Here is a 72,089-nt window from a genome sequence, read left to right on the forward strand (position 1 = left end):
GCCGACGTGAATGTTGATTCTATCATCTTAAAATTCAGAAAACAGGGATTTTGCCAAGTATTGTATATTTTGAGATTCAGTCTCTATAATTCGGGGTAAAAAAGGAAAACTCTATCTCTTTGAGTCCACGAGTAGCTGGTATGAATTGTCAAGCACTAAACTGTCAAAATACCATCAAAAGAATGTAGGCAATTGCTCCCCATAGTCCATGTAACATAACACAGTTGTCATTTACACATTTGTACAATATGTCTTCCTTGAACAACCAATATATTTTCCAGACTACTTCGATATCTTTCATATTTTATAGAGACTCAATCCATTATTTTCTTATGCAAGGTTCTGGAATCTTGCACTTGTCAATGAAATCTACCAAGGGAGAGAATTTGACTGATGTTTTCGGGCTCAACCGCTTTCGACTATCCATGAATGACTCCACCACCATATTATTGACAACTGTCATTTTCTATGTCAAAATAAAATTCCTTCTTCTCGATTAATAAATAAAAGAAATACGTAGAATAGAGAAGTAAGGGTCGATTCCACAGGGACTTAAAAAATTATAAATTTCTGTTTGAATGATTTTACTAGGAGATAAGTAGTAAAATAGGGGGTTTGGTAAAAATATATTAAATAATAAAAAGTGCTTAAAATAAGAATAAAGAAATTCAAGAATTAAACGTTGAAAATGAATGTGGTAAAAACAACCTCAAGCTTTGCTTTATTGAATTTCCTTTAGATCATCGAATTAGAGTTTCCTTCGGGATTCACATCGGTTACTTTATCTACAAGGGCAATCTCCATGACTCTATTTTGTTTACTGCATACCCAAGGCAATCTTTGATTCCGGCTTCGGGAATTGATCTAATTAACATCAATTGTCGTAGATCAATCACCGTTTAAGTTCATGGCGACCGACTTGGATTGTTGCTTCTATAACCGTTAATTCCGATCTCAATTCCCTCTTGGCGAAGCTATCTCGCCAAATATGTTCCCAGGAAGTCGAATGTGCTTTCTATAAGCCGAATCTTCCTCCCGCATTAATCTAAACAACAATCTAGAAGAAAGTCTATCTTTGATTTTGAAAAACTGTTTTGATTTTGAAAAATAAGCGCAAAGATTGAGAGAGTTATTCTGAAAATATTAAGGGCCTGTTTCAATTCTCCCATTGGAATTGAGTCATCGATTCAGCTCTCGGCTTATGAAAAATTTAGTAAAGCATGAAAAAGTCATACTTAGCATATTTTAAAACAAGTTGAAAATAAAAGTAAAAATGAAAAACTTGAAAAGTAAAATAAAAGAGAAAGCTTTAATAAAACTAGAAAGAAGAAGATAATTGTAATTTGAGATGTGTGTTTAGGCTTACCCCAAGAGGGTATTTATAGACTCTCAAAGCCTAAGGATAAACAAAGAAATTAAAATAAAATTATCCTAAAGATAATTGTTTTTTCTAAATTCAAACTTTAAACTAGTCTCCTAATGTAACTCTGCTCGTCCATATTCGAGAAGGCGCACTGAGTAGATCTTCTAGAAACCGCCGCTGATTAGACCTTCTAGAAACTGCCACGTCAGCCGTGTCATGCCCAGAGTCGTGCCCATGTCTTTAGTCGTGACCAAATAATAAAAAAATGCAGAATGCGCCTGTTTTATCACTAATTCTAGAAAGTAAGGACCTGCACGAAAATAAGCATAGCACAACCAAATCAGTAGAAATAAATCCACAAAATCGAAGAAATATGAGCAAATATAAACGATTCTAAACACTTATGAACTATCAAGAGAGGTACATAACTAGTAAATTGGCCACCACATGATCGCCTAAACTTGTTTAAAGACATAAATGTTTCTTCTAGGATGACTGGTGTGGGATGTGTTTTCCTAGTAATGACTTCAAGAAAATTATTATGGCAATATCAAAGTGATCTTACTTTCTCAGAAAAACTACCAAACCATATATTGTGAGTGTAAACTGATCTCTCATCTTCTTGGATAGTGTTTACTCATAGATCAAACTTTTTAGTTGAGCCCAAGAGATCCCATCGTTCTGAATATACTCTGCGACCCATTCTCTTGTCTTCCCAGTCAAAGTGACCATCTTGGTTACGAATCCTTTAGGTCGGATTACCTTAGTGTAAAGCGAATGCCTTTTGACATTTGGTATGTTTAGTAGGGTGGTATACTCTTCGAGGGTAGGGGTTATGTCTATTTTTCCAAAGGTGAAGCAACGATACACAGGATTCCAGCATTCAACCAAAGCTCAAATGACAACTTTGTCTATCAATACTCTTAATAACTCTACTACTTCTCTATAGACTTCTCTGAATAACATTTTCTAGGTCTCATCCCAACTAGCCCAGATTCTTTCCAACTCTGCCTAATGTGTTTGCTTGACACCAATAATAATCTTTTTTGGCATCATAAATTCTTCACCAGCTACAATACTATTTCAAAACCACGTTTGTCAATATTCTGACCAAGTCAGAACATTTATCATATTCTCGGTCATATCGGAACACATTGCTGCCTCAAGCCCTTTTTATAATAACCAGATGATTCGGGAATCAATATCTTCTATGTAATGTTATGAAATGAGAATGAGAATGATACATGCAAATAAGAGACAAAAGAGATAAGTTAGTAAAGTTAAATTAATTTAAATAATTCAAAGAATAATGAATGCTAAAATTAGTACAGTTAAATTAATTCAAAGAATAAGGAATGTTAATTACGAACATAAAACATGCAAAGGAAATTAAAACCCTAACTGTATACGTTCTAATTCTCTTAGGTTTTCCACATGGCTCTAATGGGGTAGGTCTACTAAATTCTCTAAATGAGGCTTGGTTCTAGGAAGGTTCCCTAGACATCTTTACAACCTTCTAAGGTTGACTCCAATTCTGTCCCATTACAGACTTGTGAATCATATTCGACTTTGGGGATCACACCACTAAAATCGTGTCTCAAAACTGATATCCGGACAGGCAACTTATGATATTTTTCAAGGGTAATTTGTCAGACCTACACGATGAAGCCTAATGCTCCCTATGAGGTGTGCCATTTCCCCTTACTTAGGCAAACCGGGATTGAGCTCGGGTTTAGAGCTGTGATATGCAACAATCCTAAATAAAATCATAAAAGGGTAAGCATTAAACAGAGAGAAAATCTTCTTTTTTTGTTGAAATAACATAATGAACTGTAAACTAAATAAGATCGACTTGTAATTTCTAGAATTCTAAATATAGGGTAACCAACTCGTGGCTCGACTCTCAAGTTGTTTTGGAAAACAAAATATCCCTAGTAGAGTCTCCAAGCTGTCGTCACTGTTTTTCGTCAGGGTGGGGAAAAATTGTATGACTTAGGGGTTTTTCTTTGAAAATGTTTTGAAATGTTGGGAGTCGCCAAACTGTCGTCACCTTTTTCGCCCGGGTGGGGAAAAACTTGTATGACTTAGGGGGTTTTCTTTGAAAAGGTTTTGAAATGTTGGGAGTCGCCGCCAATCATTTTAAGGTGCGATTAGGACACCATAAAAACTGATAATTTTAATAAAATATTTTATTTTATCAAAATATCAAGTTTAGGGTCTATGAAAACCCAAAAATGGGTTCGAGAGTTAGTTACTCATGGGGAAGGATTAGCACCCCTACCACACGAAAAAATGGGTACCTAGTTGATTACCCTATATTTAAAATTAAAATTTTTGAGTTCGAATTTTATTTAATCAAAAATTCACTATGGATGGATAATTGAAAAGAATGTTTGTTTATTTATGCCAATAGTGTTCTCCCCTAGCATGAATGCGGGAGAACAACTATTACGCCCAATAACCATACATTACCTTGATTTTAAGAAATCATGATGCAATCTTGAAAAGGATGTCGACCTATTTTGGGAATCACCAGTAGTCACCCCATGAGCATACTTGCGAGAGATATACAATTGACTCCTTAATAAGTGAACATTGCCTTAGGTTTTAAAAACGTGTGCAACTAATCAATCAAATAAAACCTAATTTCACTAGTGAATTCATTAAGGCTTCTCTTGACCTAAAGTGTTAAATTATGAAATTAAGGAACCCAGAGGACTAAACTTGAAATTGAGTCTATAATATTATCCATAGCTGATTTTGTTATCTAATTATTGGATCAGATAATATATTTGAGCAATCGGACATTTGTTTGCGAAAACTCAAATCAAATCGTTCTCTAATTAAAGGAGTAAGATGAAATTAAACCTAAAGTGTAGGCTATAATTTAAATCTAATTAATTATGTTAATCTAGAATTCTAATTAAAAGTTTAAAGACTAAAATATGAAAAGGATAAGGTTAAGACTCTAATTATTAACCTTAATTAATTACCTTTTTTTTATTGAATCGCCCTCCAAAATCTAAATGCGAGAGCTAAAATCGAATTATTCTCTAAATTAGTGTCTAGGTGTGAGAAATCTAAATCTAAGGTTTAAGTCTAAAATCTAAGGCTATAATTACTAACTAAATTAAAGAACTAGAGCTGAAAGATTAATCCCTAAAAACATAAAACAAACATGTACTTTAAAAAAATAAAAACAAACTAAAACTATACAAAGTTGATTTTTAAAGACTAACTGCAAATTTAAAAATTATCAAATAAATTTAACATGAAATTAATAATAGGATTAATTTAACAACAAATTAATTTAAGGACTAAATCTAAAGAAACTTAAATTTAGGGACTAAAGCCTAAAATTTAAGTATTATAATTATAACCTAAATTAGGACTAAATTAAAATTAATTAAATTAAAGTACTCATTAATGAACAAGAATTTGTACACAAATATTATAAACAAACATGCATTAAAATTGTAATATAACCTAAACATTATAGGTGACTAAATTAAAAAAAACAAAATATCCCAATTCGAAAATAAATGAAATAAAAATAAATCAGGGGACTAAGATATAAAAATGCATTAAAAGTAAAGGGACTCAAACAATATTATCCAAAAAATTTAGTTCTAGATATTTAATGAAACATATAAATATAAAATAACATGTTAAGGACGTATATTCAAATGTATCACTAAAAAAAGACAACATATGACTATTTTGTAAAAATATGAGTAAGATAGGGGGACTAAATGATGATTTTCCATTTTTTATAAGCCAAATATGCACTAATAAACAAAATTGTGAAAATTACAGGATCAGACCAAATAAATTAAAACTAAAATCAAAACGGTCCTTGCAGGTGACCAATATGCAAAAACGTGACAACTTTAGGGAGATTTAAGTACAAATAACCCCTAAACGTTTATTATAAAGCACACTTTATTATTCTTCTTTTTTTCATTTTAACCTAACCCCTAAAAAACTATCTCTACTATCCTTCACTCTCTCTTGGACGACAACCATAAAAGCCCAATGCCATCGCGCTGACCACCACTCTGGCCACCTCTAATGGTGGTTAGAGTTCCAAAAAATATCCTAAATAAACCAAAACACCCGATCTACCCACTTAGACACAAATCAAAGTCGAAAACCCCTATGTAAGGCCAACATACCCCTAAACTAAGACCCGACCTTTTGGTTCCTACCACTCCGATGAGCCCCCGACGACGCAAAGCTCTCCCCAGGTAAACTCTTCGATTTCTTTCTTTATATATATATATATATATATATATATATATATATATTTGTTTTGAAATTTGCCTAAAAAAAAGAAATCGGGTGTTTTTTTACCTTGATTTTTTTCTTTTGTATTGCTCTGAAAAATGAGTGGAGATCCCTTTTTACATACTGATTTTCGGGTTTTATACCCAAGATTACATAGATTTTACAATAAAAAAAACAAAACCTAATCCTACTTATTTTATGACATTCATTGTGCATGTGGATTGCATTTTTAATGCTCTAGATTTTTTGGAGTTTTTGGTTTGGATTTGATCTGATTTCTTTCTTTTATTGTGTTGGGGGGTGATGATGGTGGAACAGTGAAGGTGGTAGGCTTCACAGGCGACGGTACAATGAGGAAGATGAAGAGATTGGCAAGGATCCATATCACTTTGTGTTTGTTTGACATGGATCCATGGAATAAGGATCCTTAGATCAAGCTTTATCAATGGATGAGATTGATTTGTGTTAGTTGACTTGAATCTCAAAAGTAACACCCATTAAATGCTTGTCCCCCTTTGAAATTCAAACTAAAAATATCTCCCTCACAAAGAACAAAAACAGGCGGCTATCCAAAGAGATGATACATTAGAGTTTGAATATTGGGCCCGGTTTTGTATGTAAATAATAATAACATTATTTTATAATAATAATATAATAATGGTCGAAAAATGATGAGTACAGAATCTTTGGAGCCAGTTAACAAGAAAGGTATAGGAGTCTTTGGCAGTTCTTAAATCCCCTCTTAACTTATAGTCTGATGTTCTATTTGAGTACGTGAATCCCACACCGGCGGGGGATTCTAAAAATATGATGTTGGCATCTGACATTAACACACAAAATGTTAGCATTTTTAATGATCATATGAATTTAGCATGAACGGAGCGATTGAAATAATGAAAAAATTATTATTATTCTTTGAGATCTAGATTCGAATATCAGAAATGTTAAGAGGTATCAATATTTAATGTAATATGGTTGAAAGTTACCTAGTATAGTTACCGAAACAGTTTGCATTGCAAGAAGGAACTTACCTTTATTCCACGTGTATTGATTTCGATGCAAGGTTTTACCATCTTTATTTACTCTAAATGGCCCAAGTTCCATCATAGCTCCATTTCCAATTGAAGACCAACCAGGCCCTGCCCATCAAAATACTATAATACATGTAGTATTGTTCATCTATACTACATTTACAAAGTTAATTGAATAGAGTTTACTAAAAAATTCTTTATCGTTCAACTATTTTTCATTATTAAATAAATTTTAAAAATATTTTTATATAAAATAGTTTTTCATCCACAATATGAATATGATAAAATATAATATTTTAAAATGTATTTAATAATATTGTGAGATTGTTTTTCATTTAAGTTTGTTATATGTCATATTTTAAAGACAACTTTAATATTTAACACTAAATGAAGATTATCAAGTGGGGAAGAATGTGCAGTTATGATACATATACCACACGCCCTAAAGCTGAGGATGATGAATTTACTATACCACTGTCTCTATCACACGAGGCCAGATCAAACTTTTTAGGGGTTGTTTGGTTCGGGGAATGTGGGATTCTCATGGGAATGGAATTCACATTCTCCCGTTTGGTAATATTTTATTACCAATAGTAGATTTTTTGGATATATTATCGGAATGTCATTACCTCCATTCCCTTAGGTATTGTTGGATTACCGGCGTTTTGGACTAAAATACCCTTAATTTTTTTTCAAAAATATCATTATTCTGTAATTGAATAATAAAAATTTTACAAAGATTAAATTACAAATTTATCCGTAAACTATTTTATATTTACAAAAAAAGTCTATAATTAAAATTTTATATAAAGTTCTGGGGTTAAAATAAAATTTTACCCTTTCATTAAACCATTTTATATTTTCAATTTTATAAAAAATATATAAATTTTATGAATTTAATTTTTAAAGAAAATATATAAATATTTTCCAACTTGTTAAAAAACAAATATATAATAAGGACAATTTGGTCAAATATACATTACAATAATCCTTTATTCCTTTAACCAAACACGGTAATATTACATTCCTGCTAAACCAACCAAACACAAAATAAAACATTCCCTGTAATCTTTTATTCACACTGGTAATCTTACATTCCTTGAACCAAACACATCCTTAAAGACAAGCTTCAAATCGCAGTTCAAGCATTCATCCGTAAGGACCTAATAGCAGTAGATTTACAATAACTTTTTGAAGGGGATCCAGTTGTTATACGATCAACATGTCTTTTGGAGATAAAACCTTCTATCCCTTATCTTTCCAAAGGTTCTTTAATTGCATCAATCCGATATTGGAAACTCAAGATATGTTCATTTTAGTGAAGATAGCGCATGCAGAAATTCCTATACGAGATTAATACGTGAATTTGTAAATATTACGAATTTTCACTATTTATATTGATTATTTGTAATATAATTTAATATAGGATGATGCATTATCTTTTAGGATTAGATTTATTATTTTATCAAGAATTAAGGTTGAGTTAAAACATTATTTTTAGTTATTATTATTTTAGTAGGATAAGGTTAAGACATGTTTAATTTGTTATTATTTTATTCATTAGTTATTTAGGACCTTTAGAACTCAACCCCTATATAAAAGGAGGCTTCATTCAACTTTGAAAACACAAATTTCTTTGATTAATAATACAACGATAGTTCATTTTTGCAAGTGTTGATTGTCTTGTGCCTTCGAAGCTTCTTCTCCTGAAGTTCTTTCAAGTTCTTGTGAGGGAGATTAACTTCACACTCAAATTTTCCTTTTCATCACTACTCGGAGTGTTGGTTAGAGCCATATTATCGAGTTTGCCTTTTCATTGCGACTAGGAGGGTTTGATAGGACACTTATAATCTATTTTCTACAAATCCATCCTCACCATCATCATCTTTACCGTTCACCTTAATAAGGGAGATCTTTTGATTTCTTGGTTATCATACTTTATTCTCAATTTCTTTATCTTTTGTTTATCTTGTTCTAATCTTGTTTCTTACCTTATTTCCAACACTTAAAAGAAACTCTAAAAGACCCTAGCTATTGCCACCACCTTCCCCTATTCATCCCTTTGTTCTTCATCGAGTCTAGAGATTTTTAGGTTTGATTCTTCAACAAGAGCAACGTTCATTAACCCGCCACCGCTTCCCTATCAATTGGTACTAGATTTGGACCGATTCTTGTAAAGAATCAAGTAATCGTGCTTGTTCTTGCACAGAAAACCGCCAAGGTATGTTAACGGAGCTAGTTCGCAAAAGAATCATTGTTTCAGGTTTTTTTGTTTAATTTTAATTTAGATTCAAATTCTTCTTGTTAGTTTGCTATTTTTCATTAGAAAAACAAAAACAAAACAAATCACAAAAAAATTCAAAAATTGTAAACGAATTAATTTAGGGATTATTTTTTCCAGATCTCATGTTCATCCTAGGAGTAATCTACAGTCCAAATTTCACCCCAATCGGAGTTCATTAGAGCTTTCAAATACATAGTTCATGTTTCATCGGCAGATCCAGTCTAGAATCTTGTCGAATTTATTCAAAACTTATAAAAAAGGAATTTCGTGGTGAAAATTTCCAGATTGAAACTACGTATATTGAAGATCATTTAAAAAAATTCAGAATTTTTGGAGATCAATAACACCTTTGAACAAAGCGATCACGAAAAATAGACTGTTTGAGGACTCACCATTCAACATAGTTTATTGGATACTACTGAAGGTATTTAGTTCTGAAATTTTACAGGGGGTTTCTACACACATCGAACGACATTAAAAAAAATTTCCAAAATTTTTGGAGACCGGTAACCCCCTTAAAAACACTGCTCAAGTTGACCTAGCATTTTCTAGGTTTCTGGTTTAGCTCTTTTTTTCCCCTTTGACTCTTAGTGCTTTAGGTTCTTTTGTTTTCCTTTTTATTGTTATTTGAAATTATCTAATACATTATCTTCCTTGTGTTAGTAGAATAAAGAGTTTGCATACTTCTTCCTTCTTTGCATTCTCTTTCTCTTGGAGTCTAACCCTTGTTTGACCTCTTAGAGCTTTTAGGTTTTTATTATTGCCTTTGCTAGTAATCAAACTCCGATATGAACTGTGAAGACTACTTGGTAAAGTGAGTTTTAAAGAGTACAAGATCAACTTACTTGTCTCTCGATGTATTATTATTATTATTTTTGAGTGACTAGTGAGGTTTCTTGTTTTCTTTTTTTATTTTTCTTTTTTCTTTCACTTTAAATTTTCTTTTGAGTGTTGTGATTTCAACATGGGAAACAATAAAACAAGACACTTACGGCTATCTTAGCCGCACTTGAATGACTCGCGACTAAATTTGATCAACTTAACAATGCCGTGAGAGAATGACAATAACTACAACTGGATCTACCAAACCAGAATCCAAGACCAAACAATGCTGAGCTTTTGGCCCCCATATGAGCACAACCACATTTCCAAGCACCCGAACTCTTTGCAAAACCAAAGTTCACGATCCCGTCTTTCAAAGGAGATTATGATCCAGACAAGTACATCGATTGGGAAGGAAAAGTAGATCTCATGTTCACATACCATGACTGCCCCCAGCTGAACAAGTTACCCTCATCATCTTGGAGTTTGAAGGATATGCTCACACTTGGTGTATACAAACAAGGAAAAAGATCAAAAACTTCCAAATTCAACCAATCACTTCTTGGACCGACCTCAAACAAGCCATGAGGAACATATTCCTATCGACACATTATACACAAGAAGTTAAACAACGACTACACCGACTTCGACAAGGTAGAAGTTCAGTTGAAGATTACTACAAGGAGATGCAGTCCTTACTCAGTAGGGATAACATAACCGAAAAAGAATATGACACTGTGTCAAGATTTGTCGTCGGCTTAAACTCAAACATCACTGATCTTCTTGACCTCCATGGGTACGAAAACCTTGAAGATACACTAAAGAAGACAATGACAATCGAAGTAAAAATCCAAAGGAGATTCCGATTCAGACAACATTACCAAGGTACTTCATTATCTTACCAAGGTAATCCTTTAAGTATTTCCTCATATTCTACTCCATCTTCTCTAAAAAGCCGAGAGATGACAAACCTGACAAGGAGAAATAATGACCAGCAAAGAATGGCACACTTCCAGCCCCTAAAGATGACACCGGAGCAAGAGACATCAAGTTTTTTTAAATGCTTAGGAAGAGGCCATATCAGTCGCAATTGTCCAAACATGAGGACCTAACCATACTAGGTAATGGATCTTACAATTCTGATTCCGATGACGACATCCCCAACATTCCAGAACATGCCGAAGCCAAAGAGCACAATGATGACTATGGAAGCGATGAGTACTATGGAACACTATTGGTGATCCGTCATACCTTGAACATCCAAGCACCGACAAGTCTGATATATAACGTTCCAACAATTTCCACACACGCTGCCATATCAAGGAACAACCATTCTCCATCATCATTGACAATGGTAGTTGTGTCAACGTCATTAGCTCCAACATTGTTGAATCACTCAAACTTCTTTCCAACGACATCCAAAACCTTATTTCCTACAATGCCTTAATTAGAGTTATGAGATGAAGGTGGTTAAACAATGCCTCGTTAATATCAAGATAGGAAAGTATTGTGACGACGTATGGTGTGATGTAATTTTAATGCAAGTGTAACACCCTTGACCCGTATCCGACCCGGATAAGAATAGGGTCACATTCACTTTTCAAACGCTTTGACTCTTTTAAATAGACTAACACTTGACAATGAAAGAAAAACTTAATAAAAGTTATTTACAAGACATATAAGAGCATCTACTTTTTAAACATTTATGTATATGCCAACAAAATTTCCAATAACAAGATCACATACTATTTAATTTTCTTTGATTTGATACTCTTCAAAGCTATGATGTTCTGCCTTTGCTTACTCTCATTTCTCCTTTGAACCTACGTGTGAAAACACTCACATGATAAATCTTAGACTTAGTGAGGCATAATGAGTATAATAAAACAATAAAACATTTATGTAATTATTTCAAAAGAAACATTAAATACAAAAACACCATACACTTCATAACATATAACATATACTATTAAGCATTGTTTAATTTATATCCATTTGTTTAATTAGCCCAACGTATATCACTGATAACTCAAAGTATGTGAGTACATTGAGGTTGTGCACTATAATTACAGTTGAAACTGTCGCATAGAATATACACCAAAGTGCCATATATATTTGTCTCGAAAGACCACGTAAAATTGTCCCGAATGACCGTTTAGAACCCTCGACTCTTGGCATGCCAACTATACCTCTAATTCTCATAACATATACTTTGGTCTTTAACCATTTAATTATTTCACATAGTATTATTCAAATTTATCATTTATTCACATAAAACAATTACTCATAGCATTTCATATAACATTTATTCACATAGAACATATTCGCATAGAACATATTCACATAGAACATTTACTCATAGTATTTCCCATATAATTATTTAATTTATCATTTATTCATACAGAACATATACTTATAGTGTTTCATATAACATTATTCAAATTATCATTTGTTCCCATAGAACATATTTACAAAAAACATATACTTATATATATATATATACTCATAGAAATAAAATTAAAACCGTACTTTTTAAAATATGATTTAGCTAAAAATATAACATAATTAAAATCATTTTGTTCAAAAACATTTGAGGTTGGCTCATCGCAAGACGTCCTCCAATCGTGTATAAATAAGTAAGTATCACTCACATTTGCCTCACTTAAGCCCTAAGCAACTCCTTATCACTTTCACTCTATCTTTATAAGTCAATTTGCTCGGCACTTACTTTCAATCGGATCTACACAATAACATGAGCACGATGAATATTAGAACTCACTTAATTGTTAACCAAACAACATTTACATAACTAAATAAAACACCAATTTCTTGATTTAAGATTGAACAGTATTGATACACTACACCCAGTACCGATACTTCCCTTCTATGGTATCAATACCTACCTTAGTATCGATACCCAAATTGTATTCTAGAATTTCATATTCACTTATAATATCGATACATTACTATTGGTATCGATACCCCTAGTATCGATACTACCCCTTTAGTACTGATGTTGTTCATCCAATTCATATGGTATCGATATTGTTGTTCCAGTACCGATACCCTTGCCCAGATTTCACTTATTTTACTTCGAATTTAACCCAATATTCACCTAAATCTCATACTTCTAACTCCATTCATACCCTTAAACTCATTTACATTTATTCCAACTAACTTACATCAATTAAAATCCCTTTTAACATCTAAAATTCTCTATAGAACACTTGGAACTAAAAATCATACCCAATCTTCAACATTGTTCCCAATCCATTCTAACACTTCAAACATCTTACTCGTACCTTTGACAAGTCAAATATACCTTTACAATTCAATTACCAATCAATTTTCATCAATTCTCTTAAAAACCCACTTTACTAAATCACAATTAAATCCTCAATCTCTTAGTTTTTATTCATCTTTAAGCTTTATTAAGCTTCTATACCACCCAATAACTAAAAACCAACTCAAACATTTAAGAGACAATCAACTTTAAAATCACCTACCTTAGCATGGAGGTTCACGGTGGAGGAAGGAAGAAGAGAAGAGTTTCCAGACTATTCATTTTATTTATTTCTTCATTTCATCACAATTTATATTAAACTTAAAATGAACTTTAAATTCATTTCATACCAAATGGCCACTTTTCCCTTCCAACTTTCAATCTTTGAAAATAGGTTCTAGGCAAAACTTTTCAAATCAATCCTTAAACTTTTCAATTTATCAAAATTTGATCGCTAAATTTTAAATCCTTACACTTTAATAACTGACCCAATGTTTGGGGTATTACGATTCTCCCCTTAATAAAATTCGTCCTCGAATTTTTACTGCACAAAGAGATGAGGAATTTATATTCTTATGTCATATTCACACTTCCATGTCACTCCTTCCACTTTGTGATTTCTTCAAAACATTAACTAACTGAATCTTCTTATTCCTTAGTTATTTGGCTACATGTGCTAGCATCTACCCTGATACTTCCTCACAGGTCAAGTTAGATTGGACCTCATTCTATCCCGATGTTATGATGTAAGAAGGACCTGATCTATATCTTCTGAGTATCGAATCCTGAAAACATTATGAGTCTTGAATAATCCTCACTTTCTCTTCGACTTCTTTGATTTGCTCTGGCCCCATTATCTCGATCTTTCAATTCAAACCAATTTAATGGTGTCCTACACTTTCTTTTAAAGACAATTATGTATTCAAAACTCTCAAAATATAAGTGTCTCTCGACTTTGTCATATCCACTACCACACTATGTTTGAAGATGATAAGCAAGTCATCATTCTTCAACGAATTATATCATTTCTTTTTATTTTCACTCCTTTGATTCAACACCTACTTTTGAATTTTGGGATCATTATAGATATATTGTCATTCACCATGTAGAGTGGTGTTCTATCAACAAAGTAATCGTAATCATTGGCAACTTGATATCGTGAGTATGATGATTTCTTCCATAATTCTCTAATTATACTGACCTTGGAACTTAAGTCAATATTCTTTCTAACATCTTAAAATATTCTTGGCAGTTAACAATCCAATTAAGTAACTATCCTCAATAACTTAGTCAGAAGGAATATAATCATCATAAAAATTCTTTAGGAACCTTCGATAATAACCAACAAATCTCAAGAACTTTGAAATTCGAAAACATTCTTTGAAATTTACCATTTGATTTGTGCTGCCTATATATATATATCCTTATCCCCTTAGTTGAGTCTATATGGCCAAGTAATACAACTTTATACAATCCATATTCACACTTAGTCAACTTAACATGAAATATTTTTTCTCTCTCGATTCTTTAAACTCAATGACATACACCCTTAGCCTAACTTCAAGAACCTTGAATTAAACATGATACAAAGTTCATATTACTCTTTCTCATTTCCACTAAAAATTGAAAATTGTTTACTTTTATTCCAAATTTATTTATTACCTTATTTTGAATTTACTAACATGTTAAGCTTATAAGCTACACCTCTTTAAAACCCTTGTCATACTTGGTTCTCTAAACCGTTCACTTTAATTCCTTATATCTTTACTACCTTAACATATCATATACTCCTCAATTATCCTCTATTTCATGTTCTATCCTTAACATGTACTTATATATTTTCTTTCTTTATTCTAATAAAATCAACTTGAACTTTACCTCTGCATTCATGGTGCTATTTTCTTCTTCCAACAAACAATCGACGTAACATATCAATTTCTATAACTCTCTTATAATCCTTAGAAAGTCCTATCTCTTCTCTTTATTTTACTTTCCACTTTATAAGTTAACTAACACTTCAAGTTTTCCCTTCTTTATCACCAATGCAGTTGATCCAATAATTTGCCATCGTCTTTAAACAATTACAGTATTAGTTAACTTCTACTCATAACTCAAAATCATTTCCTTCTTAATTCGAAAACTTCCTTGTAACATATGTCATCTCTTTTTCTTAGTACTCCAATACCCTTTCCATAACGATATGAAAAGCATCATCATACAACTTATAATCATTCTGATTGCAAATTTTATTGCACCTTCTTAACTTTGGTAATCTACACTACTTTGTAAAAAATCCTATTCTTTATTTTTCCTTAGACTCAAAATTTCTCCACTTGATCCATTAAAGACTAGATTCAATTACGTATCTAACCATTAAAAATACTTCTTCCACTTAACTTATACAATTTATGACAGATTTCTAAGATAGTCTACAAAATTTACATTTAAACCTGGCTTGCTATTCTAATTCCTCACTTCTTATCAACTAACAATTCCTAACTCCTTATCCATATTTCAAAATAAATTTCTCTTACTTCGAACGAAACCCACTTATTTTATTTTTTGTAATACTTTAGAATCATTTTAAAATATCCTCTGCGACATTTCAATTACTTCTCTGACTTACTTTTCCAAACTATCAATTTCCAACTGATCTTATTAGTACATACATTGTATTTCCTTGGTTCTTACTAATCCAAATAACTATGGCCTCATTTACTAATATATTGCTTAGTGGGAAGTGTTTTTTTAGAGTTTCTCTATGAATCTTTTGAATAATCAAAGAATTTCAAAAGATTTTGAATTCAAAATAACTTTTCAAACATCCACTCAAACACAACTCGTACATATATTATACTTTCTACCATTCCACTATTATCTTCTTTCGAAACGTTTAAACCGTTAGTCAATATGCTACTTCTAAAATCTCAGTAGGGAACATGTTTACTCTCGTTATCACATTAGTCCATCATACACGTGCTTGACCTCTTAGCAGTGAGACTACTCCATCCAACTTCTCCATTTCAGAACAATGGAGACCATCCAAAAAATTTCTTGTCATTTAGTCAAAGATCCGCAGAAACATGACATTCCTCAGCTTCTCCTTTGAACTCAGGTGCTCATAAACTTTTTAACTCTTTAACAACATTCATTCTAATAACCGGGGAAGTAAACGATTGAAAACGCTTCAGAATCACGTCTAACGTCCGAAAAATATTCCCTAGGCCGTCTGTTATTCACTTTGCATAATTATTACTTCTCTCATTAATTCTATATCCCGCTTCACTTTGGGAGCTTTCGTAGTATGAAATATATTAATATATAATCACCTAATTATAATAGAAAAGATAACATAATCTTTACAATATCAAATAAGATATTCTTGTTATTTCGTTGGCATGTACAAACCAAATATTTTTACAGTCGACCGACAGGTCTATTTAGAAAACTTTACTCAACCTAAGCTCTGATACCAACAAATGTAACACCCTGACCCGTATACAACCTGAATATGAATATGAGGTGTCACATTGACTTTCAAACGCTTGGACTCTTTTAAAATATGACTAACACTTGACAATGAAAGCAAAACTTAATAAAAATTATTTACAAGACATATCAGAGCATCTACACTTTAAACATTTATGGTACATGCCAAAAAAATTTCCAACAACAAAATCACATACTATTTAATTTTCTTTGATATGATACTTTACAAAGCTATGTTGTCTTGCCTTTGCTTACTCTCCTTGCTCCTCTGAACCTACGTGTGAAAACACTCACACACTAAGTCTTAGACTTAGTGAAGCATAATGAGTATAATAAAACAATAAAACATTTATGTAATTATTTCAAAAGAAACATTAAATACAAAAACACCATACACTTCATAACATATAACATATACTATTAAGCATTGTTTAATTTATATCTATTTGTTTAATTAGCCCAACGTATATCACTGAGAACTCAAAGTATGTGAGTACATTGAGGTTGTGCACTATAATTGCAGTCGAAATTGTTGCATAGAATTTGCACCGAAATGCCACATAGAATATGCACAGAAGTACCACATAGATATGTCTCGAAGGTTCGCGTAGAATTTGTCCCAGATGACCACATATAATTGTCCCGAATGACCGCTTAGAACCCTTGACTCTTGACTTGCCAACTATACCTCTAATTCTCATAACATATACTTTGAGCTTTAACCATTTAATTATTTCACATAATATCATTCAAGTTTATCATTTATTCACATAAAACAATTACTCATAGCATTTCATATAGCATTTATTCGCATAGAACATATTCACATAAATAATATACTTATTGTATTTCACGTAATATATATATACTCATAGCAATAAAATTAAAACCGTACTTTTTAAAATATGATTTAGCTAAAACCATAAAATAATTAAATCATTTTTCTTAAAAACATTTGAGGTTGGTTCATCGTAAGCCGTCCTCCAATCATGTATAAATAAGTAAGTAGCATTCATCTTTGCCTCACTTAAGCCCTAAGTAACTCCTTATCACTTTCACTCTATCTTTATACGTCAATTCGTTCGGAACTTGCTTTCAATCGGATCTACACAATAACATGACCACGATGAATATCAGAGCTCACTTAATTGTTAACCAAACAACATTTACATAACTAAATAAAACACCAATTTCTTGATTTCAGACTGAACAGTATCGGTACTCTACACCTAGTGCCAATACTTCCCTTCTATGGTATCGATACTTACCTTAGTATCGATACCCAAATTGTATTCTGGAATTTCATATTCACTTACAGTATCGATATCATACTATTGGTATTGATACCCCTAGTATCGATACTACCCCTTCAATATCGATGATGTTCATCCAATTCATATGGTATCGATATTGTTCTTCCAGTATCGATACCCTTGCCCAGATGTCACTTATTTTACTTTGAATTTAACCCAAAATTCACCTAAATCTCATCCTTCTTACTCCATTCATACCTTTAAACTCATTTACACTTATTCCAACAAACTTACATTAATTAAAATCCCTTTAACATCTAAAATTCTCCATAAAACACTTGAAACTAAAAATCATTCCCAATCTTCAACATTGTTCCCAATCCATTTTAATACTTAAAACATCTTATTCATATATTTGAGAAGTCAAATATACCTTTACAATTCAATTACCAATGAATATTCATCAATTTTCTTAAAAACCCATTTTACTAAATCAGCATTAATTAAAAACCAACTCAAAAATTTAAGAAACAATCAACTTTAAAATCACTTACCTTAGCATGGAGGTTCACGTTGAAGAATGAAGAAGTGAAGATGAAGAAAACCAACTCAAAAATTTAAGAAACAATCAACTTTAAAATCACTTACCTTAGCATGGAGGTTCACGTTGAAGAATGAAGAAGTGAAGATGAAGAGAAGAGTTTCCAGACTATTCATCTTATTTTTTATTCATTTCATCACAATTTATATTAAACTTAAAATGAATTTTAAATTCATTTCATGCCAAAAGACCACTTTGCCCTTCTAACCTTTAATCTTTGAAAATAGGTCCTAGATAAAAATTTCCAAATCAGTCATTGAACTTTTCAATTTATCAAAATTTGACCTCTAAATTTTAAATCCTTACACTTTAATGACTAACCCGATGTTTGGAGTATTACAGCAAGCATCCCACATCCTCCTAGGACGTCCTTGGCAATACGACAATGACGTCACATATTATGGTTGAAAGAACACTTACACAATTCCAATCAAATGTAAACTATTCCGACTTAACCCTTTACCCCCTAAAGAAATTCTCATAGATCAACATCGAATTTGAAAGGAGATTGGGAACTTGAAACAAAATGCAAAAGAGGTCATAATCGATAAAAGAAAAACAAATGATCCACAGATGGTGAGTGAACCTCAATGTGAAAATAAAATAGTGTCTTAAAACCTTTATGCGAGTGCAAAAGATAAAAGAGATATCCTTTTTCAAAATAAGTTGTGCATTCTAGTCTGTTTTAAGGACTCCGTTTTATCAACTATTACTAACATCACATATTTTCCTATTGTATTTTCTTCTCTATTGCAGGAATTTCAAGATGTCTTAAGCAACCCACTAGATAGTTTACCATCTACAAGAGGAATCGAACATCAAATCGACTTCATCCTTGGATCGGCCATATCAAACATCCCCGCTTACCGATGCAATCCTAAGAAAACGAATGAATTGGAATGATAAATAGATTCATTGTTACAAAAAGACACATCCATGAGAGTCTTAGTTCTTGTGTGGTTCCTGTCATTCTAGTTCCAAAGAAAGATGGCACATTCTGAATGTGTGTAGATTGCCTACCTATCAATCGAATAACAATCAAGCACAAACATCCTATTTCACGCCTAGATGATATGGTGGATGAACTACATGGCGTATGTATCTTCACCAAAATTGACTTGAAGAGTGGTTACCATCAAATTCAAATGAAAGAAGGTGACGAATGGGAGACAACATTCACAAAGTTCTACTTGTATGAATGGCTTGTTATGCCTTTTGGACTCACAAACACTCCAAGCACCTTCATGCGATTGATGAATCACGTCCTCAAGGAGTTTATAGGTAAATTTGTTATCGTTTACTTTGATGACATTCTTATTTAATTGTCTTCTCTTGATTCTTATGTCATTCACGTTCAAATGGTTCTCGAAGTTTTTCGACGATAACATTTATATGCTAACATAGACAAGTGTGTATTTTGCAGTGATTAACTTAAGGCTTTATAGTTAGTGCACAAGGTTTCCATGTAGATAACGAGAAGATCAAGGAAATTCAAGAATGTCCCACGCCTACTTCCATCACTGAGGTGAGATCTTTTCATGGTTTGGAAAGTTTCTAGTTGCTTTGTCAAAGATTTCTCAACCATTGCTGCACCATTAACCTAGATCGTCAAAAAGTCGGTTGAATTCAAATGGGGACCACTACAACAACAAGATTTTAAACTTCTTAAAGATAAGTTATGTTCTGCCCCTATTCTTCGTCTTCCCAATTTTTCTAACACCTTTGAGCTAGAATGTGATGCTCCATGCATATGCATTGGTGCCGTCGTCATGCAAGAAAGACAACCTATCGCTTGCTTTAGTGAAAAGTTAGAAGGTGCACAATTAAACTACTCCACGTACGACAATGAACTTCTTACACTCGTCCGAGCACTCGAGGTATGGAAACACTATCTTATCCCTAAAGCGTTTGTCATTCACACAGACCATGAATCACTTAAATGTTTAAATGGACAAGGTAAGTTAAACAAACGACATGCTCGATGGGTTGAGTTCATTAAGTATTTTCTTTACATCATCAAATACAAACAAGGGAAAGATAACACAGTAGCTGATGCATTATCCCGGCAATACACACTTCTCGCTCAAATGCATGCTACTGTTATGGCTTTTGCACATATCAAAGAACTTTATCCTAACGGTCCAGATTTTTTTTAGATTTATACACAATGTTTAAAAAGTGCTTTTAACTAGTTTTATCTTCTAGATGGCTTTCTTTTTCACATGAACATGTTGTGTATACCACAAGGCTCTTTGCGAGAGTTCTTGGTTCATGAGTCATATGCCGGAGGACTCATGGGACACTTCAGTGTTAAAAAAACACTCGATATGGTCATGTAACACTTCTTTTGGCCACACATACGCAAAACAGTGGAAAAGATTTGTACATCATGCATCACGTGCAAACAAGAAAAGTCAAAGGTCAATCCTAACGGTTTATACACACCTTTTCCGATTTCTTCTGCTCCTTGGATCGATTTAGCGATGGATTTTATACTTGGTTTACCTCGCACTAAGAAATGGCAGATAGTATTTTTTGTGGTTGTGGACAGATTCTCAAAGATGGCAAACTTCATTCCTTGCCATAAAACGGACGATGCGATACACGTTGATTTATTCTTCTGAGAAATAGTCCACAGATATGGCATTCCTCACACCATTGTGTCTGATCATGATACTAAGTTCATAAGCCACTTTTGGAAGGGTATTATGGGGTAAGATTGGCACAAAACTCCTCTATTCCACCGCTTGTCATCCTAAAACCGATGGACAAACCAAAGTAATAAATCAGATTCTAGTATCTTTGTTAAGAATCGTGGTAGGTAAGAATACTCGTAATTGGGAAAAATGTTTACCTTTTGTTGAGGTTACTTTATAACCGATCCATTCACTCCACAACAGGTTATTCACCATTCGAAATAGTTTATGGTTTTAAACCATTAACTACTTTGGATCTCATTCCCTTGCCTTTAAATCAGGTTGTAAGTTTAGATGGTAAAAAGAAGGTTTTCCTTGTCAAATACAATTACACCAAATCCAAACTCAAGATTGAGAAAACCTACGAGGCAATTGCAAACCGAGTTAACAAGGGTCGACGACATGTCACCTTTGAACTAGGAGATTAGGTTTGGGTTCACATGAGAAAAGAGAGGTTCCCGACAAAAAGGAAATCCAAGATAGACCCATGAGGCGATGGCCCATTCCAAGTCTTTGAATGAATCAAAGACAATGCCTACCGCATTGATCTTCCAGGTGAGTATAACATGAGTGCATCCTTTAATGTTTCTGACTTGTCTCCTTTTGACATTTTAGATTCATGGACGAATCCTTTTAAGGAAGGGGGAGATGATACATGAATTACATTCCCTAAAGCTAAGGATTATGAATTTACTATACCCCTTGGCCCTATCACACGAGGCAGGACCAAACTTCTTAAAGACAAGCTTCATATCGCAGTTCAAGCATTCATCCGTAAGGGCCTAATAGCATCATATTTGCAACTACTTTTTGAAGGTGATCCAGTTGTTATCCGGTCAACATGTCTTCTATAGATACAACCGTCTATCTCTTATCTTTCCAAAGACTCTTTAATCATATCAATCTGATATTGGGAACTCAAGATACATTCATATTAGTAAAGACATCGCATGCAGAAATTCCTATACGAGATTAATACGTGAATTTCTAAATATACGAATTTTCAATATTTATATTGATTATTTGTAATATAATTTAATATAGGATGATGAATTATATTTTTAGGATTAGATTTATTATTTTATTAGGAATTAAGGTTGAGTTAAAATATTATTTTTAGTTATTATTATTTTATTAGGAATTAGAGTTAAGACAAGTTTAGTTTGTTATTATTTTATTCATTAGTTATTTAGGACCTTTAGAACTTAGCCTCTATATAAATGAAACTTCATTAAACTTTGAAAAACATATTTATTTGATTAATAACATAATGAGAGTTCATTTTTGCAAGTGTTGATTGCCTTGTGCCTTCGAATCTTATTCTCCTGGAGTTCTTTCAAGTTCTTGTGAGGGAGATTAATCTTCACACTCCAATTTGCCTTTTAATCGCGACTAGGAGGGTTAGTTAGAGCCATATTATCGAGTTTTCCTTTTGATTACGACTAGGAGGGTTCAATAGGACACTTATCCATTTATTTTCCACAAATTCATCCTCACGATCATCATCTTTATCGTTCACTTTCATAAGAGAGATCTTTTGATTTCTTGGTTATCATACTTTATTCTCAATTTCTTTATCTTTTATTTATCTTGTTCTAATCTTGTTTCTTACCTTATTTCCAACACTTAAAAGAAACTCTAAAAAGACCCTAGCTTTCATCGCCACCTTCCCCTATTCATCTCATTTGTTCTTCATCGAGTCTAGAGCTTTCTAGGTTTGATTCTTTAACAAGAGCAACGTTCTTTAACCCACCACCGCTTCCCTATCAAGTTAGATGTTTAAGACATTAGTTCAAATATCATATTCCATATAGAATTTTAGCCCACTCTTTTGTTTTTATGTGTTTATACTATATACAAAGATTCTAATTGAGTTGTTGTCACAAGTTATGTTATGATCCAAATTCTGAATCAACAATTTGAGCATTGACCCGGTTCATGATTTGATAAATTAGTAAGCATAATTAAAGTATTTAATCAATATTTGAGCCTAATTGAGCTTGATTTGGACCAATTGATTATTAAAGGGGGATTTTTTAATTTGGTTTAAATGAGGGAGGACTGAAGTTGTAATTCTCTCATTGAAGGAAATTAGAGCTGATTTTCATTCGATTGTTGCTTGTCACGTGGGTTATAAGTGTATGATGTGGAGAGAGGGAGCAATATCATCCTTTCCCTAATCTCTATTCTTCAATCTTTTTCTTTTTTTCTTCATTATTCAAATTAATTTATTTGATGAGAAAGAAGTTAGTTTGGTGATGTCGACACTCGATTTTTTGTCCCGTTATTATTATTATTAGTATTAGTATTCATATTATTATTATTATTTAAAAATACTAACATAATATTTTTATTATTTATTATTATTATTTACATATCCAAACTACAAAGAAACAAGCCCAATAACCCATCAAGCCCAAGCCAAACATGCCCAACAATCAAACATGCCCCTACATGAAGACCCAAGCAGCTAGGGTTTCTGAACCCCCTCTCCAACGTCGCTCACTCCCAGCCGTTGGATCTGGGAGAGATCTAAAGGCACAGATCAACCCTCGATTAGGGTTTTTTCCTTAACCTAGCACCGCCTCTCTCTCAAATATCCGATCGGGACCCATCCAACGGTCCAGAACGAACCTGTCGCCGCCCGTTTCACCCAATCCCAGATCCAGCCACTATTTCGATCAACCCCTAGCACCACAACAGCCACCAACCGGATGCCATTTCGATCCACAAGGCACGTAGTAGAACCCAAACACGCAAAAAACCACTTTTTCAGTTGTACTCATTTTGTTTTAGAAAAAAAATAGAAAAGTAAAAGCAAAAAAAGAAACAAAAAGTTGTAATTAGGGTTTATAAATAAATGAATGAAAAATGTAAAAGGGGTTAGCACACACAGATTCTAGATTCAAAAAATTAATAAAAAGAAATTGAATGGGAGATCTTCGTGAAGGCCAGAGTGTTTTACCTTCGCATGATAATAGAGATATTACCTTCGCATGTAAACAAGAAATTGAGATGAGGGTAGAATGTTTTACCTTGGTGGGAGATCTTCGTGAAGGATGGAGCGTGGAAGTTGAGTGGTTCGGGTTTACTTTCGGGGCCCTTAGGGTCGTTTTAGTATGTTTTAGCCTAGGATCTAGTCATAGGGGTTTAGATCTGAGTTAGGGGTTATTTTGGTTGAGTTTGATAGAAAATGAAAATTTTTTTAAATCAATTTACAAATGAAAAATAGAAAACATAAGTCGTATATATAGGGTGAATCTCAGGGGAAATTACATATAAGTCCCCTGAGTTTTAGCGTATTTTTACATAATAGTCACTGAGAGGGACCTTTTTTGTTATTTTCTCATTTATGTCCAAGTCTTAAAACATTTGGTTTAATCACAGTTTAGTCCTTAACTTTTAGTGTGTTTTGTATATTAGTCACATGTAGGGATTTTCTCTGTAACTTACCCATTTATGTGACTGATGTTTATTTTTAGGGATATTTGCTATATAGCCTTTGCATGTTTACGGGTGTTTTGCATTTTAATCCTGTAGTTACTGTTTAATTTTTCTTTGAATATTTAGGGACTTAGTATATATTTTTACCTTTATTTATTCGAATATGTAAATGTAGAATTTTTGTTGGAATATTTATGAAATAGTCCCTGTGTCTTTGCATGTTTCTATTTCAAACCCGAATGTGTTTTTTTATTTTAATTTGGCCATAGAATTTTAATCTACTTTAATTTAATCCCATGTTTTATTTATTTTTATTTTTTCACTTAATATTGTAAATGTTCATTTTAGTCCTTGGTGTACTTTATTTTATTTTTATTTTGGCATGTTAGTTTGATTATTTATGTTTTGGTCCTACTTTTTTTCGCATGTTATTTGCATATTAGTTCATTTTAGTCCTAATTAATTTCGCATGATATCCTCATAAGCATCACTTGACTCGTATCAAAATAAATTGACTAAGGGCAATATTCAATCATTTTAATATTATCGTAAAGTGATTGTCTTAACGTATAAGAAAGTCACTTTCGATAATTTTAAAATCCCATTTAGCGACACGAATTAAATCGATCTCATTTTTAAAAGTCGGGGATTGAGAAAAAGACAATGTTCTCTTAATTAAATTCATCGAGAAAAGACTGTTAGATCGAAGCTAAGGTCTCGTCTCGAGATATTTAAATAATTGAACATCCTTATTCTAATTAAATATGGGAAAAATAATTAATTAATTTCTTGTTTGTTATGCTTTTTTTATTTGTTTTATTTTTGCATGTGCTTTCCGGTAGATTTTTAAAATAATAACATTCAAATCAACAATGAGAATAGTAATATCGCTTTGTAATTTTAAGGCGAAATAGTAATATCTCTTAATTTTATTTGGGGTAATAAATGATTGTTTTAATGCATGAAAGGTCATTTATTCTTGATCCGAAATAATTGGATATTATCGTTTTCACTCTTAAAATTATTTTGGATGTTATTATGTTGAATTAATATTGAACTTTAGAATGAAATTTTAATATTTCTTTATTTCGATTGGAGTAAGAATCGATTGCTTCAAGGTTTGAGAGATCGATTCTTCTCGATAGGAAATAATTAAATATTGTCATATTTCATCCGAAAATTCAAAGAACGTTATTCAAGGGATCTTAAATTAAATTAGACTTGAACTTGTAAGTTTTATTGAAAAAACAATTAATTAATCGCCTAGGTACCGATTTAGGGAGTTGTAGTGGTGCTAATCCTTACCATACGTAACAAACTCCCGAACTCAAATTTTGGTAACACAAATTGTTAGTTTATCATTTTAATTAAAATTAATATTTTATTAAAAGGAAAATTTTATTTTTGGGTGCCCAATCACACCCTAATCAAAGATTGGCGGCAACTCCTCGAACCACATTTTTATCACTAACCGGTCACTCCAAATAGTTGTATTGATGTGTTTGCTAATGTTTTCTGATTATTTTTGTGTTTTTAAAGGATTTGGAAATTGATTTGAGTGTTTTGTGATTGTGTGTTTTTCATTTTTCTTCACACACTGTACAATTGCATTATCATAACATGAGCTAAAACCCCGCTCTGTCCAATTTAAGTAGGAGTGAAAAAGACTCTCTCTTGTGGTTTTCACCTCCGCATGGGATAGTGAATCGCTCCTGGAGCTTATGCCTTACGATCCTCATGATGGTATTCACCTCCGCACGGACATAAGGAGGTGTGTTCCCTAGAATTGAATTCGATCCCCAAAAGCCTTTGATGGGTTAGGATTAAGGGTTCGATAGCCCAAGGGGCACTAGCAAGGATAATTCGAGAACCTATTACTTTAGAACCAAACCCAGTATATAGTGAACTTAGAACCCTAACCTAGATAGAGCTTAACCCAAACCTTAAGAGTCCCGTGAGGAGGGTACACAAGGAAAAGCTTTTTGAGTCATTTAATTTTGCTTTTCTGAATAAATGTATGCAAACTAGAAATCGTGCGGTTAGGTTTATTTTTCTCGAATAAGCATGCGAACTAGATATAATGAGATTAGGTTTTTAATGTTCAAACAAAGCATGTGGGTAGAAATCATGTTTGGGTAGGATCTATTAAAGCATGATTGGGTAGCCAGCATGTGGGGTAGGTTTTATCGATAAATTGTATTCTGTTCGATTAATTCATTTATGATTACTGACTAATTTTCTTTTTTTCCTTTTGTTTTATTTTGTCCTCATCTTGCATTGCACTATTTATCTCATTGGTGTTGATCCATGATCGATCTCCATATAGAAGGCTAGTAATATAAAATGAATGATTCGAAAAGAGATAGAGGATAATACAGATGTCTTGAGATGGTCCGAGTAGTCCCAACTAACGAATAAAGACAGTTTACAACCAGGGTACATGTCAGATCTAATTGGTTATACTTACATCAACATCCGTCAGAATGATCTAAGCGAGCTTAAAGAGATTTGGGGAAAGTGGGAGTATCTGATAAGAAGTTGTTTTATCAACTCTATAGTGACATATCGTATCACCTTGATGTCCTGATTGATCAGAATCTGTTTAGAGCTCTGGTACAGTTATGGAATGCTGCTTATAGCTGCTTTAGCTTTGGCTGAGTGGACATGACGTCTACCATAGAGGAGTACCATGCCTTGGTTCACTGTTCGAGGTTACAGGTAGACAAGGTGTACACCAAGCCGCCGAATACTCATTCCTTTAAGAAGAAACTACTTCTGTTGACTGGAATGAGTGAAGAGTGGGTTGTGAGAGGCATAAAAATGAAGCGAGATAGGGAGCGCATTACTTGGACCGCTCTAAGAGAAGTAATTGACCATCATCCCAACAGAAGAAATAAAATTGACTTGTTTGCTCTGGGTATTTATGGGTTGCTCCTTTTCTCGAGGGTTCTGGGGCATGTTGACATATCAGCAGCTGACCTGTTTAAGAGGCTGGATAGACACGTAGATCTTGTTTCAGCCATCTTGGTAAAAACCTTTCGTTCCTTAAACTCTTGCAGACAAGAAGGAAAATGACGTTTCATATAGTGTGCATCGTTATTTCTAGTCTGGATCCTCAGTCACTTCAAACACATCGAGAGGGCATCCGGTCGAGTCTTTTTAGAGGGTTTTTCACCGTTGAAAGATTTCATTTCTCGAGAGTGGCCTGGGGATTTCACAAAGGATAAGTGGATGGTCATCTTCAAAAATCCAAGATAATGATATTCTGTGGTGTGCTTCGTGGAACATCTCCTCAAACATACTGTATAGATGTGGAGACATATATTGGGTTCTATTGCTAGATATTTGGGGTTCTGTAGGGTATGTTCCGTTATTGGTTTCCCAATAGTTTGGATTGAGGCATTTCATTCCGAAAACTTGAGATTTATCCAGTCTGAGTTCGCATTCAGGGGAGAACAATACAAGAATAAAGTCAAAGGCGATGCTTGGGGGCACACCCATAGGGTAAATCTCTTTACCTTTAACTTAAGGCTGTCACGAGAGTACGAGGAGTCGAGAAGCAACAAAGTCAATGATAATATCATGATGGTCAACCTAGAGAATACTGAGCCTATGAAAAAACTTCTCAGAGTAGTCCCATCTCCGCTAGAGCAAGCCAGACTTGATTTTGAGGTCGAGAGGAAATAATGGAAGAAGATGTTACAGAGATAGAAGAATGAGTCATAGCAGATGAGCTTATAATTGATATCCAAAAGAGTCGAGCTGACCGGATCGAAAAGGTTGAGAAACAACTCAGATTGGACTTCAACGATCTCCAATTATCTTACCAGAGAATGGTCAAGGCTCAGGTGGCCACTATCTCAAGTAAGTCTCCTGCTGAGTGGAGGCAGGAAGTGGTAGGATTGATAGAGAAGTTGGGGAAAGTAGTGAAGAGCTTAAGCAAAGCAGACATCAGGCGAAGCTACTCTCGAGAGAAAAGAGTGCTCTAGAGCAATAGCTGCAAGAGTCAGGCACAAAATGAGAAATTGAAGGGTAGAGTCTTGAGCTTAGAGATAGCTTTACGACGATATCAAAGTCGAGAAAGCAGTTCAAACCATGTGAAGTTGAAAACCTAAATAAGCGTGTGAATGAACTCGAGACCTTGGTTCAAGACTTCCGTAGAAGGGCAAATAAACTTCTATTAGTCCCATATAAAGGAGTTTTACAATGGCGCCATCGTTGGGAACAGGCTCAATGGAGAGTTAGGCAAAGGGATGACCTCATCGCGAGCTACCTGCAGCATGCTCAATGAGTGGCTCAGTATTTGGTTGTTCTGTCATATGAAACTGATGCTGTGAGTGAAAGATTGGAGCCCGAGACTGAAGAAGCTCATAGGATTCTAGATTTACTGGGCACATCCAACAATTAGGAGAGATAGCTCAGATTTATCTATGATATGTTTAATCCTTGTAAAAGAACTTCATTTCTAATATAAAAAGTTATTCTAAGGAATCGTTTCAGATTCAACACCTTGCATTGCATGTACATTGCATCCACATCGCATTTACTTTTTCGCATTGCATTTTAATCATATTTTTCACATTCATTAACAAAATACCAATATTAATAAAAAATTGTATGGCAGAATATTGGACACTTCTAAGCATCTATACCACACTCGAAAAAAGGCAATGGATGAGAGAATTGCCCAAATCGAGAAGACTCAACTTGAAATGCAAGAAAGTTTTAAGAAAGCCCAAGAGGATATGCATGAACAGATGATGAAAGCTCATAATGAAATGATGGAAAAATTGGTCAGTCTGATACAAGGAAATAGTATAATCTGAGAAGAAACACCAGTTGTCGGCCCTACTACCGAGGAGCATGTGTATCCCCCAGACTTTGAACTACATGATAACCATGGGAAAGCCCCAGTTATTGGTCCCTCTGAAGAACCTTTATGTCCCTTGGATTTACACCACCATATGTCCGAGCACAACAAGCAACGACTGCTCAACCATATAGAATACACATAAACCTATCTGGCTCTTTTAAAAACCCACACCCAGTTGAAGACGTCTCGGATCTTGATAAGGAGATAAGAGAGAACAAAGAAAACAGTTTAAGGAAGAGTGAGAACAAATGAAACATGAGTTCCGGCCTATGAAAGAAGACGTTAGCATGTATGGGATAGATGTTAAGGGGATAAGTCTGGTTCCAGATTTAGCATTGCCACCTAAATTCAAAATTCCAGACTTTGAAAAGTATGATGGCACAAGTTGTCCTTCTAGAGATATTACCATGTTCTGCATAAAGATGACGGGCTACGTGGAAGACGATCAGTTGTTAATCCATTGTTTTAAGGAAAGCCTAGCATGATCAGTCATCCGTTGGTACAATCAGTTGAGTCGGGCTCAGATTAAATCCTGGAAGGACCTGTATAAAGCTTTTCTAGAGCAGTAAAAGCATGTGAAAGATGTAAGACCAAACTGAATCCTGTTACAGAGCATGGAGAAGAGGTCCAACGAGAGCTTCAGATAATATACCTAAAGGTGGAAGGATGTGGATGTGTAAGTTCACCCACCGCTTGAGGAGGAAGAAACTAATACGCTCTTAGTGAACACTCTGAAGGCCTTGTTCTTTTGCCACCTCATTGGAAATTCATCCAAGAATTTTACTAATATAGTAACAGCAGGAGAGATTATCGAGATGGCGATCAAAAGTGGGAAGCTACACGGGGGAGAATCTAGCAGAAAGTCGCCAGTGAAAAAGAAAGATAACAAGGTCAATAATATGAGGAAACATGACTCTAATAACATTATTGTGTCCCAACCTCAAGCCATCGGGTCATCTACATATAATCTTATCAGGCAAGGGGCAATGAAACCAAGGCAGGAAAGGGAAAGGGTTTAATTTGACCCCATTCCCATGGCCTATAAAGAATTATTCCTGATCTTATACAACAAGCATATGGTGTCACCTTACCACCCTTCACCAATGCAACCCCCTTACCCGAAAAGTTTTACATCAATGCCCAATGCAAATATCATGTGGGGGCTCCTAGGCATTCAATTGAAAATTACCTTACCTTTAAAAAGATGTACAAAGGTTAAGGAAGAGAAACGTCGTCAACTTCGGTGACAATGCAAGGGAAAGTGTCAATACAGTTATCGAGGAGAAAGGGAAGAGGGTTATAACCAAAGTGAATGAAGTGAAGTCACCCATGTATTGGTGTGGGGGAAAATTGTCAAAGTAGGCTTGCTGGTCTCTAACGCGACTAAAGGGAGTCAGCGTGCATGCCCCTACCACAACTGCAAGGGTCACGTCATTCAAAATTATGTTGAATTTCGAGCCTTAGTGCAAATGCTGATAGATAATAAAGTTATAGAATTTTATCATAAAGCTACAGAGGATGAAGAGGCAGAGATTTACGCTTTCGAAGGTCCTTCCAAGGGATTCTACAATGCCAACCGCCCTCTGGTCATCACGCCGAAAACCCGGTGGTATAGAGGATAACCCTAAAGTGGTAATCACACCCCCGTCATCTTTCCCTTATAAGGGCAACAAACAGGTCCCCTGGAAGTATGAGTACCAGCTAGATGTTATTCTCCATTTAGACCAGTGAACCTGAAAAAAGAGTGGCCCACATAAAGGGAAAAGGGTCGAGATACTGCTGAAAGATGATGAGCTGACAATTAATGAGCTAGTAACTGAGAACGAGGTTGTGAAGTTTTTAAAAATTTTGGAGCATAGCAAGTACATCATCATCGAACAACTACACAAGATGCCAGCTCGTATATCGATCCTGGCTCTACTATTAAGCTTTGAGGCACATCGAAATGCCTTGTTGAAAGTATTGAATCAGAATTTCGTACCAAAAGATGTGCCAGTAGAAAAGTAGTTGAAAATATTCAAGTGGACAATTTTATCTCTTTCTTTGATGACGAGATCCCGTCCGGGATGATGGGCAATCCCAAAGCCCTGCACATTACCATCAGGTGCAAAGGCCATGCATTATCACGAGTACTAATCAAAAATGGTTCTGCCCTGAATGTGATACCATCAGTGACCCTGAATAAGCTACCGGTTGATAGTACACATATGAGAAATTAACAAAGCATTGTTCGAGCTTTCGACGGAATGAAGAGAGAGGTGATGGGGAAGATCGTTATCACATTAACCATAGGCCCATCAACTTATGCGGTCGAATTCCTTGTCAAGGATATAATGCCGACCTATAATTACTTGTTAGTAAGGCATTGGATCCACCAGGATGGAGTCGTGCCATCCACTCTGCATCAGAAACTCAAATATGTAATTGAGGGGAGATTGGTGTGCCTTAATGCGAGGAAGACATCATTGCTTCTGTATCTACTACCGCTTTCTTTGTCAAAGTGGATGAAGACGCGTTCGAGTGCTCCTTCATGTCCCTGAAATTCGTTAATGCCATCTTTTATTGCTGAAGGGAAGAAAATTCTGAAGCATAGGTTGTCCAATTGTACCAAAATGGAACTGAAAATGACTCTGGGAAGAGGAGCCAATGCTAGAAGAGAGCTAGGGAGCCGTCTACAAGGGAACGTTAGTCCATTTTTTCCCAGCATTAAGCGAGATTGTTTTGGCCTGGAATATCGCTCGACCTTAAAGGAAAAGTTGAAAGGTTTTCAAAAGAGCTAGGAGAGAATGAAAGCCAGGATAGTCAGGGAAGATATTAATTGGGAGCCCATGATTTTCCCACTGTTGCATGACACTTTCATATTAGGGGGCCGCAGGGGGCCCAATCATCTAAAGAGTCTTTTATTGAGAATGCCTTGAGGGATTTGGGCATAAATATGATATCGGAGGAAGAAATCAAAGAAGGAATAGCTATGGACATCTACCCCGCACCACCAGGCTTTGTGCTAAATAATTGGACTGCAGAAGAATTACTTGTAGTTTACAAAACTGTTTTAGAGTAATGCAAAAAAAGCTTTGCCTATTGTCTAAACCCTGGGGCAATAGGTGATCTTTTGTAAGGGGATAATCTATATGTTTTTTATTTAATGAAATACGCATTCCTGTTAATTCACAAAGTGGCAAACATTCTCCCTTGCATTTTTTTATTATTTATTTATTATATATTATTATTTCATTTTATTTTGATATGGAATAGATTCTCCTGTATTTGTATATGTATATATATCCTCTCGTTCGTTTTTCTTTCAGAAGCTCTGGTATCAATAGTATAAATGCTGATGACTCTAACCTGGAGATAGATTTCAAGTTGTCCATATGTCAGGGGGAAGTTGAATGTTATGATAATGATGAGGGAAGCGACTTACCTTCTGAACTACTAAAGATGGTATAGAGAAAAGATAAACAGATTCTACCTCATGAGGAGCCCGTTGAAATCTTGAATCTGAGATCATAGGAAAATAAGAAAGAGATAAAAATTTGCACCATCCTATATGCTGAGGGAAGAAAAAGTTTGATTGAGCTGCTTCGAGAGTACAAAGATGTGTTCGCTTGGTCGTATGAGGACATGATAGGTTTAGACACTGAGTTTGTGGTACATAAATTACCAATAAAGCCAGAATGTAAACCGGTACAACAAAAGCTCAGAAGGATGCGACCCGAAATGCTGCTAAAAATTAAAGAAGAAGTAAATAAGCAATTTGATGTTGGGTTACTAAAAGTAGCCAAATATCCAGAATGGGTAGCAAATTTTGTTCCAGTACCCAAGAAAACAGGAAAGTTCGCATGTGCGTCGACTACAAAGATCTTAATCGGGCCAGTTGAAAGGAAATTTCCCTCTACCACACATAGACACGCTGGTGGATAAAACGACTAGGAACTCCCTATTTTCATTCATGATGGGTTTTCAGGTTACAATAAAATAAAGATGCATCTGGATGATATGGAAAAGTCTACGTTTGTCACCATGTGGGGCACGTTTTGTTACAAGGTGATGTTGTTTGGGCTAAAGAATGCAAGGGCAACCTACCAAAGGGCCATGGTAACACTGTTCCATGATATGATGTATAAGGAAATCGAGGTCTATGTTGATGATATGATTTTTAAGGCTAAAACGGAGGAAGAGCGCATCGAGAACTTGGGGAAACTTTTCCAAAGATTAAGGAAATACCAGTTAAAACTCAATCCAAGCAAGTGTACCTTTGGGGTAACATTGGGGAAACTCCTGGGGTTTGTAGTAAGCAAGAAAGTGATTAAAGTATATCCAGAAAAAGTCAAAGCTATTCAAGATTTACCACCCCTACAAACACAAAAAGAAGTTCGAGGATTCCTGGGAAGATTAAACTACATCGCCCGATTTATTTCACAATTAACTGAGAAGTGTGATCCCATTTTTCGCCTTCTTCATAAAAATAACCCAGGGGTATGGAAGGATGATTGCCAAGGAGCTTTTGAAGCAATAAAAGGATATTTGTCTAACACTCCAATCTTAATGCCACCAATATCAGGCAAACCATTAATCCTCTACTTGTCAATCTTCGAGAATTCAATGGGGTGTGTATTAGGGTAGCATGACCAAATCGAGAAAAAAGAAAGAGTAATCTACTACCTCAGCAAAAAGTTCACTGATTGCGAGGCAAGGTACTCATCGATAGAAAAGTTGTGTTGTGCTTTAATTTGGACTACCCGAAGGCTCAGGCAGTATATGTTGTATCACACTACTTGGATGATGTCTAGACTTGATCTGCTTAAATATCTAATGGGTATACCTTCTTTATATGGAAGATTGGCTCGTTGGCAGATTTTATTTTCTAAATTTGACATCAAATATGTAAGCCAAAAAGCAGTTAAAGAAGTGATGTGGTCGATTTCATTGTAAGTAGGGCTTCTGAAGAGTATGAACCACTGATCTTCAATTTTTTGGACGAAGATTTAATGGTTATTTCAACTGAAGAGGCAGTTTCCTCTACTAATGAACAGTGAAGATGAATTTTGATGGTACCTCGAATGCCTTGGGCCACGAGATTGGGCCAATTCTGGTCTCACCTGGTGAAAAACACAATCTTTCACCAGTAGATTGAACTTTGATTGCACAAATAACATGGTCGAGTATGAAGCATGTATTATAGGTCTTAGAGCTACCACTGAGTAAAGTGAAAACACTCAAAGTATATGGGGATTCAGCCTTGGCAATTTATCAACTCAGAGGTGAATGGGAAACAAAGGATACCAAGTTGGTGGAATACCGTAAATTGGTCCTAGAGCTCATTAAAGAATTTGAGATGTGGCATTCCATTACCTCCCAGAGAAGAGAATCAAATAGCGGATACTCTAGCCACTTTGGCAACAGCCTTCAAAGTCAATGAACATTCAAGCATGATGTCTATTACGGTGTAAGCTTATGGGTATCCAGCCCATTGCTATAGCATAGAAGACGAAGATGATGGAAATCCATGGTATTACGACATCCTACAGTACATCAGATATCAAAGCTACCCTGAGCATGCCACATAGATGACAAAAGAACTATTCGAAGAATGGCCAGGATATGTGATTGATGGCGAGATCTTGTACAAGAAAAGTCATGATTAGGTCTTGTTGTGATATGTAGATACCAAAGAAGCTAGAATGATCATTAAAGAAGTACATAAAGGAGTATGCGGACCCATGCTAATGGACATGCAATGGCTAAACAAATAATGAGATTTGGATATTATTGGTCGAACCTGGACACCGATTGGATCAATTACGCCAGAAAATGTCACAAGTGCCAGATTTATGGAGACAAGCTCCACACCCCTCCTGATCCATTGCATGTAATGACTGCTCCATGGCCATTCTCTATGTGGGGCATGTATGTTATTAGGCAAATTTCACCCAAAGCTTCTAATGGCCACCGTTTCATATTTGTGGCAATGTACTACTTAACTAAGTGGGTAGAACGGCCTCCTATGCAAATGTCACTCAACCAGCAGTTTGCAAGTTCTTGAAGAGAGAAATTATCTATCGGTATGGGCTACCAGAAAGGATCATCACCGACAATGCCTTGAATTTAAACAATAAGATGATGGAATAAGTATGTAAACAGTTCCAGATTAAACATCATAATTCAACCAGCTCCACACCCCTCCTCATCCATTGCATGTAATGACTGCTCCATGGCCATTCTCTATGTGGGGCATGGATGCTATTAGGCAAATTTCACCCAAAGCTTCTAATGGCCACCGTTTCATATTCGTGGCAATATACTACTTAACTAAGTGGGTAGAAGAGGCCTCCTATGCAAATGTCACTCAACCAGCACTTTGCAAGTTTGTAAAGAGATAAATTATCTGTTGGTATGGGCTACCAGAAAGGATCATCACCGACAATGCCTTGAATTTAAACAATAAGATAATGAAATAAGTATGTAAACAGTTCCAGATTAAACATCATAATTCAACCACTTATTGCCCAAAGATGAATGGACCGGTAGAGGCAGCCAATAAGAACATCAAGAGGCTCAAATAGAAAATGAATGAGACTTATAGAGACTGGCATGAGAAGCTACCATTCGCTCTATTTTCCTATCGAACTTCAGTAAGGATGTCAACTGGGGTAACTCTATTTTATTTAGCTTATGGGATGGAGGTTGTGTTACCCATCGAGGTTGAGATTCCATCACTTCGTGTGCTGTCAGAGGTTAAGCTAGATGAAGCAAAATGGGTGCAAGCTAGGTATGACCAGCTGAATCTGATTGATGAGAAAATATTAAAAGCTATCTGCCATGGGCAAATGTACCAGAAACGTATGATAAGGGTACATAACAAAAATGTTTGGCAACGAGTGTTTCAGGAGGGAGATCTGGTACTGCGGAAGATTTTGCCAATTCAGAAAGACTTTGAGGTAAATAGATGCCAAACTGGGAAGGGCCTTATGTGGTAAATAAGGCCTTTTCTGGAGGAGATTTGATCCTCACCGAGATGGATGGACCATAGCTACCTAACCCTGTGAATGCTGGCACAATTAAGAAGTACTTGCCTGAAAAAGTGGACTGAAAAAAATGAAAAAGAAAAAACGAGAGAAAAGAAAAAAAAATGAAAAAAAGAAAAAAGAAAAAGAAAAGAATAAATAAAAAAGAATGTTCAAGATGAAAACCCATAAAGGGTATCTTGAAACCAGAGAAGGTCATAGGTTGAAAACCCGCAAAAGGTTGCTTGAGAATTGTGTAAATTCAGAATTCATGTATGGTGGAGGTTCTAAATTAGTTTTGAAGACTTGAAATGGTAGTCAGGGTTAGGGCTGGAAATCGAAAAGCTTGGGTAACCATAAAGTAAATGAGATTCAAATACTGGCTTATGGCATCCAATATTCGGGAATTTAGCAGTACAGGGGGAACTTCACACCTTTACGCATTACCACAATCCTCAAGATCCCCTCGACAGAAGCTACACCTGGGTAACCAGTTCAAAAGCAGTCGTACTATTGATATCTGAGGACGCCTACTGTGTTTTCTTTTGATTGTTCCAGTTAAAAGTTTGTCCCAAAAACTCTTTATTTATAAATAAAAAGAGGTTTGTTTCTTATTAAAACCGCTTTACAAGCATCCTAATTAAAAATAAAAACATGTAGATTAAGTCGGGAAACATATGATCATCGTGTATTATTGTACAAAAAGTTTTGGAAAATACAGGTATCCTGAAGCTAAAATGGTTTTAGCATGAGGCTTACGCGATGTCGGGCCATAGGAAGTTAATGTTTTTGGATACACGCAAAGGCTCAACAATGTAGGATAATCCATGAGGTTTTTTCACTGATCAAATAGTTGGTCCCGAGAAGCGCCTGGGTTCAAAAAGTAAAACGAATCAGAGTCAGGTTCAACCAAAGAGTGTCCAACCCGAGTTATCAATCAGAGTAAACTGTTGTTGATGTTTTGTGCCCAAATTCGACTGAAGTACAAGGTCGTCAACAAGAGAAAATTCTAGTTTCAAGAGAAAATACCCTCAAAATAACTGCATCATTGTACGCATTGTAGGCATAAATAGAATCATGACATAAAATGCATAATAATGATTAATGCAATTGAGTACTTACAGGTTCTCTAAAAGGAAAGGATAGAGATGTAAGGACCCAACATAAAAACAATCAATTCAGATTTCCATGTTTGGTGGTGGCAAGACGAGCTCCCGCAAGAGAAATCGCTTCCAAATATTATCTTCTCGAGACTTTCAGGTATGATGTTTTCAGATCCTCAAACACATACTAACAAAGGTTAATGTTTAATTTTTAGGTTTCATGTTCTTAAAGACAAGAAAAAGCAAATCGAACTTGATTTAATCTTCCCTGAGTGACAGCGAAATGGATCAACTCCCCCAGATCTGATATTCCCTTTAGAATAAGTGAAATAGATCCCTCTCATCTAAGATTTGATATTCCCTTAGTGACTGCGAACAAGTCTGCCCCGATTCAATCTTCCCTGAACAAGTCTATCCCGATTCAATCTTCCCTGAGTGTCAGCGGAATGGATCAACTCCCAGATCTGTATTCCCTTCAGAATAAGCGAAACAGATCCCTGTCATCTAAGGTTTGATATTCCCCTAGTGACAGCGGAACAAGTCTTCCCCGATTCGATCTTCCTAAGTGACAGCGGAATGGATCAACTCCCCATATCTGATATTCCCTTCAGAAGAAGCAGAACATGTCATTCTTTTCCAAGATTTGATATTCCCTGAGTGACAGCGGAACAAGTCTACCCCAATTCAATCTTTCCTGAGTGATAGCTGAATGGATCAACTCCCCCAGATCTGATATTCCTTCAGAAGAATTGGAACATGTCTCTCTTTTCCTAGATCTGATATTCCTTCAGAAGAAGCGGAACATGTCCCTCTTTTCCAAGATTTGATATTCCTTAGTGACAACGGAACAAGTCTGCCCCAATTCAATCTTCCCTGAGTGACAACGGAATGGATCAACTCCCCCAAATCTGATATTTTCTTCAAAATAAGCGGAACAGATCCCTCTCTTTCAAGATTTGATATTCCCTGAGTGAAAGCAGAATAAGTCTGCCCCGATTCAATCTTCCCTAAGTGACAGCGGAATGGATCAACATCCCCAGATCTGATATTCCTTGAGTGACAGTGGAATAGATCCCTTATCATATTTCAAACCATGAAGTTGACTGGACGAAAAAGTCATTGTCTCTCCGTCTTTGTCTTATTCTTGTTGACACAAGAATGGACAAAGAGGTGCAACTGTCGACACTCGATTTTTCATCCTGTTATTATTATTATTATTCATATTATTATTATTTAAAAATACTAACATAATACTTTTATTATTATTTATTATTATTTACATATCCAAACTACAAAGAATCAAGCCCAAGCCCAAGCCAAACAGGCCCAACAATCAAACAGGTCAACACATGAAGACCCAAACAGCTAGGGTTTCTGAACCCCCCACTCCAGCACCACTGGATCTGGGAGAGATCCAACGGCCCATATCAATCCTAAATTACGGTTTCCATCCTCAACCTAGCATCACATCTCTCTCAACCGTCCGATCGGACCCATCCAACAATCCAGATCGAACCTGCCTCCTCCCGTTTGACCCAATCCCAGATCCAGTCGCTGTTTCGACCAGTCCCTACCCACCATAGCTGCCACCAACCGGATTCCAGCTCGATCCACAAGGTACATAGCAGAACCTAAACACGTAAAAAACCCAATTTTTCAGTTGTACTCATTTCGTTTCAGAAAAAAGAAAATAAAAGCAAAAAAGAAGAAGAAAGAAACAAGGTTGTAATCGGGGTTTATAAATACCTAACGAGAAATATAAAAGGGGTTAGCACACACATACTCCATATTCGAAAAAAGTAATAAAAAGCATAGTTTTTACGAGGTATTATTATTTTTTACTACAGTTTCGAATGATAATAGAGATATTAGCTTTGCATGTACACAAGAAACCGAAGGAGGGTATAATGTTTTACCTTGGTGGGATATCTTCGCGGCGGCCGGAGCGTTGAAGCTGAGTGGTTGGGGTTTATTTTTGGGGCTCTTAGGGTCGTTTTAGTATGTTTTAGCATAGGATCTAGTCATAAGGGTTTAGATCTAAGATATGGGTTATTTTGGTCAAGTTTGAGATGTCTGACCACCGTGTACGGTGGCCGGGGGCAAATTGAGTCGGCCGGCAATGTGTCGGTCGAGGATTTTGAGAGAATTTTTTTTAATTCGATTTACAAACGAAAATTAAAAAAACAGAAGTGGTATATATAGGGTGAATCTCAGGAAATTGCACAAAGGTCCCCTGAGTTTTAGCGCATTTTTACATAATAGTCATTGAAGGGGACTTTTATTGTTATTTTCTCATTTATGTTCATGCCTAAAACATTTGGTTTAATCAAGTTAGTCCCTTAACTTTTAATGCATTTTGCATGTTAGTCACTCTTAGGGATTTTCTATGTAATTTACCCATTTATGTGCCTGATGTTTACTTTTGGGATATTTTTTATTTAGCCCTTGCATGTTTAAGCGTGTTTTGCATTTTAATCTTGTAGTGACTGTTTAATTCTTCTTTGAATATTTAGGGACTTAGTTTATGATTTTACCTTTATTTATTCGAATATGTAAAATATAGAAAAACTTTTTGGAATATTTATGAAATAGCCCCTGTGTTTTTGTATGTTTGTATTTTGAACCCGAATATGTTTTTTTATTTATTTTAATTTGGCCATAGAATTTTAATATACTTTAATTTAGTCCCATGTTTTATTTATTTTTAGCACTTAATATTGTAAATGTTCATTTTAGTCCATGGTATACTTTATTTTTTTTAATTTTGGCATGTTAGTTTGATTATTTATGTTTTGGTCCTATTTCTTTTTTCGCATGTTATTTTCAACTAGTTCATTTCAGTCCTAATTAATTTCGCATGATATCCTCATAAGCATCACTTGACTCGTATCAAAATAATGTTCTTTTAATTAAATTCAACGAGAAAAAACTATTAGATCGAATCTAAGATCTCGTCTCGAGATATATAAATAATTGAACATCCTTATTCTCATTAAATATAGGTAAAATAATTAATTAATTTCTTGTTTCTTAGGCTTTTTTTATTTGTTTTATTTTTGCATGTGTTTTCCGGTAGATTTTCAAAATAATAACATTCAAATCGACAATGAGAATAGTAATATCCTTTCGGTTCGGTCCGAGTAATAAATGATTGTTTTAAGGTACGAGAGGTCATTTATTCTCGATTGAAAATTATTAGATATTATCGTTTTCATTCGAATCACTTTGTAATTTTAAGGCGAAATAGTAATATCTTTTTATTTCAATTGGGGTAATAAATGATTGTTTTAATGCATAAAATGTCATTTATTCTCGATCGGAAATAATTGGATATTATCGTTTTATGCTTAAAACTATTTTGGATGTTATTATGTTGAATTAATAGTGAATTTAGAATGGAATTTTAATATTTCTTTATTTCAATTAGAGTAAGAATCGATTGCTTCAAGGTATGAGAGATCGATTTTTCTCGATAGGAAATAATTAAATATTATCATGTTTCATCCGAAAATTCAAAGAACATTATTCAGGGGATCTTAAATTAAAATTAGACTTGAACTTGTAAGTTTTATTGCAAAGACAATTAATTAATCGACTAGGTACCTATTTAGGGCGTTGTGGGGGTGTTAATCCTTACCCACACGTAACCGACTCCCGAACTCAAATTTTGGTAACGCAAACTGTTAGTTTGTCGTTTTAATTAAAATTAATATTTTATTAAAAGGACAAATTTATTTTTGGGTGCCCAATCACACCCTAATCAAAGATTGGTGGCGACTCCTCGAACCATGTTTTTATCACTAATCGTCGCTCCAAAGAATATTTTCGAAATGGAAAAAAACCTTTTCAACAGGTGAATCAAAGTAAATCAAGATTGAGAAGGTAAGATTTATTCTCTTCATCCTTAGAGCTTCATGAAAAGTTCGTAGGAGCTAGTTAGAGGTTTAGGAAGGTTTAGGCCTTTGGAAGCTCAATCAATGAATTTTAGGTTGTTTTTAAGTTATAAACTTGTAGCTTTATTTTCTATTGTTATTTTGTTTGATACAAGATTTTATTTATCGGTTGTTTGATTAGTTAAAAAATGAGAAAACCTCAAAGCTAAAGGAAAGAATAGAGTTTGAAGGGAAAATCAAGAGGCTTTCTTTTTGTATTTTTCTTGAAGGTAGTACACTTCTAACTTTGAAACATTTCATGGAATTCTTACATGTGATGTTTGAGTATATAATATAGGCTTTTAGACTGTTTTTAGTGTATACGCATGATTTGATAATTTGGGTGGTAATTTACATCAGAATCTTATAGAAATGATGATACTTGATGTGTTTAAGATGCCATGGACTTTAGAAATCATGCAACTCCTCAATGATGTGGTTTAGATCCCTTTTGAGTAAATTTCGAGGCTAATTATGTATATTTTTAGTTTTGATATTGGTATTATTCATATTACATCGATACCGTATGAAATTAAATTAAAAATCTTTGTAAAATTTAAAGTTTTTATCAATACTCATTCATGAATTATTGGTATTGTTCGAATACCCTTAAGTTGATATGGATACTGCACTAGTAGATGCAATTTCAATCTACTAATTTAGTACTGATACTTTCAAAGAGTATTGATACCTTAAAGAAGAATATTGATACTGCCCTTTCGATATAGATACAAAATATTGTATAAACCTTAAAATCATAATGGGATCTGGAAAGAGGCTAAATTATGAACTCATAACACATCAGAGGTTACTCATAATCAAATTGATTATAAGACTTTGAAATAATTATGATATTAGCTAATATCTTATGTATGCTTTGCATTGTTTATCGTTAGCTCTCATGATGAAATTATTTATTTGGCAAATGATATTGTACGGGAAACAACTCAAACACCCGATGCTATTATCTGACTTACGACCATCTATGGCGCTCAAGAAAATACTATAGACATTCGATATTCTTTGATTAGCGATCACATGTGATCTAGGGATTATCAAGATATATCTTACTTTATCTGAGTATATATATAATTCTATCTTATACATTATTTTTTATTTATTAATATTTATAAGATGAGATATCTAAAAAAAACTAATCTGATTTTGGAATTATGGTACCTAACAAATCTGTTTGAACAAGATAAACTAAAAGAGCAAGCCATTGAAATGACACAAATCATAAGTAATAAATGTGATGAACTCTGATGAATAATAGAAATAATAACTATAATTAAAATGCTTATGTCATGTCTTTGATGTTATGTTTGATATGCATGATTACGTTTATGACTTTCATGAATTATAGGATGGATGTGTATAATTAAGTTTGTAAAGCTTAACGTTCAAATTGTGTCCGTTCCCATATTAATAGATTTTCAGTTATATCCAAAAAAATTACCAATAGCGAAGGGATCTAAACATTTCCTATCAGAGTACAACTCTTGTCTCTTTAGTGAGCATTAGTATCTATTATGTCTTGCACAAGTATGTAACTTTATTATTTTAGTTTATAAAAATATTGTATAATGGAGCTCCTACTTTTGTATAAGTGACTTATTCTATTTGTTTATCGGTTTAACTGTCGTCAATGTTTTAAAACGATGGTTGTTAAATGAAATCTTTTAAGGTTTAAAGTTTAAGCGGTTAAGATAGATTAATGTGACATCTTAAACCCACCAAAATTTAAGGATCATATTTAGGATGTTATAAGCTAATCATTTTTTTAGTATATGTTCTTATCATTACTTTTTAAGAACTATATGCAGTATTAAAGATTCTAATTGAACTGACATCATGAATAGATAAAAGACTAAGTTAGACATATATAAAAATACCTTTATAATTTATTTAAGAGTAAATTACACAAATGGTCCCCTGACTATAGGATATTGTTTTGTTGAGTCTCGACTATTAAAATTTTAAAATGATTCCCATATTATAGGGAATTGTTTTGTTGAGTCCCTGGACCATTAAAAGTTACAAAATGGTCACTCTACTATTCATTATGTTCTAAACTCGTCCTTTTCCGTTAAAAAAATAACGGTAGTTTAAGCTAAACGTTTACCTGCTGACTAAGATATGATAAAATTTGATCTCATAATCTCAAACGACTATCATATCTCAGTCAACATGTTAAAGTACTACTATGACGACCATTATTTTTTAATAGAAAAGAACAAGCTAGGAATATAATTAATAGTCGGTGACTATTTTATAATTTTTAATAGTCAAATGACTCAATAAAATAACTCCCTATAATAGAGGGACCATTTTGTAAGTCGAGGACTCAATAAAGCAGTATCCTATAGTCAGGGACCATTTGTGTAGTTTATCCTTTATTTAATAATATTATGGAATTGATTTTATCATTTATGTTTATAATATATTAGTTTTGTAAAGACAACTACACTATTTCAAATCAAACAAAGTCATGGCTCAAGTAATAAGGAATGTATAGTTAGGTCTTTGATACTTAAGTTTAAATTTCACTCTATGCAGTAAAAGTAACTAATGGTAAAAGTAATAGATCTACTAAGATAATGACTTTTTATCAATATTGGTCTGCCATTATGTGCTTTTGCATAAAAATTAATTTCCAAGGATGGTGAAATTCATGTAGTAGATAAGCAAAGAGCATAGACTATAAGCATGATTACATCCATTAAGCCATAAAACCAGCGGCTTACTCGAAGAATTGTGATCCGACTCCACGAAATAATAAAACAATTCCCGGCCTGCCTCAGGATCAACCGTCACATAACCCGAATACTGATGAAAATCCACCCCATCAGCAGGCTGTCCAGGCAAACTTCCAACTTTATCAACCTCTTTCAGTCCTTCCTGAGAACCAATATAAACAGGTAATTCCTCAGCATGTTGTTTCTCCAAGCTCAACGTCGTTTCCCATGTTGATGTGCCATATAATTCTTGCCTCAAGAGTTCAAAAGGATTGAAGTCTGTACCCTGATAGCACTGAGTGAAACCAAGCAGGCACAGCAGAGACACCCATATGATTAACACCATTGTTATTCTGACTTGAATGATTGGGGTGTGGGTGTTTTAAAATATCAAGTTGGTGGGGAATTTGATCAACCATAATATTGACTCTAGAGTCTAAACTCTTTAAAGAGACAAGACTATAAGGTTGTTTAATTAATGATATTTTTATATGTTTCATACTTTCATCTTTGACTTGTAATCGTATTATAGTCTTGTTTAATGGAATCTTTGGCACCATTATATCTACCTCCTCATCTGTATCACTCAAACTCAAGCAGATTCCAGCTGTGGAACACTTCAATCAAGACTGACTGTAGTTTATAAAACATACAAGGGATAATGTCACATTTAGTATCTATACTTTGACAAAATATATAATGTATTACATGTACTTTTAAAATGTCTAATATAGTATAATTATTTTGATGAGATGTCTAATGCGGTACTTGTACTTTTAAATTATCGAATGTAATACATGTACTTTGATAAAATATCTAACATGTTTCTTGAGCTATCATTTTATGCATTATTATAGTATATACGAATTTTTATTGACTGATTTTGCACTTACTAATAGTGTTGACCCAATTATCATAATAATAAATGGAATGATAGTTCAGGTACGGCACTTACTAACGTTGTTAATTTGAGTATCATAGTAATACATATAACAATATGTCATACATTATATTAGATATTTTAGCAAAGTATAGATATCACATTAGATATTTTAACAAAGTAGATACCATATTAGAGTTTAAAGAAAACGTACCGCATTAGACATTTTGTTAAAGCACTTGCACCATATTGAACATTCTGTCAAAGGACATGTACCACATTACACATTTTAAAAATATAGATACCTTATTAAATATTTTGTTAAAATATTACTACCAAATATGATATTACCATAATGAGTTAATTATGAAAATGATCACTTTTATTTGAGTTTTGTTCACTTTTGATCATTGATTTTGAAAGAATTACATTTTAGACACTTATGTTATCTATTTATTAAATTTTGGTCACTAACATTATCAATTGTTATAATTTTTTATCAATCATTAACTTTGTTAGTTTGATGACACAAAACTTTAGTAAAAGGGATTAATTTTTATTTTATCCCCTAAACTTTATATAAAATATCAAGTTGACCTTTGTATTTAATTAAAGTTTCCCACCGTCGGTTGCCATTCATTATTGTTGCCATCGGCCACCATCATGACAATCGTTGGACCTAAAATTTTCAATTTACTCATTTTTCCCTCTTGAACGTGAGTTAAAATCTCAATGAACAAAATATAATAATAGAAAACATAGATAATCAAAATTTAGTAAATCAATAATATAAATTATCGAATGTAACTTTTATTCAAAAACGATAATAAAAATTTATCAAAACTAAAAAGAAAAGATCATTTATGTAATCAATCATATCCTAATATAGAATACTGAAACTAGTATTATGTGGAGCCTCTATGAATTGTGATAGTAGGCTTTCCAAAGTCATCAACATGATCCAAAACATTATGATTACGCTCTATAATTCATTAATAGAAATAGAGAGATATGTGAATGCCTCTTTCAAATGATGGTATTGCTTAAGTTAGATATTTGAGTAACAATTATAATACAAAACTATAATTTTTTTGCGATTTTCTTTTATACTAATCTATACATTACATGTTAAATGTGTTGTGAGAGAGAACAAATGCTTTTGATGCTTTGACGTTGAACTTGGTTTTCTTCAAGGTCCTTAGCCAACAAACAATGTGCGTTACCTGAATTATTATTTTATTTTAATCATCAATGGTGATCATTCTTGTAGGGATTCAAGTCGTAAATAATTTGGTATAATTTAAGTAGGTTTCAAGTTTGAGGCATTGTGTAAGCAAAAAATCCTCATTGGGAGACTCACCCATCAAAGTCATGTGTGGACACGGATTTATCTAGATCAGTCAGGACAAAAACCCTAGGGAACCAGAAAGGCAACCATTTTTTTTTACAAAGGCAACCAAAAAAAATTTATTTTTAAGGTTAAAATATATTTGTATCATTATTAAGCTATAATTTTATGGAACTTTAAAGGACTTGAACATCGTTTAACCATTTTTCATTTTAGGGAATTTCATTTTTTTATTAAGGTTTTTAAATTTAAACGTAATAAAAACTTTTAAAATCATAGGGAAATTTCAAAAGGAAATTTAAATAGCTAAAATTCCTTATTTAAGTTCCACATGATATGATATCTTGGGTTTAGATACGATATCTATAGGTGTGTATAAGTATTCATTGTCAAATAATTAAGAATCTCTCAAACATATATTATTTTGTATTCCTCTCATATTAATAAAAAAAATCCACCTAAAAGAGTTCGGTGGTTTTTCATTATTCTTCATAATCTTATTTAATTTAATACACAGGATTTCACTATAAAAATAAAAGAAATACGAACTTTAAAATATTATTTTTATTTATGTCAATATATATATATATATATTAAGGGTAAATACACCATTCCTCACTAAACTTTACTCTTTCTTCTATTTCACTCATACTTTCAATTTTTCAGTTTACTCACTGAACTATCGAATTGCTCCTACTTTGGTCACTACAAATTATTTTATTATTATTTTGTTATGACATGACATTTTTATTATAATTAAAATATAAAAATAATTTAAATAAATAATAAAATAATATTTTCACTTCACCATCTACAACATCACCACCACCCCATTACCGTCGACCACCGTCGACCTTCAGAATCGACAACCGTTTGATCTCAAATTGTATCAAGAGACTCACTTTGACACGCTTAGTCTGAATATGATGGTTGTTTAACTGAAAAATATCCCAAAACCGTGAATCTTGACTAAAGCATTTCAGTTTCCTCTCTTTTGATCTCCTATTCATAAACTTTGGAGCATGTGTCAACAAAATGGAGGTCGGATTCAGACTCAAGAGGTCGAGCCGAAGCGACCCATGAAATCTGGGACCAAACGACCACCATCTACAATGATAGATGACGATCGACGTTTTGGTTTTCTCATTTTTGATGGTTTCAAAGCATGTTCTGAAAAAATAGAGACCAGATTCGAACCCAGGGGTCGATACGAAGCAACCAATGAAATCTAAGACCAAACGACCACCATCTACGACCGTCGCCAGCGGCATCCAATGCCCGCGAACAGTGAACGACTACCTTATATTTTTATTTTATATTTTAAATTTTTTATATTAAATAATAATAATAAACGTCATGTCAAACCAAAATAATAATAAAATAATTCAGAGTGATAAAAAGGAGCAATTCAAAAGTTCAGTGAATAAATTGGAAAAATTAAAAGTACTGTGAGTGAAATAGGAGAGAGTAAATTCAATAAGAAATGATGTAGTTTACACTATTATTAAAACTAAGCTTAAGAGATAATTTTATCCGTCCAAAATTAATAATATTGTTACTTGTTTTTAATTATATTAATTTAATCATTGAATTTTCTAAATTGCATCAATGTTTTCTTTTTACCTATAAAAATCATTATCAACTATTACAATATTGATGGTGAGTTAATGGTGTTGATATGATAATATGTTGTATTAATATAGCGATACACGTGTGAATGATGACATGATAAAGGAGCTTAATTAATTTGCAGTGAGTATGAGGGTACAATTTATTCTATAAAAAGTTAGAGAACTTATTTAATCTTTTAAAAAATAATTTAAAATTTATTTAAAATATAAATATTGTTAAAATATAATAATAAAAATACTATTAAAATTTTTAAAATATAAGTAAAATGAAAAATATCAGTTTCATTAAAAATTTAAATTTTAAAAATATTTATAAATTATTAAAAATTTTGAACCTTTCATTGAAAAAACCTTTGTTTGTGTATATTAAAATGATAATTGAACTTATTTTCAATAGGATCAACTTAGTATTAAAATAATAATGAAGGGAACTGGATTACGGGCTATATCAGAAACATGGGTTGTTGTTGGGGCGTGCTCGATGGTCTCGATATAGCGTGGAACTGTGGTATTCTTCGATTGCAAGTGGAGTCCGATAGTATGGAAGTAGTGCGGGTTCTGAATTCCCCTCCTCAAGCTAACGAGTCCACAATCGTCCGAAGAATCCGAGGGATGCTCAGTCGTCCATGGCAGCTCACGATAAATCATTCCTCGCGTGAAGCTAATATCCTGGCGGACAAGTTGACTCTTACCCCTTGTTTCCCCCCCCCCCCCCCCCCCCGGTTCTAAGTATTCTCACCTCCGAACAGTTCAATTTGAGAGAACGTTGAAAGCACTGTTATCACAGTGCCAAACTTGTGACCCAAAAAAAAAACAGTTCAACAAATTCAAAATCTGAAGGTATATTATTTATAATTGTAATTGTATAACTATAATTAAAATATATTTATATTTCTACTTCTTCTAAATTATAAATTATAATTAATATATACTCAAATAAAGTATAACCGAAACAATTATTACAACATACAGGTTAAATTTAATAATTTAAATATATTCAAAACTATATTAGAATAAATTTAGATAATACACACCTCACAACAGTAAATTTTAAACCAAAACAAATCTAATCAACGTCAGGAAATAAAGAATAACAATGATGCATTAGAACCATCAAATACACACGGACAAAGCATCAGGAAATGAACCCAGTGGTAACTGATGACCGATGCACACACAGTGAATGATGACAACCATGTAGGGTGATGCGTTGCATGATGCAAGTGTCCATTCCAAAATAGCAACAAAAAATGATTTAAACCTTATCACTTTGCTTAGTTAAATCTCAATGTATACTATTTATTTTTATTTAGTTTGTACATGAATAAACTACTAGCCTTTAATTTCACTTTGCTTAGTTAAATCTCTATGTATACTATTTATTTTTATTTAGTTTGTACATGAATAAACTACTAGCCTTTACTTTTATCCAGATAAACACAAATTAAATTTTTAATTAAAATGATATTATTCGTTCATTATAATCTGTGGAAGTTGAATGCTGAGCCTATATATTCTTTTGTTGTTATAGTATTGAACTTTACACTGCTATCACTCTGTTTGTTTACCATAAACATGTTGTTTGATAGCTCAGTAGAAACACTTTTAACATGTTTTTATTGATTTCAATAACTTTTGACTATGCTCAGTAAACACTCGTCACCATTTCAGCATTGTTTCTTTAGGCAACTGTTGCAACGAAAGCAATGGATGATCGACGAGCCTCAATCAAAGAGAGACAAATGGTCCTACCGAAAGATGTATATGCTTCTTTTCCTTCCAACAGTTTACTGTATTTATTGATTGTGTTGAAACTCCGATATTTTTTTCATAAACAGAAGAGGAAGCTTAGACAGGAAAAGAACATTCACAGGGCTCTTGAGAGAGCATTCTGCAGACCTTTGGGAGCTTTACCTCATCTTCTGCCTCCTGTTAATTGGGTCATGATCGAATTGCTCATTTTGACATATTCCAAACTGGAATTCTAATGTTGGTTTGTCACACCCCATATTATATATATATATATATGCAATTAATTTAATTTAATTTAATTAAAGGACTAAAATAAATAATTTTAAAGATTTTTGGATCAAATTCAAAAGTTTAAAAAGTTTAAGACTAACCTCATAATTTCCCATACTCCCCTGACACCAAAAATTAAAATAATGGGGTGGATAGGAAACTTTGAACCTATGTCCCGCGGGTAAGGCTGCCCACACCTCTATCATTAAGCTAGGACATTGTTTTGGTTTTATTTTAATAATATATATATATTTATTTATTTAATTCAGGTTTGGAAATACCCATTTTCAAAAACACCCCTCCTGTGTGTGTTAGTGAACCAAACACCACCGTGATATTCCAAACCCCAAACCAAGCCATCTCATCACTCTGTTCGACTGACGTTCAGTGCGTCGTACTGGTCGTTCAACTCACCACCAGCAATCGACGACCAAAACCCCTCAACCCTCGTTCCCAGATCGGCCGCCAAATGTCGTGGAAAAGTCAAAGAAACTCCGTCGAATCCCTAGCCCTGCCGTTTGATTTTTTTGACGATTCCGTTCACCTCATCCGTTGTCTCGACTCACCGTCGGTATAACTGAACTCTTCGTTGCAATGCGCTCAAAACCCGAACGAAGTCGTCGTTCACCATCATCGATTTCGTCCGACCGTCGGCGTGGTTAAGCGTTTCGGCCCTTTTGTTTTAAAGTCTAGTGGTTTTGGATGATTTTTGAGTTGGTTTAGTTTGATAATGGTGTTTAGTTGCTCATGGTGTACTCGGCCCCTACCCCCGACCTCTATCGCCGCCAAGTACGTGTGGGGCTTCTTCCCCTACCCTGGAAAGCTTCTAGAACCGATCCAGGAGGACCAAACCGCCCGAACCAGCCAGACCCGATCTGAGTCAACTTAGACTGAACCAAATCAACCCTAACCGATCAAATCGTTGACTTTGAATGACCATTGACTTTGACTAGAGTTTATCGTTCACTTTGACCAAAATGTCAAAATTTTCGAAAAGTCATATTTTATGTTTTTTGACGTCCTGGGTCCAAATCTAAAGTATGTTTTTTCCAAATTCGAACCCAAAAGCCTCCAAATTGACTCGTAAACTTGAACGTTCTTGTGTAAATTAAGTATTTATTTTAGTGCATCTAATTTAACTAAAGGGTCAAGGACTAATTAATGTTATCATATATTTAAGGTACTCGTGGATCTCCTGACCGTTCAACTGCTTGACCCAGTTCCTCCCGATCCGCTCGTCTGTAAGAGCCCATGAATAGTCATATAGGCCTGTAACCCTGTTAAATATTCAGTTTACTATACTACTCCGATAATAACTCTGTACTGTTATGACTTAGGTTCTCGTATAGTCGAAGAACGTAGTGAAGCTGGTACTCAGTAGATATTCAGACTGTTTCTTTTTGTGAGGTGTGTTCCTTGTTTGCTATATATATATATGTTTTAAATACTTGTTTGAAATATCATGTGCACATGACTGTTTTATCTTATTTGCAATGTGGCTAGTTGATATGATTTGATTTCTTATGATTTATGTTCAAGCATGATTTTCGATTTACTGAAGTTTTTAAGCATGCTTGTCTAATTCATGTTCTATGGTAAATGTTTTTACTGAATTAATATATATATATATATATATGAACTTTGATTTCCTTGCTACTATTATTTACTGTCTGAAAACTATTTTCTTTGGGGTACTCTCGAATTTGGTATGAAGTCTCTGCAAGTTCAACTCCGATCAAGCTGGTAATTCCTTATATATGTTCAGCACCGATCAAGTTGGTAAATCCTTATGGACCTAAGGCAACCTTTGGGTGGGCTTCTAGGCCCAATGGCCTAGTGGTAAGACCTTATGGACCCTAAGATACTCTCTCAGGGTGACTCCTCTGCTATGTGCATTGGGTAAGTCATTATGGGCATGAGGGCACACCCCTCAGGTGGGCACCTACGCTTCGGCTAGGTTAAAACCTTATGGACCCAAGGTGATCCCTTAGGTTGGAACCTACGCCCTTTGGGCCTAGGGTAAGTCCTTATGGATGCAGATATGGGGAACTGCATATGGTGTTCATATAACATCCAATTTCATGAATACGCCTCCATACACAAGTCATAGATGTCACATCACTTTCAAACTTTCCACTTTTGAAAAACTAGTATAAAATTTGTTTTCAATCATAAAATGTTTTGATTTAATATACTAAAACATTCATTTACTTTAATATGTAAATAGATCTTAAAGGTTTGAATATCTTTTAAAAAAATTAACATCATAGTTCAAAATATTTTTCAAAGTATTGCAATAAATCTATTACATGCGAACTAACAACATCAAAAGTGGACATAGTTGTCATATAGTTACTAATGAGGGTACCCTTGAATGGTAATGTCAAATGCAATCCTTACTCTACTTGCTAAAAACCTACGCGTGAAATAAACACACTTAAGTATTTACTTAGTGAGGCAATAACACTAATGAGGTGAAATCAAATACATCAGTATATCATAACTATCAAATTCAAATTTAATTATTTTCAAATCATTATAACTTCTTTGGGGTGAACACGTAGTGCTGATACGGGCATTCATAAACATATTATGAATTATGTGGGTTGTACACTTAGTGTTGATACAGTCGTTCATAAATTAATTATGAATTCCGTGGGTTGCACACTTAGTGCGGATACGGTCGATCATAAACTTATTATGAATTTTGTGGGTTGCACACTTAGTACCGATACAGTCGTTCATAAACTATTATGAATTACATGGGTTGCACACTTAGTGCTTATACGGTCGTTCATAAACTTATTATGAATTCCGTGGGTTGCAAACTTAGTGCTGATACGGTCGTTCATAAACTTATTATGAATTTTGTGGGTTGCACACTTAGTGCCGATACGGTCGTTCATAAACTTATTATGAATTATGTGGGTTGCACACTTAGAGCCGATACAGTCATTCATAAACTTATTATGAATTTGTAGGTTGCACACTTAGTGCCGATAGGTCGTTCATAAACTTATTATGAATTTCGTGGGTTGCACACTTAGTGTCGATATTACACATAGTACTGATATAACAATGCACCATATGCATTTAACCCAATGCAACTATAACTCTTAATGTACATAATAAATGCACTCACATTGCATGCCTCACTAGTATGTTGCAATGATGTCCGGATATTCATAACTTTTTCCTTTCCCTTTTTCTTGCTTGACTCCGGAGCTTGGTTATGATCTATACAAGCAACCATTAAGTACACATATCATACCAATTAAGTATACTCTTTAACATTTATACTTTTAGTAATACTCAAAAGTATTATTTTATTCAATTTCTATCAAAATTCATCATATCTTAAATTTTTCAGACTCAATAGTATCGTTACCCTACCATGCTATCGATATTTCTATAATATGGTATCGATACTCCCTTCAGTATCGATACCATTTATGCATTCTGGAATCCATGGTATCATTACCTTTCTCTTAGTATGATACCCACAGCAGTATCGATACTAATTGCATCATATCGATAATGTTCATCATATTTTCCCAAATTTAAACGTATAGTATTGGTACTGTTCTTCCAGTACTGATACCCTTGCCTAGATTTTTCATTTTTCAGCTTGATTTTTACCTAAATTTCGTTTAAATCTCTTATTTTTACCTCCAACAATATCATTAAACTCATCGTTACTTAGCCTAACTAACGTTCTTTCATTAATCTTCCTATAACATCTAAATTCTCTAAAGAACACTCTAAACCAAGAATCACACTACTTTTTCCAACATGTTTTTAATCACACCCAAGGCTTCTAATCTCTTATTTACTTCATTGACAAGTCAAATTTACTTGTAATCCTCAATAAAAACTCATATTTCATCATATCACTCAAAAACCCATTTTATTCAACCTTTAATATTTCATTAATCACTTAGTTTTAATCATCCTTGAACTTTTCTTAAGCCTCTATATCACTTAAGGTTTCAAAACTTGCCCATAAACTAAAGAATAAACTAACTCAAAGAAAACTTACCTTGGCTATAGGGAGAGCACGGGAAAGAGGGAAGAAGAAGAAGAAGAAGAAGAAAAATATATAGCCCTTTTTAATTTTTCCCCTTTTCTCTCTTAAATCCCTAATAAAAATGAATTTTAAATCTATTCCCCTCTAAATGACCCAAAATGCCCTTTCATTCTTTCATTCTTACTAATTGTTCTTAATTAAATCATTTCTTATACATTACCATTTATTTAATTTAATCCTCCATATTTTTAAATCCTTTCATTTGGTTACTGACCCGATATTTGGGGTATTACACTCCCCCTTAATAAAATGCATCCTCGAATTTATAGAAGTGTCTGATACGAAGAGGTGTGGAAATAGCTTTCTCATGTCCTCTTCTTTTCCCAAGTAGCTTCTACTACTTTGTGATTTTGCCAAAGTACTTTAACCAGAGGAATCTTCTTGTTACGCAGTTCTTTGTTTTCTCGAGCCAAGATGCGCACTGGTTATTCCTCGTACGTTAAATCTGGTCGAATCTCAATTTCCTCTGGTGTTATGATATGCGAGGGATATGATCGGTACTTCCTGAGCATCGACACATGAAATACATTATGGATCTTGTCCATATCGGGAGGCAAAGCTAACTGATAAGCTATGAGTCTGACCCTTTTTAAGATTTCTTAATGTCCAATAAATCTCGGACTCAGCTTTCCTTTGCGCCCAAACCGCAATACTTTCTTCTAATGCGATACTTTCATAAATACCTCATCCCCATGTGATATTCAATCTCTTTTCTTTTTAGATCAACATAAGATTTCTTCGATCTGAGGCTATCTTCAGATTATTTGGATAATTTTCACATTCTCCTCCATTTCTTTCATCAAATATGGGCCAACTAAGTCTCGATCTTTTAGTTCAAACCAATTTAAGGGTGTAATGCACTTCCTCCCATACAAGGCTTATACGGGGACATCTTAATACTCAATTGGTAACCATTATTATAAGCAAATTCCGCTAAGGCAAATATCTTTCCCATGATCCTTTGAATTCTATCACACATGCCCTTAGTATATCCTCCAATACCTGAATAGTTCGCTCTGACTGCCCATCTTTCTGTAGATGAAAAGACGTTCTGAAATTCAATCGAGTACCCAATGCCTCGTGCAAGGACCTCCAAAATCTTGAAGTAAACCTTGGGTCTTGATCAAACACTATCAATATAGGCACTCCATACAGTCTAACTATCTCTTTATATACAACTCCGCATATTTATCCATCGAGTAATCTACTCGAACTGGAATAAAATGAGTCGTCTTGGTCAATTTGTTCACAATTACACATGTTGATTCATTTTTATTGGGAGTCGAAGGTAGTCTTGAAACAAAATACATTATAATTCGCTCTCACTTCCACTCAGGAATGAATATCGGTTGTAGCAATCCGGAAGGCACTTGATGTTCAGCTTTCACTTGCTGACATGTCATACATCTAGCAACAAAATCTGATATAGCTCTTTTCATGCTAGGCCACCAATAACGACCCTTTATATCCTGATACATTTTATTCTCGCGTAGATGCATAATCAAAGGACTATAATGAGCCTCATAAATAATATCTTTCTTCAGATCATATTATCACGAATGCAAACAATTCCACGATAATATAAACATCCATCAGTCCTCATTTCGAAGTCTTTGGCCTCTTTTTTTCTACTTGCGCAATTCTTGCCAAGCATTTCTCATCTTGAACTTACAACTCTTTTACCTGATCCAAAAGCATCGGCTTTAACTTAAGTTCAGCAATCAAGGCACCATCTTCCTTTAAAGACATTCGCACATCCAAAGTTCGTAGAGCAGCAAAGTCTTTCGGCTAAGTGCATCTGCTACCACATTAGCCTTCATGGGATGATAATCTATGATCAAATCATAATATTTTAAAATCTTGATCCATCTTCTTTGTCTCAAGTTCAGTTCTTTTTTAGTTAGAAAGTACTTTAAACTCTTGTGATCTGTATAAATATGACATCACTCACCATACAAATAATGATGCCAAATTTTCAAAGTAAACACTACCACTGCCAATTCTAAATCATAGGTCAGGTAATTTCTCTCGTGATTCTTCAACTGTCTTGAGGCATAAGCCAAAACTTTTCCATCTTGCATCAGCACACATCTCAATCCATTATGGGAAGCATCACTGAAAATGTCGTAGTCTTTACCTGACTCAGGTTGTACAAGTATTAGCGCCTCTATTACGATCCTCTTTAACATTTCAAAACTTACTTGACATTTCTCCGACCAAAACAAAGGCAGTCTTTCCTCAACAATTTAGTTAACGACGAAGCCAACATTGAAAAGTTTTTCACAAACCGCCTATAATAACCAGTAAGCCCCAATAAACTCTGAACTTCTGACACATTCTTAAGGGGTTGCCATTCCACTATAGATTGAATCTTTTTGGGATCTACTCTTATGCCTTCTGCGAAGAATATATGACCAAGGAAATAAACCTCAGCTAACTAGAACTCACACTTGGATAATTTGGCATACAACTTCTTTTCTAGAAGTGTCTGAAGAACCACCCGAAAATGAGCATCATGTTCTTCTCTTTACTTGGAATACACCAAAAAATCATCTATAAATACCACCACGAATTGATCCAAGTAAGATTGGAATACTCGGTTTATCAAGTTCATAAATACTGCAGGAGCATTAGTCAAATCAAATGGCATCTCCACAAATTCATAATGGCCATACCGAATCCGAAAGGTTGTCTTTGAAATATCATCCTCTTTAATCTTTAATTAGTGGTACCCGACCTCAAGTCTATCTTAGATAACACTATTGCACCTTTCAGTTGATCAAACAAATTATCAATCGTCGAAGAGAATACTTGTTCTTTATTGTTACTTTATTTAACTGACGATAGTCGATATATAACCGTATAGACCCGTATTTCTTTATCACAAATAGCACAGGTGTTTCCCATGGAGAAACACTAGGTCTGATAAATCCCTTATCAAGTAGCTATTGCAATTGGGCTTTTAATTCTCTTAACTCGTTGGAGCCTTTCGATATGGAGCCATAGAAACAGGTTCGGTACCCGGGTAAACCTTAATCTTGAATTCCATCTCACGATCTGGAGATAAACCAGGTAATTCTTCCAAAAAAACCTCTGGAAACTTCTTAACCATTGGGATGTCATTTTATCTCACTTCTGGTACTCGAGTGTCTATCACGTTAGTTAGGAATCTATACACCCTTTTGACATCATTTTCTTTGTAGTAATAGTTGATATCACATTGGATGGTGATTTCACTTTTTTGCCGATCACTACTATTTCTGAGCCTTTTATATCATTAAAAATAATCGCTTCTTGCGACAATCAACCCATCCATGATGTGGAGACAACCAATCCATGCCCAAAATTATTTCAAACTCATCAAAGGGCAACTCCATCAAGTTTTCGGGAACACAACCCCTTGAATCTTTATCGGGCATTTCCAACATATCTGCGTTACCCTCGCACTATGGCCCATGGGTTTACCGCTATCATTTCACTAAAGATTGGTTCTAAAGGAATTACTCTAGCTCTAATCAACTTTGTACTAATATAAGAGTGTGTAGAACCATGGTTAATTAAAACAAATAAAGGTTCATCAAAAATATGGAATGTACCTGTTAAAATCTTGGGTAATCCCGATCTTCATTAGTCTTAATATTATAAATTCAGGCCACTCCTCGAGTCTTTTGTCGTTGGTTTGACTCAGATTGACCGCCAGATCTTCCTCTTCCTCTACTTCTACTGGATCTTGTGGACAATTTCGAGCATAGTGACTAGTTTCTCCACAATAGAAACAATCGCCAGAGAGAAATCTACACATTCTCCGGTGAAATTTGCCACATGTCTGACATGGATTAGTTCTTTCTCCATATGTTTTACCCAAGCTAGCGGCAAAAGATTGTGATTGTTTCATTTTCTGAGAAGCTACAAAAAACTAACTCTATCAATATATCGGGAACTCAAGCCCTTGCCTCTCTTAGCATGATGGGAAGTTGAAGACATTTTAACTCTTTTTTCTGTCTGCATACTCTGCTCCGCTGCTAGAGTCTCCTCTTGAGCTCTTTCAATAGCCTTAACTCGATTAATAACTTCTTGCAAACTAGTCAAATTTAAATCCAACATCATCTTTTCAACTTAGGCCTCAAACCCTCAATGAACTAATCATGACGGGCTTTATCATTGGGAACTACCTCAGTAGCATAATGACTAAGCTTGTTGTATTCAGCCTTGATGAGTGTTCTGAATCAGTAATATTGTCTCATTAATTCTTCGATCTTATGGATTTATTGCTGCTGATTTGGTTGTGATATGCTTGTTTTTGTGAAGGGTCTTACTTTATAGACTTAGTGGTAAAACGGGTGCATTCTGCATTTTTTTTTATTTGGTCACGGCTGGAGACATGGGCACGACTCTGGGCATGACACGGTCTGATGTGGTAGTTTCTAGAAGGTCCAGTCGGTGGCAGTTTTCTAGAAGATCTAGTCAGCGTGCCTTCTGGAAGATGGACGGGCAGAGTTGCATTAGAAGACTTGTTTTTAAAGTTTGAATTTAGAAAACATTCATCTTTAGGATTATTTTTTATTTTAATTTCTTTGTTTATCTCTAGGTTTTTAGAGGCTATAAATACCCTATTGGAGTAATCCTAAGGCACAACTCATATTACAATATTCTTTTTCTTTCTAGTTTTATAAAAATTCTCACTTTTTTTTCAAGTTTTTGGTTTTTTTAAGCTTTGTTTTTAAATATTCTAAGAATGACTTCTTTCATGGTTAGCTAATTTTCTCATAAGCTGAGAGCTTAAGCGATGACTCAAGTCCAACGAGAGAATTGAAAAATGACCCTTAATAACTTTGAAATATCTCTCTCAATCCTGCGTTTTTTTTTTCAAAATCAAAACAGTTTTCAAAATCAAAGACTGACTTTGGTCAAGAGGTTGTTGCGATTAAATGTGTGAGAGGAATGATCATCTTATTGAAAGCACATTCGACTTCCTGGGAGCACACTTGGCGAGATAGCCTTGCAAAGAGGGAATTGAGATCAGAATTAATGGTTATTGAAACAACAATCTGAGTCAGTCGTCACGAACTTAAACGGTAATTGATCTACGATAATTGATGTTGATCAAATCAGTTTCTGAAGCCAGAATCAAAGATTGCCTTGGGTATTCGGTATACAAAATGGAGTTACGAGGATTGCCCTTATAGACAAAGTAACTGACGTGAATCCCTAAGGGAAAATCTAATTCGGTGATCTGAAAGAAATTGAGTCAAAGCAAGGCTTGAGGTTGTTTTTGCCACATTCATTTTCAACGTTACATTCCTTAATTTCTTATTTTTACTATAAATTGCCTTTTATTTAATATCTTTTACTATTTAATATTTTTTTACCAAAACTCCCCTATTTACTGTTTTACACCTGGTTTAAACAATTCAGACAGAAATTTAGAATTTTCTAAGTTCCATTGGAATCGACCCTAACTTCTCTTTACTACATATTTCCTTAATTTATTAATTAAGAAGAAGAAATTTATTTTGACATCAAAACGACAGTTGTCAAATTGGCGCCATTGCTGAGGACTTCGCCAAAGTTACTAATTTTTATTTTCTTTTGATTTATGACGGACTAATTCGGGCGCATTAGTGGAGTACGACCCAGAAATCGAAGCCAGAGCTAGGAGACTTCAAGAACTGATGCTTCGGGAAAGACAGAGACAACAATCAGATTCAAAATCAAATATTGGTGAATCCGTTAATATAAAATCAATTCCGATGGTTGATCATACTATCAGAGAGTTAGCCGTGACACCCACTGAACAAGAGCCTTTGTGCATTGATTTTCCCCAAGGAGAAACTCCATACCAGTTAAAAACTGGCCTTATTCATCTCCTCCCTACCTTCTGCGGATTACCCAATGAGAATCCACATAAACATCTCACCGAATTTTACATGGTCTGCTCCAGCATGAGACCACAGGGAGTAATCGAGGACCAAATTAAACTTAAACCTTTCCTTTTTCCTTAGTCGATTCAGCTAAGGAGTGGTTATTTTACCATCCCCCAAATTTTATTATTACATGGGCTCAAATGACTCATCTTTCTCTTGACAGGTTTTTCTCTACGGTGAAAGTAAGTTAACTACAAAGGAGAATACTTGGAATCAATAACTTGATGGAGAGTCACTCTATGACTACTGGAGAGGTTTAAAAAGTTATGTGCTAGTTGCCCACAATATGGGTTAACAGAGCAAACGCTCCTTCAATATTTTTATGAATGATTAACTCCCCTGAAATGAAGATGATCGATCTTTCTAGTGGAGGAGCCTTGGTGAACATGACTCATACTGAGGTTAGGGATTTAATTTCCACAATGGTCGCAAATTCCCAATAATTATGCACAACTAATGAACCTCCTCGAAGGGTTCATGAGATAAGTTCATCTTCTTTAGAAAGTAAGATAGATAAATTAACTGAAGTAGTCAACTCTCTTGTTGTAGGAAAGACAGGACCAAACAGATTATGTTGAATATGTGCATTACTTGATCATCCAACATACGGTTGTCCACTAATCCAAGATGACACAACAGCTCAAGTTTATATAGTCGGGAATTTTCCGGGACCTCTCCAAAGAGCCTATAATCCCTACGACAATACTTACAACCCAGGATAGAGGGATCATCCAAATTTCAGTTATGCTCAAAACACAAGGCCGAATCAAGGTTATCAAGTGAGACCACCTCCACCGCCATAACAGCCGCAGAAAACATCATTAGAGTCAATTGTCAGAGGTTAGCGCTTTCCCAGGAAAAATCTAGATTCGTAATGAAGCCCACTTCCAAGAGATAGAAAAACAGATGAGCCAACTGGCTCAAACCATAAGATTCTTGGAATCACAAGGTAAATCCAAGGGAAAATGTTAACGCCATTACTCTTCGGAGTGGTACAGTAGTGGTGCCACTTATTCCAAAAGATGAAGCAATCCAAAAAGGGAATAAGACTGTTGATTCAGGATCCCAGAAGAAGAGTGGAAAAGTAAAATAGATCCAACTCCATCTCCTTATGGCGTGTCGCCGCCTTTTCCATCGAGGTTAGTAAAAAGAGATAAACAAGATGAGGAAAAGAAAATATTAGACGTATTTTGGAAGGTGAAAATCAATATACCTCTCCTCGAGGTTATCTGAAAGGTTCCAAGATATGCTCGATTTTTAAAGGATATTTGTACAACAAAGAGGAAGCATTATGGGGTCGATACGGTGAATTTGAGAGAACATGTCTCAGCGGTCTTCCAAAGAAAGTTACCACCGAAACTAAAAGACAAATGTATGTTGTAATACCCTGTAAAATTGGAAATTGGGACAAAACGATCCATGTGTGACCTTGGTGCTTCTATTAATGTAATGCCTCTCTGTTTATAATATGATCACTCATGAGCCTTTGAATGATAAAAACATATCAATTCAGCTTGCCGATAGATTTGTGATATATCCGAAGGGACTTTAGAGAATGTACTGGTGGAGGTAAACGACTTAATTTTTTCTACTAACTTTTATATAATTGACATGGAGAATGATTGCACAAGTACGTCTTCTGATATCCTATTAGGGTGTTATTTTTTAAGTACTGCGCACACAAAGATTGACGTAAGAAGCGAGACTTTAACCATGGAGTTTAATGGCGAGGTTGTTAAATTTGATGTGTATAAGGCAATGAAACACCCAAATAAAGTGGCGAGCATAAATTATGTTGATATTATTAATCCTTTGGCAAATGAGTTTATAGAAACTAATGTATCTTTTGATCTATACAGGGAGTTAGAAGACCACAATGAGGAAATCAGTAAGTTGGAAAATTTATTTTCTATTCATTTTGATTTACATTTAATTCTTTCTAAGTCTAAAGGTATCCCTTCTGTTTTATAGGCACATGAGATAGAACTGAAACAAATGCCAAAAAACTTAATGAGTGCCTTTTTAGGAGAAAATTATACTTCATTCGTTATTTCGGATAACTTTCAAAGCTAGAAAAGGTTCGAGTAATAACCTATAAGAATGTCAAATTCTACAAAGAGAAAATAAAAGAATTATACGATCGTAGAATTTCTCATAAGAAAATTCTTAGTTGGAAAAAGCGTATGAAGTGGATGAAGTATTTGTCTTAAAACCTGTAATCTGAATTAGGTCATTGAGCTAATGATGTTAAACAAAAGCGCTTCATGGGAGGCAACCCATTATTTATTTTCGATTTTTCTTATTATTTTATTTTATTTCATTTCATTTCGATTGAGCAAGTTTCATTTAGTTTTTATTATTATTTTGCATGAACCAAATGTTTTTAATCGAACTTAAACGTAGGAGCAGTGTGAATAACGCAGAGCAGTGGAACAAGGAAAGAAAAACCCGTGCACACCGTTTCATTAAAAAACACACGTTAGCACAACCTTTTTTAAGGACGACGCACGTTAGCAAAACCCACATGAATTTCCCCCTATTTTTTTATCTTTTTGTCATCTACTTCACCTTGTCCATTATTTCTTTTACTTTGATCGTGGACCTTACCCCCATCCCTATATCTATCACTTCCCTTTTTTGCAATTCCCATTTATTATCTTCAAAACCAAATTTGACTTAAACTCAAACACCCCCACGCACGGAAGCAACAAATTAAACCCAATTTCCTTTTCTCATCTTAAAAACAATTACTTCCTCCCCAAAAATGTTTCCACTCCCTCCAACCAAAAACTACGCTATTGATAACGTGCTTCAACCCATTCACTCCACAATGGTGCGAACAAGAAACAATCGGGAGATGCTGCAGCTCCTTCGCCCGCCGTCCTTGGAGGACGCCTCCACCTCAATTCACCGACCTTTGTCGCCATACCAAGCAACTCCGAATCCGTTCCGCCACCTTTTTTTCATCCTACGTGAAGTTAGGGCCACTCCAACATCCCCGTAACATTCGACATTTGCACCCACCGCCTCCTTACGCCCTGGGCCAAGTACCTCTCACCATCTGTCACCGCCACGCTCCCCTTCTCCGTCATTCCAGTCAATACCAACTGTAGGAACGTCATTATCTCATCCACGACTGTCGGGCTTCCCATCGTGTTTGATGTATTCGGCGGCATCGGTTGACGCTCCAGAGGTAAATTCTAGTCTTATTTTCATTCAATCGTTACTAATTTATCATCCAGTTTATGGTTTTATAAAGGATTTTGATGATGGTTTTCCACCGATGACACCACATGGCCATGCTTCTAGTTCACGACATCAACCTGAGCAGTTCAATTCACCGTCCCTCTCAATCATGGTCGTGGTCGTGGTCGTGGTTTACAATAAATCTGGGGTACTCTTTTTCTTCTCTTGTACTTTAATTTAACGTTTTGAGACAAAATGCTTTAAGTGAGGGGGAGTAGAGTCTAGATTGAATTTCCCTTTGCTATCTATATATATTTTGAAGCTAGTATGTGCTGATTGGATTTGCGAAAAATTTCATTGAATTCCTTTGTCTTGTTGAATATTTTTGGTATGCTATGATTGTTTGGGAACACATAATTGCTTAAGTTATGATGTTCTTGATAGCGAATAGCATGAATTGTGATCAAGTTAGATTTTTGTGATACTCCATGATTTTATTGGTTGAATGTGCTTAGCTTAATGCATTAAAACAATTTGGTGAGATTTGAGCCTTTACGAGCATATCATTTTTCTCTCATTTTGTTGGATTGAGTGTGTCGAATTTGACATTAGTGTTCTAGAACCTACATTTTAAATACTGTCGAGATTACACATGAACATGATGCTTAAAAATGATTTGGGCACTTTAGGATTAACCATTCCGTTTTCCCCACTAAAATTTTCTACCCATGCATTTTCCTCTAGTTAACCACTCTTGAGCCTATTCCCATTTCTTTGTTTTCACCACATTTATAAACCCGAGCCTTTTTATTTTATCACTCTTTTCTACCCTTTTCAGGGTAAGTGAACAATTAATCCGATGCATGCTCCTTAAAAAACAACAGCAGTTCAAAAAAAACAAAGAAATAGTTCGAGAAAAAACGGAGAAAATACATGAAAAAATGGAAAACAATAATAAAAAAAATCAAATTTGTTTTGAAAAGGAAGTTGTCGTTTGATGGTTTGACTTTTTATCTTGTTGAGCTTAATGTTTTGATAGAGTTGAACTTGTTATTTGTTAGTTCTTGCCTTGAAATTTAGCCATATTATTTAGCCTTTTCCCCACCTTTACCTAAGCCCCATTACAACCCATAAAAGACCTTTGATTTATGCATCTTGTTCTTATTAGTAGTGGATATTTTGATTTACTTGCAGGCCTATGGTAATATCGTGTGGGTTCTGACATTGAGTGTTTCTATACCCCAAACACATTGAGTGATTTAAGTGAATCCCGGTAAGGTGTTGAGTTATAAGCATTGAGATTGATGAATGAATGGATGTTACAATTGCATTTAACTTGTTCCAATTGGTGTTGTTCAATTGATTGGTGTCTTGTTTTGGATGATTATTGTGGTCTCTACCTTGCTTTCTTGAATGTGAAACTTGACAAAGAAATGTAAATGAAATTTTTGACTAATTTAATTATATCATACTTAAGGACAAGCATGAGATAAGTTAGGGGGAATTTGATGAGTGTTATGAATCGATAATATTTTCTCGTTAATTCTTAGATCATATGGATTTATTGCTGCTGATTTGGTTATGTTATGCTTGTTTTCGTGCAGGGTCTTACTTTCCATACTTAGTGGTAAAACGGGCACATTTTGTATTTTTTTATTATTTGGTCACGACTGGAGACATGGGTAAGACTCTGAGCATGACACAGTCTGGCATGGAAATTTCTAGAAGGTTCAGTCAGCAGTAATTTTCTAGAAGATCTAGTCAGCGCGCCTTCTGAAAGATGGATGGGCAGAGTTGCATTAGGAGACTTGTTTTAAAGTTTGAATTTAGAAAACATTTATCTTTAGGATTATTTATATTTTAATTTCTTTGTTTATCTCTAGCTTTTTAGAGGCTATAAATACCCTCTTGGGGTAAGCCTAAAACACAACTCAGATTACAATCTTATTTTCCTTTCTAGTTTTATAAAATTTATCTTTTATTTTGTTTTTAAAGTTTTCAGTTTTTCCTTTATTTTTAAGCTTTGTTTTTAAATATGCTAAGTATTACTTTTGTCATGCTTAGCTAATTTTATCATAAGCCGAGAGCTGAAGCGATGACTCAATTCCAACGGGAGAATTAAAAAGACCCTTAATAACTTCAGAATATATCTCTCAATCTCTACGCTTATTTTTTTAAAATAAAAACATTTTCAAAATCAAAGACTGACTTTGGTCAAGAAGTTGTTGCGATTAAATGCGTAGGAGGAAGGATCAGCTTATTGAAAGCACATTCGACTTCCTGGGAACACACTTGGCGAGATAGCCTTGCCAAGAGGAAATTGAGATCGGAATTAATGGTTATTGAAACAACAATCCGAGTCGGTTATCACGAACATAAACGGTAATTGATCTACAACAATTGATTTTGATCAGATCAGTTTTCGAAGCCAAAATCAAAGATTGCCTTGGGTATTTTGTATACAAAATGGAGTCACGATGATTACCCTTGTAGAAAAGTAACTGACGTGAATCCCGAAGGGAAAATCTAATTCAATGATCTAAGGAAATTGAGTCAATACAAGGCTTGATACTGTTTTTACCACATTCATTTTCAACATTACATTCCTTAATTTCTTATTTTTACTTTCAATTGCCTTTTATTTAATATCTTTTACTATTTAATATCTTTTTACCAAAACTCCCCCTATTTACTGTTTCATGCCTGGTTTAAACAATTCAGACAGAAATTTAGAATTTTCTAAGTCCTTGTGGAATCGATTCTTACTTCTCTTTACTACATATTTCCTTAATTTATTACTTAAGAATAAGGAATTTATTTCGACATCAAAATGACAGTTGTCAAGCCTCATACTCATACACTTCTCGATTGCCTTATTTCAAATTAAGAAACTTCAGCAGCATTGACCGCATAAACTGCTCCCCGATGTACTTGTTCTTAAACTCATATTGAAATAATTGACATGTCACTTGTTCAAGTGATACATACATCGTAGTATTTAACCACCACACTCTAGGTGATCCTCGAAGTAAAGATACAGCTCCGCCTAGCTTTTCAGAATCTGAGCATTGAAGACTTTCCAATATCACCATAACATCATTTAGCCATAAATCAACATCCATCGGACCTTCATCCTCTTCTCCCTAGAACTCAGGAGCTCCCAAACTTCTCAACTATTTTGGGAATAACATCAGCGGTGCTGGAGGAGCAGGGGGAGGTGGAGGAGGTTGGAATCGTGTCAAAATGGCATCAAGAGCTTGCATAAAGGCTCCAAACTCTGGCACATACATACCCTAATGTACAGGCGCACTAGTATTATCAGATGGGATCGGATGTTCACTATTAGCTTCATAGCTCTCGCTACCCGACCCTTCTATAAATTCTTGATCAGTTGCTCTTAGTGAATTCATAGAACCCGACATCTAATATAACATATAAAAGGATAATACTTAAGTTAGAAAGGAATGACATCAATCATATTCTAACTATACCCTATCAGTAACCTTGAAATCTTAGTGGCATGTAAAGCCATTTTACATTAAAATGCACTCAATTTCGGCCAAAAATCGGCTAAACCTGTAGCTCTGATAATAATAAATGTAACACTCAATTTCCTGTATACGTCTCCGTACACGAGTCATAGATGTCACATCACTTTCAAAACTTTCCACTTTTGAAAAACCAGTATAAAATTTGTTTCCAATCCTAAAACGTTTTGATTTAATAAACTAAAATATTCATGTACTTATAATATGTAAATAGATCTTAAAGGTTTGAACATCATTAAAAAAAATTAACATCATAGTTCAAAATACTTTTCATAGTATTGCAATAAATCTATTACATGCCAACTAACAACATCAAAAGTGGACATAGTTGTCGTACAATTATTGATGAGGCGACCTCTGAATGACAATTTCATATGCAATCCTTACTATGCTCGCTAAAAACCTACACGTGAAATAGACATACGTTAAGTATTTACTTAGTGAGATAATAACACTAATGAGGTGAAATCAAATGCATAAGTATATCATAACTATCAAATTCAAATTTAATTGTTTTCAAATCATTGTAAGTTCTTTGGGGTGCACACGTAGTGTTGATACGGTCGTTCATAAACATATTATGAATTCTATGGGTTACACACATAGTGTTGATACGTTTGTTCATAAACTTTTTATGAATTCTGTGGGTTACACACTTAGTGATGATGCGGTCGTTCATTAACTTATTATGAATTTTGTGGGTTGCATACTTAGTGTCGATGCGGTCGTTCATAAACTTATTATGAATTCTGTGGGTTGCACAGTTAGAATTGATACGGTCGTTCATAATGAATTCTGTGGGTGGCACACTTAGTGCCAATACGGTCGTTCATAAACTTATTATGAATTACGTGGGTGGCACACTTAGTGCAGATACGGTCGTTCATAAACTTATTATGAATTTCGTGGGTTGCACACTTAGTGTCGATAGTACACATAGTACTGATATAACAATGCAACATATGCATTTAACCCAATGTAACTATAACTCCTAATGTACATAATAAATACACTCACCTGGTATGCCTCACTAGTATGCTGCAATGATATCCGGCTATTCGACAACTTTATCCTTGCCCTTTTTCTTGCTTTACTCTAGAGCTTAGTTATGATCATTACAAGCATCCATTAAGTACATATATCATACCAATGTTAGTATATTCTCTAACATCTATACTTTTAATAATACTCAAAAGTACTATTATATTCCATTTCTATCAAAATTCATCATATCTTAAATTTTCCAGACTCAATAGTATCGGTACCCCTACCGTGGTATCGATACTTCTATACTATGGTATCGATACTCCCTTTAGTATCGATACCATTTATGCATTATGGAATCATGGTATTGATACCCACAGTAGTATCGATACTAATTGCATCAGTATTGATATTGTTCATCATATTTTCCCAAATTTAAACCTATAGTATCGGTATTGTTCTTCCAGTACCTATACCCTTACCCAGATTTTCCATTTTTTAGCTCGATTTTTACCCAAATTTCATTTAAATCTCTTACTTTTAGCTCCTACAATACCATTAAACTCATCGTTACTTAGCCCAATTAACGTTCCTTCATTAATCTTCCTATAACATCCAAATTCTCTTTAGAACACTCTAAACCAAGAATCACACTACTTTTTCCAACATGTTTTTAATCACATCCAAGGCTTCTAGTCTCCTATTTACTTCATTGACAAGTCAAATTTACTTTTAATCCTCAATAAAAACTCATATTTCATCATATCACTCAAAAACACATTTTCTTCAATCTTCAATATTTCACTTCACTTAGTTTTAATCATCCTTGAACTTTCCTTAAACCTCTATATCACTTAAGGTTTTAAAACTTGCCCATAAACTAAAGAATAAACTAACTCAAAGAAAATTTACCTTGGCTATGGGAAGAGCAGGGCAATGAGGAAGAAGAAGGAAAAGAAGAAGAAAAATAGATAGCCATTTTTTTAACTTTTCCCCTTTTCTCTCTTAAATCCCTAATAAAAATGAATTTTAAATCTATTTCCATCTAAAGGACCAAAATGCTATTTCATTCTTCCATTCTTACTAATTGGTCTTAATTAAATCATTTCTTATACTTTACCATTTAGTCAATTTAATCCTCCACATTTTTAAATCCTTTCATTATGGTTACTAACCCGATATTTGGGGTATTACAGTTCATTTGGAGGGTGATTCTGTATTTTAAGCTAAAAACACTACTAACGTTTTCACAATTTGGAAGTGAACTGATTTTGAAAAATCTACTGATGTTTCATGACTTTAATGTCGAACTGATTTTGAAATCTTAATTATATGTTTATTTCTACACTATTGGAACACATTGATATCACTAGTTCACTCCCCCAAAATTTTCTCTTTCAGATACTTTTGATAGGCGTTCCGAACCTGGCACTTGGAGGATCGACACATTCCTTCAATACTTTTTTTTGTAATATTTTTATCTTCCGAGTTGCATTATTTTGGGTGACATGTGCCAATATTTTGAAGATACTTGTTTATGATGTATGTTGCTATTGTTACTGATGTTATAATTACTTAATATTGGTATTGGAATATTTTATTTTACTTAGTCCTTATGACGACTTTTAAATTACTAGAATTGATAATTAATATTATCAACTATATTTTTAAAGGATGTTAATTCGAAATATTTTTAAAGGATGATTATTCAAAATATGATTTTAAGTTATTGAAAAATGTTTTGGAAAATTTTTACTGTAATTCACTAGATATGGTCGTAACGCATAGGCCGAGTCTAGAGAGTTATATGATTTATGATTTTGTAGACATTAGATCTTTTAGCAGAACTGGCAGTACTGGAAGAGATGTCTGGCTCGAAGAGCAGGTCGTGTACTAAAGACAAGACTCATATCGAGAAGTTGATCATCGATGAAAGGAACATGGAGAGTTCGTCTGATTTGAGTGAGCCTTGTCTAGATAATAGTACTAGATCTCAGCAATCAATGATATTCAATCGAACTACATCCATAGGAAGGTATTTGAAATCGTTTTCGTGTAAGAATTTTGTGGTTTTTAAAGCCTCTTCTTATGGAATTAGCATTTGATTCAATGTTATCGAAATAGGCCGTAAAACTCTATTCTTTAATGGTCTTTCAGATGATGGGAGAGGAAACAAGAACCAATCCTGTACTGATTCCACAAAGAGCAATAAGGTTTTCTTGGCACATAAAAGCCAACCAATAAGAACACTAGTGAAGAGACCTTTGATTGACTCAGCCTAAAAAGAAAAGTTAAGATCCTCAGAAGTTGCAGGCATGAACTGGTATCTTTTCCACCAAGTTATAGTAGACTTGTTTATATGTTCAGCTTGAAAGCAGTGTGACAGAACAAAATAAAGCAGAACCAAAATTATTAGTCTTCAGATGAGAGAGACTATAGACCGAATAAGGTTTAGGAGGAACTTGTAAAATGCTTGTGCAACATTTTCTTTAGAATGAGCTCCACAAGTCTACTGCAGAAAGTTTCCTGTCATTATCAATGTTAGGTTCCAAAAAGCAACATTTTTCGATTGATTTTGATTTAGGGTTGTAGTAAGGATAATTTAATAATAGTAATAATAATACTGTAGTAATAATAAAGTTGTAGTCGTTAGTATCGTAACAAACACGCCGAAATAAATTAAATTAGAAAACCTACAATCAGACAGAATTAAATATACAAAAGAAGATTTTTTTAGGCTTGTATGAACAGTTTTCTTAAGATAGATTTGTTCTATCTTCGATGCTTTGAGTAATGTTTGACGTCAGTCACTCAAGATACAACAACACTCGTTCATGACAGTAAGCACGATCGTAATGAATAATCGAACACAATTTTTATCTTTATCTATCACCGAAAAATAAATTTGGAAGAAATTTGATGAATTGAAAGGAAATGTATTGAAAGAAAAATAGATTTTAAAGGAATTCAAAGTTATATGAAAAATGTGTCACAACTTAGCTTTTATATAGAGAAAAGAATTGAATTGAAAAGTTAAAACTTTTTCAATGAAAAGACTTAATTTTTTGATAAAAGAACTTAATTGTTTTCATGAAATGATTTAATTTTTTTCATAAAAATAATTGTTGAATAGATATGATTGAACGGTGAAACTTTAAATAAAAAATTAATTCATGAAAAGAATTGTTGAATATATATGATTAAATGGATGTAACTTTAAACAAAAAAAATAAATCTATTTACCAAATGATATGATTTATTATTATAAATTATAAATAGTTGTCAAAACGGTCCTTAAGTTTTTTGGGGTCATGATGAGAAACAATTATACTTAATTAAAAAATATTGGGTTTTAAACATAAATAAATAAATTTCGGAGTCGCCATCGACCTTTGGGTTAGGTAGGTCGAATACCTTAAAAAACATCTTTTAAAATAATTTTAAAAGTAAAAAGTGATTTGTGTTTAACCAGAAATTCGTTTTAAAAAAAGTTCGGGAGTCGATTATGCGTGAGGAAGGATTAGCACCCCCACAGCGCCCAATATCGGTACCTAAGTGATTATACGTCATCTCAATATTGAAATTGGCAATTTTGAATATACATTTAAATTAAGATCATTTTTATATAAATTAAAAGGGTATTATTTTGTATGAATACTTCTCGAAAATATCTTCTTTGTCAGTTAAGGGGCATTTCTAGGGATTCTCAATACGAGATAATATTGCCCTAATTTTTAATGAATTACATACATTAAATAAATATATTTAAAATATCATTGAGATGTCTTATAATACGATTTTAACCATTTTTTTGGATTTGCGAGAATGACCAACAAATTCACAACGCGATCTCGAATTCGAAACGCGAACTCCAATTTCGCAACACAGTTTCCAAATATGCAACGCGAATATGTAATCGCAACGGGATTTTCGAAATTCGCAACTCAGTTTCGGAAATTCGCGTTGCGATAGTTGTGTTTACTTATATTGGTAATTAGCGTTGCGAATTTGAAAATCGTATTGCGATAGTACTGTTTACATTGCGATAGTACTGTTTACATTGCGATAGTATTGTTTACATTGCGATAGTACTGTTTACCTATATTGGTAATTAGCGTTACGAATTTGAAAATCGCATTGTGATAGTACTGTTTACATTGCGATAGTATTGTTTACCTATATCGGTAATTAACGTTACAAATTTGAAAAACACATTGCGATAGTACTGTTTACATTGCGATATTTACTGTTTACATTGCGATAGTACTGTTTA

At 34.2% G+C, this 72,089-nt stretch overlaps 1 protein-coding gene across 1 annotated transcript; it reads right to left on the reverse strand.

The window, feature by feature from the left end:
• Positions 1 to 6,192: 6,192 nt before the first annotated feature.
• On the reverse strand, positions 6,193 to 44,589 carry LOC120182420 (serine carboxypeptidase 1-like). Its single transcript, XM_039187402.1, has 4 exons — positions 44,186 to 44,589; positions 6,682 to 6,789; positions 6,330 to 6,470; positions 6,193 to 6,215 (listed from the first exon to the last, which is right to left on the reverse strand). Exons 1-4 carry the CDS (start codon positions 44,550 to 44,552, stop codon positions 6,193 to 6,195), a joined length of 639 nt encoding a protein of 212 aa, XP_039043333.1. The 5' UTR covers positions 44,553 to 44,589.
• Between the last annotated feature and the right edge of the window lie 27,500 nt (positions 44,590 to 72,089).

This window comes from Hibiscus syriacus, unplaced genomic scaffold (assembly GCF_006381635.1).
Source record: "Hibiscus syriacus cultivar Baekdansim isolate YM2019G1 unplaced genomic scaffold, ASM638163v2 tig00112649_pilon, whole genome shotgun sequence".
NCBI lineage: Eukaryota > Viridiplantae > Streptophyta > Magnoliopsida > Malvales > Malvaceae > Hibiscus > Hibiscus syriacus.

Excerpts from the sequence above, each read along its gene's own strand:
- LOC120182420 (XM_039187402.1), bottom strand. The coding sequence starts at position 44,552 with ATGGTGTTAATCATATGGGTGTCTCTGCTGTGCCTGCTTGGTTTCACT. Across the intron at positions 6,790-44,185 it reads GGTTTTATGGCTTAATGGAT|GGCCTGGTTGGTCTTCAATT; the intron begins GTAATCATGCTT and ends TTTGATGGGCAG. Across the intron at positions 6,471-6,681 it reads TCAATACACGTGGAATAAAG|ATGCCAACATCATATTTTTA; the intron begins GTAAGTTCCTTC and ends TGTTAATGTCAG.